This window comes from Rhinolophus sinicus, linkage group LG06 (genome assembly GCF_036562045.2).
Source record: "Rhinolophus sinicus isolate RSC01 linkage group LG06, ASM3656204v1, whole genome shotgun sequence".
NCBI lineage: Eukaryota > Metazoa > Chordata > Mammalia > Chiroptera > Rhinolophidae > Rhinolophus > Rhinolophus sinicus.
The window spans coordinates 83,656,111-83,728,199 of record NC_133756.1 but is presented as its reverse complement, the minus strand read 5'-3'; the positions used below and the strand labels follow the sequence as shown (position 1 = coordinate 83,728,199).

General features: G+C 44.2%; 1 long non-coding RNA gene across 1 annotated transcript; it reads right to left on the bottom strand.

Annotated features, from left to right (window-relative positions):
• Window positions 1–41,535: 41,535 nt before the first annotated feature.
• On the bottom strand, window positions 41,536–64,785 carry LOC141572424 (uncharacterized). The gene is made up of 3 exons (XR_012497783.1): window positions 64,529–64,785; window positions 60,999–61,111; window positions 41,536–41,603 (listed from the first exon to the last, which is right to left on the bottom strand). It is a non-coding gene; the product is annotated as an uncharacterized LOC141572424 (long non-coding RNA).
• Window positions 64,786–72,089: the final 7,304 nt, after the last annotated feature.

The following is a 72,089-nucleotide window of genomic DNA, read 5'->3' as shown; positions in this document are numbered from 1 at the left end:
ATAAATGCTAGACATCCTTGGAAGACCAGCCCAAACCAATTCACTTGCTGTTATCTGATAAGATGTGCCAATGTCCAGATCTGCTCCTCCTGACACCCCAGCACTGGTGGTATCTCAAAGAACAAAGAGTAACCTCCTCTTCCAGGCAAGATGAAGTAATGAGGAATGGATACAAAAATATCCAACAAAGAAAAATTCATAACATTTTGCCTCTAATAAAAAGTTACCAGGCATGTAAAGAAACAAGAAAATACAACCCATAATGAGGAGCAAAATCAATCCATCAAAATTAACTCAGAACTGGCAAACATGTTAGAATTAGTACACAAGGATATTAAAAGTTATTATTATGACTCTGTTTCATATGTTAAAAAACTAAATAGAGATGTGGAAGATATAAAAAAGATCCCAACTGAACTTCTAGAGATGAAAACTCCCATATGAAAAATGAAAAATACATGAGATATGATTAATGAAAGATTAAAAATTGCAGAAGAAAAAATTACTGAACCTGAAGAAATGGCAATATAAACAAACCAAAATAAAGCACAGAGAGAAAAGAGCATTTTTTAAATGCTAAGCTCTGGGATAACCCAAATATATGTACTTGGAGTATCCAAGGGAGGAGAGGTGGAAAAATTATTGAATAACGGCCAAAAATTTTCCAAATTTGATGAGAACTACAAATTAACACATCCAGAAGCTCAATGAAACCCAAGCACAAGAAACATGAATAAAACTATAGTAGCAAGCCACATCATAAACTGCTTTAAATCAGTAAGAGGAAAGCATTACCAGCAGCTAGGAAAAAAGATATGTTATATACAAAGGAACAAGAATGACAGTAGATTTCTCATTGGAAACTAGGTAAGTGAGAAGACTGTGGAGCAACAGCATTACAGTACTAAAAGAAGAAAATAATCGACTTCAACTTCTATACCTAGAAAAAATATCTTTCAAAAAATAAAGGCAATATAAAGACTTTTTAGATATAAAAAAGCTGAAGTAATTCATCACTAGCAGACCCATACTTCAAGAATAGCTTTTGCTTTTAGGCAGAAGAAAAATGATAGCAGATGGAAATATGGATCTTTACAATGAAATGCAGAGCACCAGAATAACTATAAGAGTAAATATATAATTTTTTTCCTGATTGTTTAAATATCTTTAAAAAATAATTGACTATGCAAAAATAATATTAGATTGGTGCAAAAGTAATTGTGGTTTTTGCAATTACTTTTAACATTTTAAACTGCAATTACTTTTGCACCAATCTAACAGCAATGTAGTATGAAAATTATAACAGAGGTAAAATATCTGACAATAATAGCACAAAAAGTGGGAGTGGAGAAATGGAAGTATACTGTTGGTAGGTTCTTCTATTTTAAATAGTATAATATCAGTAGTAAGAAAACTCATGAGGAAACAATATTGTAAACCCTAAAGTAACCAATAAAAAAAATTACAGCTAATAATACAAGGTAGATAAAATGGAGATTAGAAATATATTCAATATATACAAAAGAAGGCAGAAAAAAAGAAAATACAAATGGGACAAATAGAAAACAAAGAGCAATGTGATATATTTAAATCTAACCAATATCAGTAATCACTTTAAATTTAAATTGACTTTAAATATCTCTTTTATCAAACTGGATAAAAAGTATAAGATCCAACTATATATGCCCAATAAGGAAAGCACATCAAATATAAAGACACAGATAGGTTTAAAAATAAAAGGATGGAAAAAGATACAAAACATGCTAACACTAATCAAAAGAAAGCAAGAAACAAATTTCTACTCCTGTGAAGACGGAATGGATGCATTTTGCCCTATTCTTCCTAAGTATAACTAAATATTCTGGACACTGTATATAAAACATAACACTATTCTGAAAGGTAGCGAGAAGAAGGCAGATCAGTTAGGGAACTCAGGACTCCAGGAGAAATATGGTGGTACATTCCCTAGGGTCTTTTTTTGAGTCATGCTCCCACAAGAATATATGAAGAAGCAAGAAACTTAGAAATGCTAATGGACACAGACAAGAAAAAAAATAATAAAAGCAAAGCCTGTTCTTTCTAGCAAAAGACCAAGAAAGGAGCATCTTAGCAGGACAGAAAACTTTTAGACAATAACCTCTCTACTCCAGTTAAACACCAAATCTGTGGCCATGCTACTAAAGGCTGAGTGGGGAGCCTAGATTCCACCCTCATGAAGCTATAACAAAGCTCCACAATATCCCCACCAGTGTGGTATCAGAGAAGACCAAATAGAAATCAGGGTCAGAAGAACTAATCCCAAAGAGTTGCTAAAGGAAATTCACTCAACAGAAAATAGAGAATTATTATTATTATTATTATTATTTTAAAAAAGGAAACTTGGAACATTGGGAAGGAAGAAAGAGCATGGTAAGCAAAAATGTGAGTACATTCAATAGGTTTTCCTTCTCTTGAATATTCTAAATTATATATGACAATTGAAGCAAAAATTATAATTTCGTCTGATGTGGTTCTAAATATATGCATAGAAACTATTTGAAACAATTCTTTTAAAAATGGAGGAAAGTAAAGGAATGTAAAGAAAAGTAGGGATTCTATACTAAATTCAAAACTGGTAATAGTCTGTAATAAGTTCTGTGTATATAATATAATATTTAGAACAACCACTAAGAAAAGCTATACAAAGAGATACATTTAAAAACACTATTAATAAATCAAAATAGAATTCTAAAAACATGTTCAAGTAACCCAAATGAAAGCAGAAAATAAAAAACAAACAGAGAAACCAAAAAAGAGACAGACAAAAACAAAAAATAAAAGACTTAAGCCATGATATATCAACAATCACATTAATTTAAGTGATATAAACATATCAATTTAAGAGTGGATAAGAAAAGTGACGCAACTATATTTTGTTTATAAGAAGCTCATATTAAATATACAATGTAGGCAAGTTGAAACTAAAAAGATAAAAAATTATATATAATGTAAACTTTAATCTATGGAAAACAGGAATAGCTATATTAATATCAGATAAAGTAGACTTCAAAGCAAAGAAAATTACCAGAGATAGAGAGGGACATTATATAATGATAGAAGAGTCAATCTACTAAAAAGACAAAGCAATTCTAAAAGGGTATGACCCAAACACCAAAGCTGAAAAATACATGAAGCCAAACTGGAAGTGCTGAGAGAAGAAATAGAAAAAACACAATTATAGCTGAGGACTTCAACAATCTACTCTCAGCAATTGATAGAACTAATAAATAAGAAACCAGCAAGTATATAGAAGAACTCAACAACACCATCAAACAAAAGGATGTAATTGACATTTACAGAACATTCTACTCAACAACAGTAGAATACACATTCTTTTTGAGTGTCCATTGAACCTTTACCAAATAGGAGACATCCTGGGACATAAGACAAACTGCAACAAATTTAAAATAACTGAAATCATACAAGTTTGTCCTCTGCCCACAATGGAATCAAACTAAAGGTCAATAACAGAAATGTAACAAAAATTTCCACACACTTGGAAAACAATCAGCACATTTCTAAATAATCCATTGATTAAAGAAAAAGTCTTGAGGAAAATCTTAAAAAGTATAGTGAATTGAGTGAAAATAAAAACAAAACATCAAAAATTTTGGGACACTGCTTAAGCAGTGGTGATAGGGAAATTTATAGCACTAAATACATATGAAGGTCAGACAATTAAGTTTGCAAACTTTCCACTGTGTAAGCACATAGTGGAAAGTCCACAAATTTAATTGTCAGTCCTTTTCAAAGTTGACAATTAATAATCTAAGTTTCCATCTCAGGAATCTATAGATACGTCATCAAAATTGCAGCATGAGTTAAGCCTCTGGAAATCTCCCCTGGAGTTTACAACAAATTGAAAAACTATAACTCCACAAGGACTCCCTGCACAGCACACAGGCAAGACGAAGAGTCTCACTACTTAATTCACCTAAAGTGGGCAAATTGCACGAGCAGGGGAGGACGGAAAGGAGAAGTGCGGGGATGGAGCCGCGTGAGCCCAGGATGCAGCCGTAGCTCAGTGCTCCGAGCTTGCTGCATCCTGGAACTACCGCAGCTGCGGCAGAGGGAAGAACTCGGATTGCTAGGGCTCCTTTTTTGGCCCACAGGGCTGAGACAACAGCATATAACATGGCTGAACACAACACACATGACAGAGGCCAAGGAGCAAAGACTGAGGGAAGAAGGCTGAAAACAGTGGTTTAGCGCCCCCTCCCCATTGTGTGAGAAGCTGGAATAGTGCAGAGAAAACATAACACTACAGTTTGAGAGAGAATAAAAGGCTGCAGTCAGAGAGAAAATAAAGCATTCTACCAACAAGTACTGGGAAACAAAAACAAAAAAAGACCTCTTCCTATCAACCTGTTGCAGAATCCACTCCTGTAGATGTCTAGGAAGAGAAATAATAAATCAGTAATTGCCATGAATAACCAAGGCAACAAGACAGCTCAGAAAGAAAGTGAAAAGTCTACAGAAAAGGAACTTAAAGATATGGAAATATGTGACTTAAATAACAGAGAATCAAGACTGCAGTTCTGAAAAAACTCAACGAGATGCAAGAAAACACAGAAAGGCAGTTTAATGAATTCAGAAACACAATCAAAGAACAACATGAGCATTTTACCAAAGAGATTGAAATTTTTAAAAAGAACCAAATAGAATTTCTAAGATTAAGAACTCAATAGAAGATATTAAGAATGAAATAGCCAGCATAGGTAGTAGAGTTGACCAGCTGGAGGAAAGAATCAGTGACATCGAAGATAGAAACCTGGAAATGACATGGATGGAAGAAGAAAGAGACTTGAGACTTAAATGAAAGAACTCTACAAGAACTTTCTGACTCCATCAGAAAGAGCAAAATAGAATAATGCGCATACCAGAAGGAGAAGAGAGAACAGAACAGAGTATGTTCAAACAAGTAGTCGATGAAAACTTCCCAAACTTGTGGAAAGAACTGGATCCTCGAATCCAAGAAGCAAATAGAACACCTAATTACCTCAACCCCAACAGGCCTTCTCCAAGGCACATTGTATTGAAGCTGTCAAAAATCAACAACAGAGAAAGAATCCTCAAGGCAGCCAGGGAAAAGAAGAAGGTAACTTACAAAGGGAAACCCATTAGATTATCATCAGATTTCTCAGCAGAAACTCTACAAGCCAGGAGGGAATGGAACCAAATATTCAAACTATTGAAAGAGAGAAATTATAAGCCAAGAATAATATGCCCAGCAAAGATAGCCTTTAGATATGAAGGAGGAATAAACATTTCCAACATATAGAAGCTGACGGAATTTTCTAATACATGACCTGCACTACAAGAAATACTAAAGGAGGCTATTTGACCACCATCAACAGGGACAATTTGTGGCAACCAAAACATAAAAAGGGGAAGAGTAAAGACCCAAACGGGAATGGAGAAAGTAAGCATGCTGAAGAAAATGGAATACTCTAAATATCAAACTTTCTTTTACATAACCTTAAGGGTAACCACTCAAAAAAAATCCAGAACTGAAATATATACTGTAATAAAAGAAGAAACAGAGGGAAACATCATAGAATACCACCACACAGAAATAATAGACAACAACAAAAAGGCAAAGAAACAATGGAGACACAGCCTTACCAGAAAACTAAAGCTAGAATGACAGGAAATGCTCACATATCAATAATCACCCTAAATGTAAATGGACTGAATCACCAATAAAAAGGCACAGAGTAGCAGATTGGATCAAAAAACTAAACCCAACATATGCTGTCTCCCAGAGACACATCTCAGCTACAAGGACACGCATAGATTGAAAGTGAAAGGGTAGAAGTTGACACTCTAAGCAAATGGTATCCAGAGAAAATCAGGTGTAGCCATAATGATATCAGATGAAACAGACTTCAGGGTGAAAAAGGTAACAAGAGACAAAGATGGACATTTCATAATGGTAAAGAGGACTATACGACAAGAAGATGTAACAGTCATCAATATTTATGCCCCAGGTCAGGGAGCACCGAAATATACCCAGCAACTACTAACAGAACTAAAGGGAGAAATTGACCAAAACACAATTATACTAGGGGACTTAAATACATCATTGACAGCTATGGATAGATCATCCGAACAGAAAATGAACGACAAAATAGCAGCCCTAAATGACACATTAGATGAAATGGACATAATTGACATATATAGAGTACTTGATCCTAAAACATCAGACTATACATTTTTTTCTAGTGTACATGGAACATTCTCAAGGATAGACCATATGTTGGGACATAAAATCAGCCTCAGCAAATTTAAGAAGATTGAAATCATACCAAGCATATTCTCTGATCACAAGGCTTTGAAATCGGATATTAACTGCAAAAAGAAAGCAGGAAAAAACACAAATACATGGAGATTAAACAACATACTTTTAAAGAACAACCAGGTCAAAGAAGAAATTAGAGGAGAGATCAAAAGATACATAGAAACAAATGACAATGAAAATACATCCTACCAAAATTTTTGGGATGCAGCAAAAGCAGTTTTAAGAGGAAAATTTATATCATTACAGGCCTATCTCAAGAAACAATAAAAATCCCAAATAAATAACCTCATGTTACACCTTAAAGAACTAGAAAAAGAAGAACAAATGAAACCCAAGGTCAGCAGAAGAAAGGAAATAACAAAAATCAGAGCAGAACTAAATGAAATAGAGAACAAAAAGACAATAGAAAAAATTAATGTGACAAAGAGCTGGTTCTTTGAAAAGATTAACAAAATTGACAAACCCTTGGCTAGACTCACTAAGATAAAAAGAGAGAAGACACTAACAAAATCAGAAATGAAAAAGGGGAAGTTATCACAGACACCACAGAAATACAAAGGATCATCCAAGAATACTATGAAGGACTATATGCCACCAAATTCAATAACCTAGAAGAAATGGACAAGTTCTTAGAAACATATAGCCTTCCGAGGCTGAACCATGAAGAACTGGAAAATCTAAACAGACCGATCACCAGTAACGAAATTGAATCAGTCATCCAAAACCTTCCCAAAAGCAAAAGTCCGGGACCAGATGGCTTCACTAGTGAATTCTACCAAACCTTCAAAGAGGATCTAATACCAATCCTGCTCAAACTCTTCCAAAACATTGAAGAAGAGACAGTACTCCCTAACTCATTTTATGAGGCCAACATTACCCTGATACCAAGACCTGGTAAGGACAACACAAAAAGGGAAAACTACAGACCAATATCTCTGTTGAATACAGATGCAAAAATCCTAAACAAAATTCTAGAAAATCGAATACAACAATGCATTAAAAAGATTATTCATCACGACCAAGTGGGGTTCATCCCCGGGGCACAAGGATGGTTCAACATATGCAAATCCATCAATGTGATACATCACATAAACAAAATAAAGGACAAAAATCATATGATTATATCAATTGATGCAGAAAAAGCATTTGACAAGATACAACATCCATTTATGATTAAAACACTTAATAAAATAGGTATAGAAGACAAATACCTTAACATAATAAAGGCCATATATGACAAGCCCTCAGCTAATCTCATAATTAACGATGAAAAAATGAAGCCCTTTGTTCTACATTCAGGAACATGACAGGGCTGTCCCTTATCACCTCTGCTTTTCAACATAGTGTTGGAAACATAGAGTTGGAGCAATCAGGCAAGAGAAAGAAATAAAAGGCATCTAAATTGGGAATGAAGAAGTTAAATTATCACTCTTTGCAGATGACATGATGCTATATATAGAAAACCCTAAAGACTCCACCAAAAAGCTATTAGAAGCAATCAATGAATACAGTCAAGTTGCTGGCTGCAAAATCAACGTACAAAAGTCCATTGCATTCTTATATACTAACAATGAAATCTCAGAAAAAGAAATAAAAAAAAAATTCATTTTGCAATTGCAGCAAAAAGAATAAAATACCTAGGAATAAACTTAACCAAGGATGTGAAGGACCTATATGCTGAAAACTACAAGACATTTTTAAAAGAAATTGAAACAGACACAAAGAAATGGGAAGACATTCCATGCTCATGGATTGGAAGAATCAACATAGTTAAAATGGTCATATTACCCAAAGCAATATACAGATTTAATGAAATCCCCATCAAAATCCCAATGGCAGTTTTTAAAGAAATAGAACAAAAAATCATCAGATTTGTTTGGAAGCACAAAAGACCCCGAATAGCCAAAGCAATCTTGAGAAAAAAGAACAATGCTGGAGGTATCACACTCCCTGACTTTAGCTTGTACTACAGGGCTACAATAATCAAAACAGCATGGTATTGGCAGAAAAATAGACACATAGACCAATGGAATAAAATTGAGAACCCAGAAATAAAACCACTTAAATATGGACAGATAATTTTTGACAAAGAAGCTAAAAGCATACAATGGAGCAAAGACAGCCTCTTCAATAAATGGTGCTGGGAGAATTGGATAGCCATGTGCAAAAGAATGAAACTGGAATGCTATCTGTCACCATGTACCAAAATTAATTCAAAATGGATCAAAGACCTAAGCGTAAGGCCTGAAACAATAAACTGCATAGAAGAAAACATAGGTACTAAACTTATGGACCTTGGGTTCAAAGAGCATTTTATGAATTTGACTCCAAAGTCAAGGGAAGTAAAAGCTAAAATAAACAAATGGGACTATATGAAACTTAAAAGCTTCTGCACAGCAAAAGAAACCATTGACAAAATAAAGAGGCAACCAAATGAATGGGAGAAGAATTTTGCAAACAGTGCCTCTGATAAGGGGCTAATATCCAAAATATACAAGGAACTCATGCAACTCAACAACAAAAAAACAAACAACTCAATTGAAAAATGGGCAGAGGACCTAAAGAAGCATTTCTCCAAAGAGGACATACAAATGGCAAATAGACATATGAAAAAATGCTCAACATCACTAATCACCAGAGAAATGCTAATGAAAACCACAATGAGATATCACCTCACCCCAGTCAGAATGGCTATCAGCAACAAGACAAATAGTAACAAGTGTTGGAGAGGCTGTGGAGAAAAAGGAACCATCATACACTGTTGGTGGGAATGCAGACTGGTGCAGCCGCTATGGAAGGCAGAGTGGAGTTTCCTCAAAAAATTACGAATAGAATTACCGTATGACCCAGCAATCCCTCTCCTGGGTATCTACCCAAAAAATCTGAAAACATTTAGAAATAAAGACACGTGTGCTCCAATGTTCATTGCAGCTTTGTTTACAGTGGCCAAGACATGGAAACAACCAAAATGTCCTTCAATAGATGAATGGATAAAGAAGTTGTGGTATATGTACACAATGGAATACTATTCGGTGGTAAGAAAAGATGAAATAGGAACATTTGTGACAACATGGATGGATCTTGAGATTGTAATGTTAAGCGAAATAAGTCAGACAGAAAAAGCAGATAACCATATGATTTCACTGATATGTGGTATATAAACCAAAAACAACAAAAGAACACGACAAACAAATGAGAAACAAAATCATAGATACAGACAATAGTTTAGTGGTTACCAGAGGGTAAGGAGGGAGGGGAATGGTAAATGAGAGTAAAGGGGATCAAATATATGGTGATGGAAGGAGAACTGACTCTGGGTGGTGAACACAAAATGGGATTTATAGATGATGTAGTACAGAATTGTACACTTGAAACCTATGTAACTTTACTAACAATTGTCACCCCAATAAACTTTAATTTTAAAAAAAAGAAGACTCTAGAAAACAAAGAGAAAATTAAACTCAAAGAAAGAAAAAAGGAAGGAAATAATAAAAATAAGAACAGGCATAAATGAATTGGAAACAGAATAATAAAACAAAGAGCTGGTTCTTTGAAAAGATTAATATAATTGAAAACCCCTATCAAGACTGACAAAGAAAAAAAAGAGATGACACAAATTACCATCACAAATGAAACAAGGTATATGATTATAACCCCTACAGACATTAAAAGTATAGTAGGGGATTATCAAGAACAGCTCTACACACATACACTTAACAACATAGATGTAATGGGCCACTTCCACAGCAAACACAAGCTACCTACCATAACTCACCTAATGTAAAATAGATCATTTGAATAGCTCCATAATTATTTTAAAAATTGAATGTGTAATAAAATATTCCCCAGTTTTTTCAATTTTAGGCCGATGGTTTCACCAGATAATTCTACCAAATATGTAAAGAAGAATTAACACAAATTTTATACAACCACTTCCAGAAAATAGAAGAGAAAACATTTTCCATTTCACTTTATGAAGTTAGTATTACTCTTATACCAAAATAAACAATGAGAGTACACAAAAAGAAAACTACAGATCAACATTCCTCAAGAATGTAGATATAAAAATTCTTAACAAAATATTAGCAAATAGAATTCAGCCACAAAATAAAATAAAAAATTATACACTGTGAAGAAGTGGGGTTTATTCTATGGATGCAAGACTAATTCAATTTTAGAATTTCATCAATATAATCCACCATATTAACAGGCTAAAAAAGAAAAAGAAAATCATGTGATCATATCAATCAATTCAGAACCAGTATATAACAAAATTCAATGCCCATTCATGATTTAGAAAAACAAAAACCAAAACAAAACAAAAAAAAACCTCTTGGAGAAATAAGAATAGAGGAAAACTTCCTTAGCTAGATAAAGAGTATATACAAAAATATATACAGCTAACTACTAAATGGTGCATAACTGGACACTTTCCTGTCTAAGATTGGATACAAGGAAAGAATATTCTTTCACTACTCTAATTCAACATAGGGCAACAAAGTTCTAGCTAGTGCAATAAAGTAACAAAAGCAAATGCACACATTTGGAAAGGAAGAAATAAAACTGTCCTTATTTGTAGGTGAAATGATTGCCTATGTGGAACAATCTCAAGGATCTACAAAAAAACTTCTAAAACTAATAAGTGAGTCCAACAGTTTTGTAGGATGTAAGATAAACATACACAAATCTATTATATTTCTATATACTAACAATGAACACATGGAAACCAAAATTAAAAACATAATGGCATTTACAATTATGCTTTGAAAAAATAAATATTTAGGAATAAATCGAACGAAATATATATAGGGCTTGTGTGTTGAAAACCATACAATTTGATGAAAGTAATCAGCAAGATTTAAATAAATGGAGAGACACTGGTGTTTATGAATTGGAAGACTCAACGAAAATGAGTAAAGATGTTAATTTTCCCCAAATTAATATACAGGTTTAACGTAATTTCTATCAAAATCCCAGCCAAATTTTTGTGTAAATGGATAAGATTAATCTAAAATTTATATGGAAAGACAAAGGAACTAAAGTAGCTAAAACAATTTTGAAAAACACGAATAAAGTAGAAGTAATCAGTCTACTTGATTTCAAGACTTACATAGCTACAGTAATCAAGACTGTGTGGTATTGGCAGAGGAATAGACACAAAGATAAATGGAACAGAACAGAGAATCCAGATATAGACCCACACAAATATGCCGAATTGATTTACGACAAAGGTGCAAAAGCAATTCAATGGTGGCAAAATAGTCTTTTCAACATATGGTACTGTAACAATTGAATACCCATGGGGGAAGAGGGGGAAGAACCTCAACCTAAATCTTATACCTTATATAAAAGTAACTCAAAATAGACCACAAATTTAAATGTAAAACTATAAAACATTTTTTTTTTTAATGTAGGAGAAAATCCTGGGCTAGGCAAAGAGTTCTGAGACTTGACACAAAAACTTTTGCTCTGTAGAAAACCTGATGAAAAGGTAGAAAATATAGGTTACAGAGTTAAAAAAAAAAAAAAATTGCAAAGCACATATCCAACAAAGAACTATAGCTGGAATATATAAAGAATCCTCAAAACTCAAGAGTAAAAAAAAAAATTAAAAAAAGTAATAATAATCCAATTAGGAATTGGGCAAAAGATAGGGAGAGGTATTTCACCAATGACAATGTATATGTAAATGTAAAATAAGCACATAAAAAGATGCCCAACATTATTAACCTTTAGGGAAATGCAAATTAAAACTACAGTGAAATATCCCTACATATGTATCAAAATGGCTAAATTATTATTATTATTTTTTAATGACAACACAATTGATAATGAGAGTGTGGAGAAATTGGATCGCTTATACATTTCTAGTGATAATGGCAAACAATATAGACATTCTAAAAAATTATTTGGCAGTTTCTTAAAAATCTAAATGTGTGACCTACCACATAACCCAGTAATTGCATTCTTGGGTACTTACCCCAGAGAAATAAAGATTTACGTTAACAACAACAACAAAAAAACATGTATATGAATGTTTATAGCAACCTTATTCATAATAGCCGAAAGATGGAAGCATCCTTCAATAGATGAACGGCTAACCAACTGTGGAGCATCCATACCACAGAATACTACTCAGCAATAAAAAGGAACAAATTCACTCCTAAACACAACAAACCTCCATGCATAGCCAAAGAATTATGGGAGTGAAAAAAATCCAATCCCCAAAGTTCCATACTGCATGATTCCATTCATATAACATTTTGAAATGACAAAATTATAGAAATGGAGAACAGGTTAGTGGTGGCCAAAAGTGAAGGAAGAGATAAAGATGGGAGTGAAGTGGGTAGGCTATCAAAGGGCAACATGAAGGATCCTCGTGGCGATAGCACCATTCTGTGTCTTGATTGTGTCAATGTATATCTCTTGGTTGTGATAATGTACTATAATTTTGCAAGATTATACCATTGGGGGAAAACTGTTAAACTGTGCATGTGCTTTCTCTGTACTATTTCTTACAATTGCATGTGAATCTACAATGATCTCAAAGTAAAAATTATAATTAGGGTGGCCAGTTAGTTCAGTTGGTTAGAGCGCGGTGCTCTTAACAACAAGGTTGCCAGTTTGATCCCCACATGGGCCACTGTGAGCTGCGCCCTCCACAACTAGATTGAAACAACTACTTGATGTGGAGCTGATGGGTCCCGGAAAAACACACAAATAAATAAATTTTTAAAAAAATTATAATTAAAAATATTTTGATTTTATTCTATTTATATGAAATATCCAGAACAAATAAATCTATAAAAATGGAAAATGTTTGCCTAAGACTAAGGGAGGAGAAGAAGGGGTAAAGCTAATGGATATGAGGTTTCTTTGGGGGATAATGAAAATGTTCTATAATTAGATTGTGGTAATGGCTGCACTACTCTGTAAATATACTAAAAACATTATGTTATACACTTGATATGGGTGAATTTATGCTGTTTAACTTATATCTCAATAAAGTTGTAAAAAAGAGGGGAAAAAAGCTTGAGTGGCTATATTAATGTCACACAAAGTAGATTTCAGTTCAGAGAACATTGCCAGGTATTTTTTGAAAGGTTGTTTTCAGATGAAAAGGGAATCAATTCATCAAGAGGTTATAACAATCTTAAATGTTTATGTACTTAATAACAGAGTTTCAAATGACAAGAAGCAAAAACTGATAGAACTACAAGGAGAAATGGTAAAATCCATAATTATAGTCAGAGACTAAAAATACTCCTTTCTCAGTAATTGATAGAACAAGTAGAAAGAAAATTACTAAAGATATAGAAGATTTGAACAGCACTGTCAAATAAATTGACCTAATTGACACTGTAGAACACTTCACTCAACACACCAGAATGCAAATTTTTTCAAGTGCACAAAGAACATTTCAAAGATGGAACATGTTCTGTACCACAAACAAGTCTCAACAAATGTAGAGCCCAAGTCATACAAAATATGTTTTCTCAATTTGATTAGATTAGATTAGAGATTAATAACAGAAATATCCCTGTAAATCCCCAAACACTTGGAAATTAAATAGCACATTTTAAAATAACCCGTGGGTCACAGAAAAAATTTTAAAAAAGAAAATTAGGAACTATTTTGAACTGAGTAACAATGAAATATAACCTAATCAAAACTGTGGGAAGTCACTAAAGTCACTGGGCTGGTGAAATGGGGTGGGGGAGGATTTGGAGAACTGAATGCCTATATTAGAAAAGAAGGAAAAAGGAAAGTATCAAATCAAAAACCTAAGCTTCCACCTTAAGAAGCTTGGAAATAAAAAGTAAATTAAACCCAATGTAAGCAAAGTGATCTGATACTAATAAAGATTAGAACAGAAATCAATGAAATGGAAAACAGAAAAACAATAGAGAAAAGCAATGAAACCAAAAGTTGATTCTTCGAGAATATCAATACAGGTGGTGCACCTTTAACCAGGCTGATCAGTAAAAACAGAATACACAAACTGCCAATATAAGTAACGACAGACATGGCAACTGTACAGATTCCATACATATCAATGAATAATAAAGACTTATTATAAACAACTGTATGCCAATAAATCCAACTTAGATGAAATCAATACACTGAAAATACAATTACCAGCTCTCATTAAAAATTTAACTCTCATTAAAGAAGAAATAGATAACCTGCATAGATTTATATCTATTAAAGAAATTGAATTTGAAGTTAAACACTTCCAACAAAACTTCAGGTCCAGATAGGTTCATTGGTGAATTCTACCAAATAGTTACAGAAAAACAATATAAATTGTACACAAAATCTTCTAGATAACTGAAGAGGAGACAATATTTTTCAACTCATTCTATGAGGTGAGTGTTACCCAGATAGCAAAATCATACAAAGGTATTACAAGAAAGCTACAGAAAATATTATAAATGAAAAAATTCTAAACAAAATATCATTAAGTTGAATTCAACTATGTGTAATAAAGGTAATAATCATGATTAAGCAGGAAATGAAAAGTTGGCTTAATATTCAAAATTTATCAATGTAATTCACCACAGGAGCAAGAAATAAAAGAAAAGCCACATGATCTTCTCAATACATGCAGATAAAGCATTTGACAAAGTCTAACATCAATACAGGAGCAAAATGCACAGAAAAGTGGGAACAGAAAGGAACTTCCTCAACCTGATAAAGGGCATCTTTAAAAAAGATTAACGCTACACACACACACACACACACACACACACACACACCAGGACAAAGAATCTATGTTTGTTCAACATTGTGCTGGAGGTTATAGCCAGTGCAATAACAAACTTAAAAGAAATCAAGATGATAGGAAAAGAAGAAGAAAAGCTGTCATTATTTTCAGACAACATGATTATCTACTAAAAAAATTCAATGGAATCTATTAAAAGTTACTAGAAATCATAAGTTAATCTATTAAGACTGAAGGATACAAGATTGATTATACAAAAACCAATTGTTTTTATACACAAATAATGAATAATCAAAAATAGAAATTAAGAAAGCATAATATCATTTGAATAATTTCAATAAAAAATGAAATATTTAGGGATAAGTCTGCAAAAGCTGTGAAAGACAGGTACACCAAAACCATAAAACATTGCTAAGAGAGAAATTCTAATACCTAAATAAATGGAGGTATATACTGTGTTCATGGGTGGGAAGAGTCAATATTATTAAAATGTCAATTATCCCCAAAATGACCTATACATTCAGTGCAATTCCAATCAACATCCTAGCATACTTTTTAGTAGAAATTGGCAAACTGGTTCTAAAATTTGCATGGAAATGCAAACAATATGGAAGAGCCAAAACAATTTTAAAAAAGAAGTGCAAAGTTGAAGGATCAGCACTACCTGATTTCATTATTACTACAAAGTTGCAGTAATCAAGATAGTATGTATTGGTGAAAAACTAAAACAAACAAAACTAAACAATAACAAAAAAATCAATGTAATAATACGGTAGAGAAATAGACCAAAGCAACTGATTTTTGACAAATTTGTTAAAGTAATTCAGTGGAGAAAGGATAATATTTTCAACTAAAGATACTTAGAATAATCGGATATCCACATGCAAACATAAAAAAAATCTTTGATCAATTCATTGCACTATATGCAAACATGAACTCAAAAAGGAACATGGACCTACATGTAAAATCTAAACTGTAAAATTTATAGAAGAAAACATAAGAGAAAACCTTTATGATCTTGGGTTCAGCAAAGGTTTCATAGATACAATTGCATAAAAGAACAAATTGGTAAATAGGACTTCATCAAAATTAAATAATGCTCTTCAAAATACTGTTAAGAGAATTTGAAAACACAAGCCACAGACTAAGAGAAAATATTTTCAAATCATGTATTTCATGAAATAATTGTATTTTTGATACATAAATAACTTTCAAAATTCAATAATAAAAACATAACCATACTAAAAAATGAGCAAGAGATTTGACTTCACTGAAAAAGATACAGTGGTATGTCGGTTTTCTAACGTAATCCACGAGTTCTGAAACATTCAGAAACAGCCAGCAGCTAGGCCTCAGGATCTTGCACTCAGGGGAAGCTGTGTGATATGTTTGACTTCTGAGTCGTGTTCAAAAACCGAAGCATTTACTTCCAGGTTTACGGTATTCATAAACCAAAATGTTCATCAATGGAGACGTTCGAAAACTGAGGTACCACTGTACAGAGATAGCAATAAAACATATGAAAAGATGCTCAATGTCATCAGTCATTAGGAAAATGCAAATTAAAACCACAGTAAGACACCACTGTGTATGTGTTGAATGGCTGAAATTCAGAAGCCTGGCCGTACGGAGTGTTGCCAAGGAGGTGAGGGAATTGGAATTCTCATACACATATAAAATGGTACAACTAGTTTAGAAACAAGCATGGCAGTTTCTCAAAAATGTGGACATCCACTGTCATGTGGGGTGTCAGGCGGGGTCTCAGCTCCTGCTCCCCACATAAGAATGCAGAACATGGTGAGGCCAAAAAGGAACACCCATGGAGCCATAAATAGAGGAGTCATACCACTATATTCTCGCTGGCGGCTGGGTTGGAGACACAGGAAGCAGGAGCCACACTATCCACAACCTGCCGTCCACTTCTCTCTGCCAACCAACCCCACTTGCTAGCTGCAATCCGCCTTGCTAACTGCAAACCACTCTTGCTAGCTCAGCCATCATCTTCTCGCTAGCCCCATTTTCTGCTAGCGTAGCCACAGCAGTTATATTAGTGGCCAATGGCTCACTGGTTACAGCTGACGGCCAACTAGCCACAGATGATGGCCATCCAATCACAGCTGATGGCCATTTACTACCCGAGTGAGCACCTTTCCACATGAGGGCGAGAGCCTGGAAACTGCACTCCTGGCTCTGTCCCCACACTGCACCCCTATAGGGTCTCACCTCACAATCGACGCAACAAGTGTCTTCTGTGAGGGGCCCTGTGCTAGGAGCCTGGAGGTGAATGCAATATCCTGGACACAGCCAGGCTTTCTGGGCACAGCCAGGGTTTCTCAGGGCACCAGCAGTCCTTCTGGGCACAGCCAGACTTCCTGGGCTTCTTAGGGTACCACCAGTCTTCCCAGACACAGCCAGGGTTTCTCGGGGGCACCACCAGTACTTCTGGGCACAGCCAGACCCCCTGGACACAGCCAGGGCCTCTCAGGGCACTGCCACTCTCTCTGGGCACAGCCAGACTTCCAGGGCTCAGCCAGGGCTCTCACATGTTCTTGACAGTGGCCGGTTGAGACAGAAAAGCAAACATCTGCCAGTTCCACTACATGGTGGTAGGTTCCCAAGCAAACAGTCAAGTGGTCCATTAAATTAGGGATGGAGCCCATTCCACATAGTCCACAGTCATTCGCCAGGGCTGTACATCAGCCTCACAATGTGTGCTCTCGCTGCAGGGCAAGGGCTCCAAGTCTTCCCCAACCTGGGGTGAGGGCCTCAGCAAGCACTTCCCAGCCCACAGGGCCGTAATGACCTTTGCTTTCTCTGGCCTATGCTCGTTGGGGAACCGTCCACGTCTTTCCACCCCTCCACGGGGGTCCAGCTCTCCAGCAGCTGCTCCTCATAGTCTTCCTGAGACTGAGTGTTCACACACACAAAGCCCTTCAGGGAGCTTTGGCCGGCACCGCACCCTGCTCGCTGCACCATGTGTCATGCAGGGTAGCATGCGGGGTCTCAGCTCCCGCTCCCCACATAAGAATACAGGCTATGGTGAGGCCATGTGGTGACAGAGCCCCAGAGAGCAGTTTCCAGGCTCTCAGCCTCAAGTGGAAATGTGCTGGCTCGGGTAGTAGACGGCCGTCAGCTGTAACCATTGAGCCATTGGCCACTAACATAACTGCTGCAGCTACATTGGGGAATTGAGTCGAGGGGAGTCGAGGAGAGTTGGTCAGTTGGCAGCAAAGCGGACAGCAGGTCGCACGTCATGTGAACCCAGCCTCCAGTGAGACCGTAGTGGTATGACTCCCCTACCTATGGCTCCGTGGGTGTTCCTTTTTGGCCTCACCACATCCTGCGTTCTTATGTGGGGAGCAGGAGCAGAGACCCTGCAGGCAGTCCCGCACGACAAATTGCACAGCGAGCAGGGTGTGGTGTCGGCCGAAACTCTCCAGAATGTACTGGAGCAGTTTATATGTACAAAAGGTCAGTTTCGTAAGCGGGGTACAGTGCCGGCCAAAACCTACCAAAGGATGGTGGAGAAGTTTGTGCGTGTGAGAGCCCAGCTTCGGGAGGCCCATGAGGAGACACAACGGGAACGGGAGGCGCGCTCTGCCTGGGAGACTCAAGCCTCCAGCCGGCACACCACCCTCTTGGCCATGGACGGCATTGCCTTCATTTTGGTGATCTGCTGCGGCCTTGGGCTCCGAGGGTTGCGGACATCTTCCGCGGAGGACTCCACCCACTCAGACACCTGGCACGGTGAGCAAGATTCCGACCAGGTAGGAATGGCGTCTGACACTGGGCAGGAGGACGTGTGGCCACCACACACTGTGTGGTGCCCGGTGGCCTCTGTTCTCAGGACTTGGATCCCCCAAGGAGGGGTGGGAGGACATGGATGGCTCTCCGGCCAGCGAAGAGAGGGCCCTAAGGCTCTGGCTGAGCGGTTGCCAGAGGAGGAGAAGGCTGCGGCCAGCCGCGTGGGCTGGATGTTCCTCATGGCCTTGAGTCTCAACACGGAAAGTGCGCTTAATGAAATGGCCCAGGTGCCGGACCAGGTGTCCCGGTTGGAGGCTCTGGAAGCCCAGGTCCTGTTAGAAGAGGGGCCCCACAGTGGAGACTCTGAGGCAGAGGCGGGGGAGGTGAGTGGAGACAACATGGTTCCCAACCCCCAAGCCCAGCCAATCTTGAAGCAAAGGGTAAAACGTGAGCAACCTTTGGGCCCCAGGGGCATTGCTGCCGGCAACCCAGCTGTGACTGAGTTCACAACCTACACCCCTTACACTCCCACTGAGTTGCAGGAGCTGGGGAGGTACAGACAGTGCCCTGGAGAGCCAGTCTCGGCTTGGCTATTACATTTATGGTATGAGGGAGCAGACAGCATTCTCTGCTCCCCAGACAAGATGGAAAAGCTAGCCTTCGTGACAGTGCATCCGTCCCTGCGACAAAGGTTACAAAACTGCCATAGGTTGGCCAACAACCAGGGCAACCATTCTCTAATGGAGTGGCTCACTGCTGCGGTACGCACAGTATGGGGACAGGCTGGCGAGCTGCCAGACACTGTGAGTCAATGGCAGTCATATACAGAACTTACGCAAATAATCCGTGAAATGGGTATGAGACATGCTATTTTCAACCCTAATATGCAGGGGCCAGATGACGAGCTTTTTACAGCCAGCATGAGGGGTCTGGTTTTGGATACTGCACCTGCGAGTGCTTTTGGATCCTTGGTTGCTATTCTTACACCGTATGTAGGGCGACGGATCCATGAAGTTACAACTACCATGGCCACCCTAGGGGATGTTGAAAGCAGGAGGCGAAGGAAGTTAAGACAGGAGGTCCACGCAATTGAGACCTGGAAGCCCAAATCAAAAGTAAAGGGGCGAGGTCGCGGGCCTCAGAGAGTAACACGTGCACAGATGTGACGTGATCTCGTGGCAGCAGGGGTCGATCGGAAGAAAATAGACCGACAACCCAATGCACTCCTGCTGGAACTTTGGAAACAACAATTCCGGAGAAGCCTAAGGGAGAAGTCTGGGAAAGCGCGACCCGACCCGTGTTCCTCCAGGACTTCATGCAGCCGCTTGAGGCCGACTCCTTGCAGCTTGATTAGGGGTGGGGCCAAGGTACCCGGTCAGAGGGGACGAGCAGGGACCGGAGGCCCCACGTGGAACTGTCCATACATTGGTCCCCTTCGAATGTGCAGAGGGTTTTGGCCCTAGTTGACACAGGCGCAGACTGCAGTCTTGTTTATGGGAACCCAGAACTGTTCCCCGGACCAGCAATCTGCATTGATGGCTACGGGGGAAAGACTGTGACTATAAAAGCTGTTTCCTTACCACTGGGTATAGGAAGGCTTCCCCCTCATACCTACAAGGTTTATGTCTCCCCCGTTCCGGAGTATATTCTAGGGGTGGAGGTGCTATATGGCCTCAGCTTACAGACGTCGGTAGGAGAGTTCCGTCTCTGGATCCGGGTGGTGAAAGCTGTGACACACGGGCATGCTCACCACCCTCCTCAAGTGTTGCCACAGCCCTGGCGCGTGGTTACAGTGCGACAGTACCGCCTGCCAGGAGGACAGGAGGAGATTGGTCGTACGATACTGTAATTGGAGAAGGCACATATTGTGAGGCCAACGCACAGTCCCTTTAACTCCCCAGTATGGCCGGTCAAGAAGCCAGATGGGACCTGGCGAATGACTGTGGACTATAGGGAATTAAATAAGGTGACGCCACCCTTGCACGCTGCAGTGTCTTCAATTCATGATTTAATGGATCGTCTGACTGTCCGCCTGGGGACATATCACTATGTAGTGGACTTGGCCAATGCTTTTTTCTCCATTGACATTGCACCCGTGTGTCAAGAGCAGTTTGCTTTTACTTGAGACAGTCAGCAGTGGACTTTTCAAGACCTTCCGCAAGGATACTTTCGCAGCCCCACTATCTGCCACGGGCTCGTGGCCCAGGATTTTGCACAGTGGGATCGCCCATCCTCTGTGGCCTTGTTTCACTATGTCGATAATATTTCGTTAACATCAGATTCTCTTTCTGATTTAGAGCAAGCAGCTCCCTCTCTTCTCCACCGCCTGAAGTCACATGGCTGGGCAGTGAATGAGGAAAAGGTCCAAGGCCCTGGCTTATCCGTCAAGTTTTTGGGTGTTGTGTGGTCGGGTAAAACAAAGGTCATACCTGACATGATCATTGACAAGATACAAGCCTTTCCCCAGCCGACCAAGGTCTCCCAACTGCAGACGTATTTGGGTCTGCTAGGATATTGGTGGGCATTTGTACCCCATTTAGCACAAATGGCAAGGCCCTTGTACAATATGATAAAAAAGGGGGCCTCATGGGATTGGACAGAGGCTATAGAGCAAGACTTTGTTGCCACAAAACAGGCAGTGCAGCAGGCACAGGCTCTGCAAGTAGTGGACCCCAGTCGCCCATTTGAACTTGATGTTCACGTAACCCAAGACGGGTACAGTTGGGGCCTCTGGCAACGGCAGGAGCGTCTCCGGTTGCCAGCGGGATTTTGGTCCCAATTATGGAAAGGAGTGGAGGTCCGCTACTCTCTAGTATACAAACAGCTGGCTGCTGTGTACTCAGCCCTAGTGGACATGGGAATAGCATGGGTGTTGGTTTGAACAACCTATCCCGTCCAGGGGTGGGTCCATACATGGACCCAGGGACCCAAAATGGGGGTGGCACAGACCACCACCCTCGCCAAGTGGGGTGCCTACTTGGAGCAACATAGCACCCTTAGTTCAAGCCCTTTGAGCACAGAGCTACAACAGGTCCTGGGGCCTGTGGAGCTTGTAGCCCAGGCTGAGCCAAGCACTCTGCCTAGAGGGGAGGACTTGGAGCCCTTGCCCTACATAGAAGAACAGCCCCCAGTACCTGAGGATGCCTGGTTTACTGATGGTTCTAGCTGAGGAGCTGCAGCCATTTGGACGGCTATTGGTGTGCAGCCCAAAACAGACACCATTTGGTTTGATACTGGGACGTGCCAGAGTAGCCGGTGGGTTGAGCTATGGGCTGTGTGGATGGCAATCAGCCACGAGCCCAGGACCCTAGTTATTTGCACTGACAGCTGGGCGGTGTTCTGGGGCCTAACGTTGTGTCTCCCCACATGGAAACACCAAAACTGGTTGGTAGGAAACTATCCACTGTGGGGTCAGGCCATGTGGCAGGACCTCTGGGACGTAGGGCAGAGAAAGGAGGTGACCCTAATGCAAGTCACAGGTCACTCCCCCTTAGTGACCCCAGGTAATGATGAAGCAGATGCCCTAGCAAGTGTCCAATGGTTAGAACGGGCTCCTGCCACTGATGTGGCCCACTGGCTGCATAGGAAATTGCAGCACACTGGAAGCCGAACCATGTGGCAGGTGAGCAGACGCTGGGGTCTGCCTTTGAAATGGCAGGAGATAGCAGATGCCTGCTATGACTTTGTCGTCTGTGCCCAGGACAGCCCCCAAAGCGGGGGGCTCCCCTGGGAGACACAGCAGATTACGCGAGGGAGGGTGCCCCTCACTCTCTGGCAAGTGGATTACATTGGACCCCTGTCTAAGGCCCGCAATGCGATATACGCATATACAGCAGTGGACACTGCCACGGGGTTGATGTTTGCTTGGCCCTGTCCGGCTGCGGATCAGCGGCATACAGTGGTCGTCGGTCTTACACGGCTGTGCGCCCTCTATGGTCACCCCCAAGTCATTGAAAGTGACAGGGGTACCCATTTTACGGGGCAAGAAGTGCAGCACTGGGCTGCCAGGATGGACGTGCAATGGCTGTTTCATACCCCATACAATCCACAAGCAGCTGGCATGATTGAACACTACAATGGCCTTTTGAAGCAAGGTCTCTGGGTGTCAAAACATCCTCCCACGATGCGTGACTGGGTCTCGCGTCTATGGGACGTTCTGAGAGTCCTGAATGATAGACCACGGGAGGGCCCGCACCAGTAGAAGCTCTGCTATATCGAAGGGCCGCTCCCATTCAATTACAAGTTACCACCAGTGAGACTCTGTTAAAGCCAGGCTACGGCAGAAATGGGAACATTTTGCTGCCAGCACCCACATGCTTAAAAGCAGGGGAACGGCAGCAATGGACTTGGCCCTGGCAGGTCAAAAGCCCCCACTGTCAATGGTTGGGCCTGATAGCCCCATGGGGGGCCAGTTTGACTTATGATTTGCAAATGACGCCAGGGGTGGTGGCTGAGTGGCCACCGCAAGTGACTGTAGTACATGGAGGTCCCGATACTGGGTTGATTTTGCGGGGAACCTATGTGCTCTCACTATGGCCTATTATGGGGTCCCCTGTTCTGTTACATGTTGATACTATGCAAGGGACCCCAAGCACTGCCATAAAGGTCTGTGTCGTGCGGGGAAGCCTGCGGGGTCTCTGCTCCCACTCCCCATACAAGAACGCAGGATATGGTGAGGCCAAAAAGGAACACCCACGGAGCCATAGGTAGGGGAGTCATACCACTACGGTCTCACTGGAGGCTGGGTTCACTGGAAGTGCGACCTGCTGTCCCTTTGTCTGCAGCCCACCGACGACTCTCTTTCACTCTCCTCCACTCTCCTCCGTAGCCGCAGCAGTTATATTAGTGGCTAATTGGCTAACTGGCTACAGCTGACGGCCAATCAGCCACAGCTGACGGCCATCTACTACCCGAGCCAGCACTCCTCCACGTGAGGCTGAGAGCCTGTAAACTACTTTCTGGGGCTCTGTCCCCACACTCCACCCCTACAGGTTCTCGCCTCACAATCTAGGTGACAAGCATCTTCCGCGAGGGTCCCTGTGCCATATTAGCCTACTGACACCTACGGACGAAAAGAAACGGTAGTCTTAGGAACCAACAATGGCAAATCCCTTCCATCTGGGAGGATACATGCCAGCTTCTTGTCCTGGGAAAAGAGGGTTGCTGCCACAGTCACAGTTTTTCCCCGTAGCCATCAATGCAGACTGCTGGTCCGGGGAACAGTTCTGGGTTCCCATAAACGAGACTGCAGTCAGCACCAGTGTCAACTAGAGCCAAAACCCTCTGTACATTCGAAGGGGACCAATGTATGGACAGTTCCACGTGGGGCCTCCGGTCCCTGCTTGTCCCCTCTGACCAGGTACCTTGGCCCCACCCCTAATCAAGCTGCAAGGAGTCGGCCTCAAGCGGCTGCATGAAGTCCTAGAGGGACACGGGTTGCGCTTTCCCAGACTCCTCCTTTATGCTTCTCCGGAATTGTTGTTCCGGACGCAACTGTTTCCAAAGTTCAAGCAGGAGTGCGTTGGGTTGCTGGTCTATTTTCTTCCTATCGACCCCTGCTGCCATGAGATCACGCCACATCTGTGCGCGTGTTACTCTCTGAGGCCCGCGACCTCGCCCCTTTACCTTTGGTTTGGGCTTCCAGGTCTCAACTGTGCGGACCTCCTGTCTTAACTTCCTTCGCCTCCGGCTTTCAACATCCCCTAGGGTGGCCATGGCAGTTGTAACTTCATGGATCCGCTGCCCACATAGGATGTAAGAATGGCAACCAAGGATCCAAAAGCACTCGCAGGTGCAGTATCCAAAACCAGATCTCTCATGCTGGCTGTTAAAAGCTCGTCATCCGGCCCCTGCATGTTAAGGTGAAAACTAGCATGTCTCATACCCATCTCACGGATGACCTGCGTAAGTTCCGTATATGACTGCCATTGACTCACAGTGTCTGGCAGCTCGCCAGCCTGTCCCCATACTGTGCGCACCGCAGCAGTGAGCCACGCCATTAGAGAGTGGTTGCCCTTGTTGTTGGCCAACCTATGGCAGTTTTGTAACCTTTGTCTCAGGGACAGATGCACTGTCACGAAGGCTAGCTTTTCCATCTCACCTGGGAGCAGAGAATGCTGTCTGCTCCCTCATCCCATAAACGTAATAGCCAAGCCGAGACTGGCTCTCCAGGGCGCTGTCTGTACTGCCTCCCCAGCTCCTGCAACTCAGTGGGAGTGTATGGGGTGTAGGTAGTGAACTCAGTCACAGCTGGGTTGCCGGCAGCAACGCCCCCGGGGCCCAAAGGTTGCTCACGTTTTACCCTTTGCTTCAAGATTGGCCGGGCTTGGGGGTTGGGAGCTACATTGTCTCCACTTGCTTCCTCCACCTCTGCCTCAGAGTCTCCACTGTGGGGCCCCTGTTCTAACAGGCGGACCCGGTCTTCCAGCGCTTCCAACCGGGACACCTGGTCAGGCACCCAGGCCACTTCATTAAGCACATTTTCCGTGTTGAGACTCAAGGCCTTGAGGAACATCCAGCCCACACGGCAGGCTGCAGCCTTCTCCTCCCCTGGCAACCGCTCAGCCAGAGCCTGCAGGGCCCTCTCCCCGCTGGCCGGAGAGCCGTCCATGTCCTCCCACCCCTCCTTGGGGGTCCAACCCTTGAGAACAGTGGCCACCGAGCACCATATACTGTGTGGGGGCCATACATCCTCCTGCCCAGAGTCAGACGCCATTCCTACCTGGTCGGAATCTTGCTCACCGTGACAGGTGTCTGAGTGGGTGGAGGCCTCCGTGTATAATATCCACAATCCTCGGACCCAACAGCCGAAGCAGATCAAGAAAAGGAGGACAACGCCCTCCATGGCCAAGAGGGTGATGTGCCATCTGGAGGCTCGAGTCTCCCAGGCAGACCGTGCCTCCCACTCCCGGCGTAGCTCTTTGCAGGCCTCCCGAAGCTCGACTTTTGTATGCATAAACTGCTCAACCATCCTTCGGTGAGTTTCGGCCGGTACCATACCCTGCTCGCTGCGCCATTTGTCGTGCGGGGAAGCCTGCGGGGTCTCTGCTCCCGCTCCCCATACAAGAACACAGGATATGGTGAGGCCAAAAAGGAACACCCACGGAGCCATAGGTAGGGGAGTCATACCACTACGGTCTCACTGGAGGCTGGGTTCACTGGAAGTGCGACCTGCTGTCCCTTTTGTCTGCAGCCCACCGACGACTCTCTTTCACTCTCCTCCGCTCTCCTCCGTAGCCGCAGCAGTTATATTAGCGGCTAATTGGCTAACTGGCTACAGCTGACGGCCAATCAGCCACAGCTGATGGCCATCTACTACCCGAGCCAGCACTCCTCCACGTGAGGCCGAGAGCCTGTAAACTACTTTCTGGGGCTCTGTCCCCACAGTCTGGTACCACAAAACGGGAAAGATGCCAGTGGCAGCGACCCTCCTTTCCCAGGACAAAAAGCTAGTGTATATCCTCCCAGATGGAAGGGATTTGCCATTGTTGGTTCCTAAGACTACTGTTTCTTTTCGTCCATAGGTGCCGATAGGCTAATATGGCACAGGGACCCTTGCAGAAGACGTTTGTCATGTAGATTGTGAGGCGAGACTCTGTAGGGTTGGAGGGTGGGGACAGAGCCCCAGAGAGCAGTTTCCAGGCTCTCGGCCTCATGTGGAAAGGTGCTGGCTCAGGTAGTAAATGGCCGTCAGCTGTGGCTAGTTGGCCATCAGCTGTAACCATTGAGCCATTGGCCACTAATACAACTGCCGCAGCTACGTTGGGGAGTCGAGTCAAGGAGAGTCGAGGGGAGTCGAGGAGAGTCGGTCAGTTGGCAGAAAAGCAGACAGCAGGTCGCACGTCGTGTGAATCCAGCCTCCAGTGAGATGATAGTGGTATGACTCCCCTACCTATGGCTCCGTTGGTGTTCCTTTTTGGCCTCAATATGTCCTGTGTTCTTATGTGGGGAGCGGGAGCTGAGACCCCACAGGCCGCCCCACACAACACGCCAAAGAGGAACACCCATGGAGCCATAGATAGGGGAGTCATACCACTACATTCTTGCTGGTGGCTGGGTTGGAGACACAGAAAGCAGGAGCCACACTATCCGCAACCTGCCATCCACTTCTCTCTGCCAACCAACCCCACTTGCTAGCTGCAATCCGCCGTGCAAACTGCAATTTGCTCTTGCTAGCTCAGCTACCTTCTTCTTGCTAGCCCCCATTTTCTGCTAGCGTAGCCACAGCAATTATGTTGCAATGTCAATGGAGAAAAAAGCAGTGGCCAAGGCCACTGGATAGTGATATGGCCCTAGCCGGACAGTGAGGCCATCCATTAAATCACGAATTGATGGCACTGCAGCGTGCAAGGGTGGCGTCACCTTATTTAACTCCCTATAGTCCACAGTCATTCGCCAGGTCCCATCTGGCTTCTTGACAGGCCATACTGGGGAGTTAAAGGGACTGTGCGTTGGCCTCACAATATGTGCCTTCTCCAATTCCAATATTGTACGACCGATCTCCGCCTGTCCTCCTGGCAGGCGGTACTGTCGCACTGTAACCACGCGCCAGGGCTGTGGCAACGCTTGAGGAGGGTGGTGAGCATGCCCGCGTGTCACCGCTTTCACCACCCGGATCCGGAGACGGAACTCTCCTACTGACGTCTGTAAGCTGAGGCCATGTAGCACGTCCACCCCTAGAATATACTCTGGAACAGGGGAGACATAAACCTTATAGGTACGAGGAAGGAGCCTTCCTATACCCAGTGGTAAGGAAACGGCTTTCACAGTCACAGTTTTTTCCCGGTAGCCATCAATGCAGACTGCTGGTCCGGGGAACAGTTCTGGGTTCCCATAAACGAGACTGCAGTCAGCACCAGTGTCAACTAGAGCCAAAACCCTCTGTACATTCGAAGGGGACCAATGTATGGACAGTTCCACGTGGGGCCTCCGGTCCCTGCTTGTCCCCTCTGACCAGGTACCTTGGCCCCACCCCTAATCAAGCTGCAAGGAGTCGGCCTCAAGCGGCTGCATGAAGTCCTAGAGGGACACGGGTTGCGCTTTCCCAGACTCCTCCTTTATGCTTCTCCGGAATTGTTGTTCCGGACGCAGCTGTTTCCAAAGTTCAAGCAGGAGTGCATTAGGTTGCTGGTCTATTTTCTTCCTATCGACCCCTGCTGCCATGAGATCACGCCACATCTGTGTGCGTGTTACTCTGTGAGGCCCGCGACCTCGCCCCTTTACCTTTGGTTTGGGCTTCCAGGTCTCAACTGTGCGGACCTCCTGTCTTAACTTCCTTCGCCTCCGGCTTTCAACATCCCCTAGGGTGGCCATGGCAGTTGTAACTTCATGGATCCGCTGCCCACATAGGATGTAAGAATGGCAACCAAGGATCCAAAAGCACTCGCAGGTGCAGTATCCAAAACCAGATCTCTCATGCTGGCTGTTAAAAGCTCGTCATCCGGCCCCTGCATGTTAAGGTGAAAACTAGCATGTCTCATACCCATCTCACGGATGACCTGCGTAAGTTCCGTATACGACTGCCATTGACTCACAGTGTCTGGCAGCTCGCCAGCCTGTCCCCATACTGTGCGTACCGCAGCCGTGAGCCACGCCATTAGAGAATGGTTGCCCTGGTCGTGGGCCAACCTATGGCAGTTTTGTAACCTTTGTCGCAGGGACGGATGCACTGTCACGAAGGCTAGCTTTTCCATCTCGCCTGGGGAGCAGAGAATGCTGTCTGCTCCCTCATCCCATAAACGTAATAGCCAAGCCGAGACTGGCTCTCCAGGGCGCTGTCTGTACTGCCTCCCCAGCTCCTGCAACTCAGTGGGAGTGTATGGGGTGTAGGTAGTGAACTCAGTCACAGCTGGGTTGCCGGCAGCAACGCCCCCGGGGCCCAAAGGTTGCTCACGTTTTACCCTTTGCTTCAAGATTGGCCGGGCTTGGGGGTTGGGAGCTACATTGTCTCCACTTGCTTCCTCCACCTCTGCCTCAGAGTCTCCACTGTGGGGCCCCTCTTCTAACAGGCGGACCCGGGCTTCCAGCGCTTCCAACCGGAACACCTTGTCCAGCACCTGGGCCATTTCATGAAGCACATTTTCCGTGTTGAGACTCAAAGCCATGAGGAACATCCACTCTCATAGGTATTTGTCCAAAGGAAATGAATATATATGAGATGTGATCAAACAATACAGTGAATGTATAAATTAAAAAAAAAATTACAGTAAAAGACACATTGCCATTAATCCCCCTCAAGGTCCTCCCTCAAGTGCATTCATTTAATGAAATACTGTCAGAAATGTAAAGGAATGAACTACTGATGTACACTGCAACAACGATGGATCTCAAAATAATTACGCTGAATGATACTCACTTATTCCATCCTTCTTGCCGCTTTCTGAAGCAGTTCTGGAAGTCCTCTTTCATGTCTTTAGTGCACTGTCATGGACACACGAATGTTTTTATTTGACAGAAATTTCCATATACCAGAAGCGATGTGTGACACCAGGAGCTTTGTCATGATGGAGGATGATTTACATACAGCACACTTTAAAACACACCTTCTCGCAACTGTAGCTCACACCCAACTGACTGCACCAAACAAGTTGAAACTTGTTACACACTGTTATTAAGGTTTGATGCTCCACTTCCCATATTGAAGATCCCTGCCTTTCCTTTGGATGGCACCTGGTAGCAGCCTTCACCATATTTTCTGATCACAACAGAAAGGCTCCGTATCACACATCACTTCTGGTATGGCAATTTCTGTCAAAAAAAGAAAAAATTATGTTGTGTCCTCATCTAAACTTATTTGCTGGATCTGGCACCATGGGACTTCTGGCTCTTCCTCCAAGTCAAAATGATTCAGGACATCGAGGCAGCCATGATAGCACAACAAAAGACACTCACAAAAGAGGACTTCCAGAACTGCTTCAGAAAGTAGCAAGAACAATGGGATAAGTGGATGCAAAGCAAGGGGGTGTACCTTGAGGGGGATTAATGGCAATGTGCTTTTACTGTAATAATTTTTTTAAATTTAAACATTCACCAAATTGTTTGATCACACCTTGTATGTCCACACCAAGACTTTGGCAGAAATGTTCACCTCAGCATTATTTGTAATAAATAGCCAAAAATTGGAAACATCTCAAATGTCCATCAACTGGAGAACAGATACAAACTGTAGTGTATTCATTTCATGAAATACTATCAGAAATGAAAAGGAATGAACTATTGATATATACTACAACAGAGATGGATCTCAAAATAATTATGCTGAGTAAAAGAAGACAGACAAAAAAGGAGTGCACACTGTACACTTCCATTTATATAATTCTAGAAAATGCAAATGAATCTATAGTGACAGCAGATCTGCGGTTGCCTGGGGATTGGGGGTGGGGGTTCAAGAGAGGAAGATTACAAAGGGGCACAAAGAAACTTTGGGGGATAATAGATATATTCATTATCTTAATATACATATGTCAAAACTCATCAAATTGTACACTTTAAATATGTTCAGTTTATTGTATGTCAATTATATTTCAATAAAGCTTAAAAATAAAAGGATCCCTAAAGAAATACAGGAGTATTAAGAAAGATTACTGTTTGATCTTTTCCCTTACACTGATCCTGATTCCCAGTCAAGAACTAGGGATGATGAAGGGAGACAGAGAGAGTAGAGATGAAAGGGCATCTGGGCTTGAGCCAGGCCCAGGGCAGCTAGTGCTCCTCTGTGCCTCCGACCCACAGCCCTGTTCCCCTTCACTGTCTGTTTCTTAAATTGATGTGTGTGAGAACTGGCAGGGACCTGACAGATGATAAAGTCACAGGCAACAGTCAGCAATATTTATTGAACTCTGTATTAATGTTCTCCAGAGAAATACAACCAAGAGTGCATGTGTATATACGAGGTCAGACAATTAAGTTTGCAAACTCATCCTAGAAACAGTGCTACATACCTCATTGCTGAATATCACTATGGTCACCTTCTAAGGACTCCCCTTGAGAAGCTATGAACCAATGCCAGCACCTAGTCCACCCTTCAAAGCAATTTTGGAACTCTTTCTGGAATGGCCATTAGAGCTGTCATCATATAACCCTTGATCTCCTGAATGTCATCAAAATGTCTTCCTTTCAATATTCCCTTTATCATCAGGTAAAGAAAGAAGTCATTGGGGGTCAGATCAGGTGAGTAGGGAGCATGTTCCAATACAGTTATTTGTTTGCTGGCTAAAAACTCCCTCACAGACAGTGCTGTGTGAGCTGGTGCATTGTCGTGATGCAAGAGCTATGAATTGTTGGCAAAAAGTTCAGGTCGTTTAACTTTTTCATGCAGCCTTTTCAGCACTTCCAAATAGTAAACTTGGTTAACTGTTTGTCCAGTTGGTACAAATTCATAATGAATAATCCCTCTGATATCAAAAAAGGTTAGCAACATTGTTGCAACAAGTCCGAGAACTTAATTGTCAGACCTCATATATAGATATAGGTGATGATGATAGATAGGTAGGTAGGTAGGTAGATAGATAGATGATAGATAGATAGATAGATAGATAGATAGATAGATAGATAGACAGATAGATAGATAGATGTAGATATAGATTGATAGAGATATAGCTAGAGATAGAAATAAAGATAGACAGATTGACTGATTTTAAGGACTTGGCTCACGTGATTATGTCAGCTGAAAAGTCCCAAGATCTGCAGTCAGCAAGCTGAAGACCCAACAGAGTCAATGGTGTAAGATCAAGTCTAAGAACAGGCAAAAACCAATGTCCCAGCTAAACAATCAGGCAGAAGTTTTCTCTTACTCAGCCTTTTTATTCCATTCAGATCTTCAACTGATTAGATGAGGCCCACTCACGTTAGGGAGAGCCATTTGCTTTACTCAGTCTATAATTTAAATGTGAATCTCATTCAGAAACACCCTAACAGATACACCGAGAATAATGTTTGACTAAATGTCTGGGCACCAGACAAGCTGACACATAAAATTAGCCATCACAAACATTTATTCTGTTTTAGATACCAGAAGCAAAGCATCAACCAAGACAGGAATTCAGTTCCTGCCCTCCTGGAATTTTCAGTCTATAGGGAGACAGACATTAAGAAAATTGTTACAAGAATTCACTGGTGATCAACAGAGTACTAAAACGGCCCCCATGATCTCTGCCCCCTCTTGCGATGCCTTGTATATACCCCCTCACCCCTTGAATGTGGGAAGAATCAATGATTTGGCTTCCAACCAATAATTTGGTAAAAGTGATGAGATATCATTCCCCTGATTTTATTACTTTATGTGGTAAAAGTAAAGGAGTTTTTTCACATGTAATGAAGGCCCCAAACCAGTTGATTCTGAATTAATCAAAAGAGAGATTATCCTGAGTAGGCCTGACGTAATCTGGTGAAACCCTTAAAAGAGAAGTAGGCCTTTCTTGAGAGGGACACTCTCCTGCTGGCCTTGAAGGAACAAATTGGTGTGTTGTGCATTGTGTATGAAGAGGGGTAGTCTGCAGGGGCTGATGGCCTCGGTCTTACTTCCACAAGGAACTGAATTCTGCCAAAAATTTGAATGAACTTGGAAGAGGACCCTGAGTTCTAGATAAGAATGTAGCCTGGCCAACACCTTCACTGTAGCCTTATGAAACCCAAGCAGAAGACCCCCTTAAGCCATGCCAGAACTTCTGACCCACAGGAGCTTCGAGATAATACATGTGTTGTTTTAGGATGTTAAAGTTGTGGGCATTTGCTATGCAGCAGTACAAAAGTAATATATTCACTCACTCAAACATATTTTAAAGAAAATGTCACTGAGGCTCAGAAAAGTGCAGCGACTTGCCCAAGGTCATACAGCTGGTTGATGACAGTGTGGTTATAACTAGCAGGACATTTGCGCTGTGCCAAGCACTATGCCAAGATCCTCAGTCGTCTAAGTGACAACACAATGGAGTACATATAGATAATAACTATGTGATAACCTGTCCGCATCTCTGTTTTACAGGTGAGAATTGGAGGCTTAAGGAGGTAAAAGAGCTGCCAAAGTTCACATAGGTAGGAAAAGGAGGAACTGGGATTTGGGCTCAGACCTACTAGCCTCCAATTCTGTGTTTCTAAATCCTCTGCCTCCTGCTATACAAATGAGCTGAAGTACAGAGAAGAATTGGTGTGGTGGCCATGGTTCATCCTCATCCCTCACTGTTTATGGGAGGACAGTTCCCAGAGATCGTTAGTGCCTGCATGTTGGGAGCTGAAGTCATACACCTGAATGTCGTATCCCCAGCTCCTACCTCAGTGAACAAACAGAATGCACAAGCCCTCAAACAAAAATGCAACAATTGTCACGTCTCACAACTGCATAGCACTTAACAATTTACAAAGCACTCTCACAGATCCTGGTCATCAGAGCCTCTCAATGGCCTCCTGACGTGCACAGGGCAGGTGCAGAGCTACAAAATCCGCGGCTGTCAGGAGCTGAGGTGTAAGTTCCAAACCAAAAACCAGCAGGCTCAAGATCTGGGAAGAGCTGATATTTCAGTTCCAGTCTGACGGCAGGAAAGAACTGTTGTCCCTCCTTGAAGGCCATCAGACAGAAGTTTTCCTCTACTCAGGGGAGATCAGCCTTTTTGTTCTATTCAGGTCTTCATCTGATTGAAGGGAGCCACCCACACTAGAGAGAGCAGTCTCCTTTATTGGGTCTATGCTTCAAATGTTAATCTCATGCAAAAATACCCTCATACCCACACTCAGAATAATGTTTGACCAAATGTCTGGGCATCTCGTGGCCCAATGAAGTTGACACATAAAATTAATCATCACACCAACTGAGGGGACGTTTTGCAAAAAGTGGGCAGGGTTAAGGGGCACTGACAAGGAATAGTGAAGCACCCCAGGGCGAGCAATAGCAAGGAGCCATTGCCACTCCTAGGCTGAGGGAAGCTGGGAGGGAGCAGTTGCCGCTTGGATTCGGTAGCTGTAAGAGAATCATGAGACTGGAGTGGTGGCCTGTTACAGAGGGAGGGAGGCAACCCATAGCCCAGCAGGGTGGGAGTAGTGGAATAAGTACCTTAACTTCAATTTCCTCCTGCCCCCGATCCATGTACTGCTACCTCCCGGGAGCCAAGCCAGAGGGAAAGGGAGCCCACTGATGCCGTTTATACAGACAGCCTCCCGGGACCCAGAGCCGGACAGAGAAGGGTAGAAAGTGTCTCTGGAGGGGTCAGCAGGAAATACGGTGCATCTGTTACAGGTGAGGAGGACATGAAGTCTCGAAGCAGTTAATTTCGTGAGGAACAATTAGCAAAGCCAGAACCCAACCAGCTTTTCTGACACTGAATCCATGAATCTCCCGTCTTTCTTGCTCCCAGGCTTGCTCCGTCTCCTACGCTGGGGCATGGGCTCCTTTCGAACATACAGCGTAGGTACTGAAGGGCTTCCTAGTTACCTGTGAATTTGGTCGGGACCCCAGGCTTTGCATCTCCTGCTCAAGATGACTCCCTATTGTCCTAAGAAACGCCCCACGCTTGACTCTTGCCTACTTCACCAAACTCACCTCCTGTCTCCCTTAGTCACTCCAGCTACTTATCTTCTTTCAGTTTCTCAAAGGCACTTACCTTTTCCCTGTGGCTGAGTCTTTGAACATAAGCTTCCCTCTGACATTAATGCCCTTCCTCTCACTCTTCACCTAGTCAACTCCCAGTCTTCCTTCCGCTCTTGCCGAGACCGACCCACCATTTAAATTCAGTCCCTCTGCTATTCTGTCTTATTGTTCCCTGTTCTTTCCCTTTTTAATTCTTACTGAGTATGTAACTGTATATTGACAAGTGCTGCCACTTGTTTAGTAACTTCACTTCTACTAGCTATTAAATTCAATCAGGACAGGAACTGTGTCTACTTAGCTCACCACTGTAAACCCAGTGCTTCCTGCAGTGCCTGGCATACAGTAAGTGCTTAATAAATATTTGTTAAATGAGTAAACTGGCTCTGTGACAGAGCTTGAATCTGAGCCAGAGAGAGCTGATGAGAGGCACCAGCCATCAGGGCAGATTTCCACACCCAGCGCTTCCTTTGAAAGGAAGCCATTGTTGTCTGGTCTAGATCTCAGGAGCACCTCTCTGCTTTATTGTAGGTTTATGGAATGTCCCAGTTAGATCACTGAAACTATGGCTTAAGAAAAATTAAGCATTTTATCCCCTTGAAAACAATGACAATATCTTTAGGAGGAGTAAAGCTTTTAAGCTCATCAGTTACTTATACCTCAGGGTGGATCAGTTTATTGGATCCTTTGATCCTTTAACAGAAAGCAGGAGAGAAAGGGTGCTTAGATGGAAAGGGGAAAAGAACTACCACCAAAGAAAAGCAAGGGTAGAGAATGAGGAGGCTAGGGCAGGCCCTGCCTAGATGTACTGAGGGGATGCTGGCTCCAGCCTCGAAGATTCATTTTACCATTTGTTGAGCATAAACTCTGTGGCAGACCTGTGCCTGGTGCTTTGCAAACATTCCTCCTAATCTTCACAAGTCCCAACAGAGGCAAGGATATGGCCTCCATTGTACTCAAGAGACATTCAGGCTCCAAGAAGGTACAGTGACTTGCTCTAGATGACACAGTATGTAAAAGGTAGAACTGGGATTCGAACCTTGATCTGTCTGCCTCCAAACATCAGGTTTTCTTTATTTTTTTTTGAGCTTTTATATTTGAGTTTATTCTTCATTTAACTTTTAAAACACTACTATAGTTGAATAACAGGTTTTCTTTTCTAATTTGACATTTCCTTCCAAAAATCATGGAATAACTTCTGGAGGAATTTATAAATTTAACCCTCCTTGTGGCAGAAGGACAAGATGAACTCAGCCAGATATTTTCATCAAGAGCAGTGGAAGTCACAAGCCAAGAATCTAATATACCTAATACCAGCTACAACAATATTAGTAATAATAATAATAGTAATAACAGCTGCTTATTAAGCATGATGGCCAGGACCATATTAAGTGCTTTAACAGATCTTCTCATTCATTCCTCACCTCAGTCTTAGGAGATCCATGCCTTTACTATCCTAATTTTACAGAGAAGGAAGTTAAGGTATAATGAGCTTAAGTACTCCCCCCAAATCACCCAGCTGGTAAATCAGGAGGCAGACCCCAGAGTTCAAGCTCTGACTCTGCTATTCCTGACCCATGGAGTCCAGCTCCCGAACTCGCCCCGGGGATGCTGCTCTTTCTCTGGGGGCAGCTTCCTTGCACTGTCCTAAACAGCTGCCCACCACCTGGGGTACAGCATGGCCCCTCCTCTCCTGCCCTGCACCACCCCATAGCCATGTGGGCAAACACCCTGCCTCTCCCCAGGCAGGGGATGCCCGATTTGCATAACTTAATTAAATTCTGCATTCTCGTTTGCGAAGGAGCAGGCCTATGAAGGATGCTGAGTGCATGGTCTTAAGGCAAATCAACGAAGATGATGAAAGAGTCTATTTCAGTTAAGCAAATTATGAGGAGGCGGGTGATGTCCTCACTCTAATAATTTCCCGTGAATTATTTATATGGAAACTGCAATTACATCGGGCAAAACAGTGTTGTGTGCATAGAGCTCACTTAATTACCCAACCACCTGTTGGGACACAGGGTCCTCCACCAGCCCATTTCCTCCCCAACAGGTCCTTCTTCTGGGAAGGCAGGGCACCTGAGGACCTGAGGCAGGTGGGGCTGGGAGGAAACTAAGGCTTCTAGCTGAGAAGACAACCTTAGCGCTCAGACCTGAGTCCCCACTGTGGCTTCCTGGTCCAGCCTGGAACTAAGACTCCTAGTTCTCCAGGGTCTGGGCACAACCTGGCCCATCAGTGCCTCTACATCATCCCTGAAAAGGAGATAGAAAGGTGAGGAGTAAGAAAGGGGATCCACAGAGGAAAGAAGAAATAAGCCCCACACCCTTTCCAACAAACCCTTTAACCAAAGCAAATGAAACTCCTTTCATCAGGGCTGGTTGTTTAACTGGAAATGAGGGTTGCCATGGAAACCATCCTGTCACAGTATTTCTTACCACTTGCCAGTGGGAGAGGCATTGATGTGGAGAGGAGACCCCTGGCTGGGTGGGGAAGGTTGGGGAGGTGGGGGTGCATTGTTGGTGATCCATTTGTTAAAACACAAGTCACATAGGCTTGTCCCTAACCTGAGGCACCTGCAGTTCCTCTCCTTCTTTCCTGGATCATGGGGGTGGGGATGGGGGTGAACATCTCCTTCTACTTACTACCTCCTCCCCCCCCCCCCCCCCCCGGCCAGGGAGAAAAACACTGTAAATGTCAGAAATGTGATGGAACTGTCAAAAATACATGAAATCAGCTATATAATAAATGGTGAAACATACGTTCTTCTTTGTTCTGTGACTATAAAAATCATGAAATTTTTTCAAGAGAAAGTAAAAACAAAGAAAAATTATGACTGCTGGGATAGGTTGGACAGGAGTCAGAGTATTTGTCCCAAGATTGGGGGAAGTGACCCTCCCTTCACAGCAGCATTTTAATAAAGGTTGGTCTGGGGCCCAGGTAGTAGACACAAGGGTAGGCAGATAGTAAAAGTTGGTCAAAACTACTCTAGGCTTAAGGTGAGAGGAATGATGGAGATCAGGGGCTGCCTAATAATTACTGGTTATGGGGAATTACAGGAGACCAAGGACCCTGGGTTCTTACCCTATGATCACTTACTACTGTGTAACCTTAAGAAACAGATTCACAGAATTTTTAGCTAGCTGTGAAGTTCAAACATAGTGATTGTAACACCCTGATTTATTTCAGAATTAATGACACATATAGTAAATGGATAAAATAATAATTGTATTTAATAGCTTAAAATAATGATAATAGCTCATTTTGTGGTGCACTGACAATATGCCAAGCAGTGCTTTGAGTTTCATTATCATGAATCCCATCTCACAGCAAAAAAACCAAGGCTGAGAGAGAGTAAGAAATTTGCCCTAGCTACAAAGCTAGGACCTGACACAGCCAGCATCCAAACCCAGCTCTTTCTGACTTAGAGCTCTTACCACTAGAAAAGAATCTGCAGATCAAATTCAAAGTTCTCTGAGAGCCAAGCCCCAGCCACGGCACTACCACAGTCTGTCTCCATTCAGTCTAGAATCAGCTGCTAACAGGGATGAAATGGAATGTTTTTTCTCCTTTAAAGATTTACCATGTATAAATGTATGAGAATATTAAAGGCAACAATTAACTTTATTGGAAACCTTATATTCTCCAGCCTCATTAGAGCTGCCAACAAGATCTATTATTAGTATTACTATGCAGATACTGTAATAAAAAGGGTATTTAAAGTGGACAGTTTGGCAATGAAATAAAATAGCTTTTCTCTCTCTTTCTTTTTCTTTTTAAGATATATGTGTATATCAGAGATGGTCTGGAGCAAGACAAAAGCCTCGTGGGACCTGAGGATTGAAGAGCTCATAAAACGTCCCTGTACCCCCATCACAGACAATGAGAGCCGGTAGGGAGATCACAGGAGTCCTCCCTGCCTCTCGGTGGGTTGAGCTCCAACACCACTTGGAAGATGCAGATTTATGCAGGAGAGAAGACCCTGCTTGTTCCAGCAGCAATGTGCCATAGGGTCCACCTCTTTTTGCACAGTTGTGATCATCTAACCAAATCTCTAGTAGGAGCTTCCACCTCTGATCTCATTCTCTCATCTCAAAGACTGCATAAACTCAGAGAATGATCCTGCTCACCCTTCCTTCTCTCTTCCTCTATTTGCCCCACATCCCCGCCTCGAGTTATGGAGAGTCAGAACTAAGAAGAGCCTGCCTCCTTGCCTTCTTATGCTGGGTTGCTTCCCCTGCTAGCTCTCAAGAAGAGCCTGCCTCCTTGCCTTCTTATGCTGGGTTGCTTCCCCTGCTAGCTCTCAAGCAGGCCTTTCTGGAGCCCCTATTTCAACTCAAAAGCCTTCCTGTACGAGGGGACACTTTCTCCCAGGACTTTCCCAGGAAAAATTGGAGCATGGGGTGCTAGGGCCTTCTCATTCCTCAGTCAGCTTGCTTTGATAACACAGAGAAGTCAATGCTCTCCCTTTCAAGGGAGCACCTGTTCCTACTTCCCTGCACTAAGAAGCACATGACGGCTGAGCCAGAAGAGTGTAAACATCTAATTCTGGACTCACTGGAAGCACCCCTGAACCTGCAGCATGGAAAAGTCTTAGCTTAATAAAAGGCTAAGTCCTCCTGTGAGGACCTAGCTATATGAGCCCTCGGTCTCTGCCTACACTTACGACTATTACTGTTTTTATTAATGCTAATAGTTACCATTTATTGCATGCCATGTATTTATTTAATTTTCACAACCACCCTGTAGGGTAGGTACTGTTGTCATCTTCATTTTGTAAATAAGGAAACTGAGATTCAGATTACCACTATAACTCACCCCAGCCATCATCATTGCTGGCTTGGACCTTTCCAATAAATAGCCTTCTAACCAGTCTCCCTACTTCCACTCTTGATCCCTTTTCATTTGCCACATACAGCAACAAGCTATAAACCTGGGGAACATGTCATCTTTCTTTGTGTCCCAGGACCTTTACACTGGCTGTGCCCTCTGTCTCAATAGAACGTTCTTTCTCCAGATTACCTCCTCATCATCATTTAGGTTTCAAATCAAAGGGCTTACCTGACCACCTTCCCAAGCACGCACCTATCTGTCCTGTTCTACACACTATAGTATCTCTTGTCCTTTACCACCACTCGTCCACATGTCCACTATACCACTGCATGCCTAGAATAGTAGTTGGCACATAGAGGTGCTCAGGAAATATTTCTTGAGTGAATGTTGGCAAACTTGTGCAAGGGAACATGCTCTAGGTTTGGAGCGGAGAGTCAAATTCAGGTCTGTCTGACTCTTAACCACACAGCATGTATGTGTGTGGTTTGGGTGTTCAGCTGAAAGACAAGTGGGGTGAGGGCTGCCCAGGGCCACTCATGGACAACTCGCCAAGAGTCTAAATGTAAATTCCTCACAGGACCTGACTGGCAGCCCACACAGTGAGAAGGCCAGGTATAGATCGATCTACAAACTAGGAGGACGTGAACTCCAGGAACGAAGGAGAGAGTAAGGGTTGAGAGTGCTTGGCTATTTGAACTGCACTCCATGTTACCAGGACCAATAATCCCAGACGCCAATTGCTGACTCTTGTTTCTCTCTCCCAAAGAGAGACCTGGAAAGGCTGTGGGGTAAGCTGCGTCAACACCTCAGGACCAGCTCTCATCAGCTGGGTTCCTGGTTTCAGGGGCAGGCTCCTGGAACTCTCCAGAGCCAGACTTCCCTGGAAGGATCCTCTTACCCTAAAGCACCAGAGGTCAGGTTATGTGGGCTTGCTCTACTATGCTGTGCTGCCTATAAGATTTCACATGCTCACCTCCCTCGCCTAGGTAAAACTGGAGGTCAACTGTGCCTTCACTCTGTCACCCAGAGAAGGCTGTCCTGGCTCCCGCTTTCTGTTTATACTGAAGTATCTGGCATGCTTGCAGTAATCATTGAGCTCTTAGTACTGAGCATAGTCCTGAGCCGCAGGGAGATGGAAGGAAAGCAGAAAACATAGTGCCTCTTCCTAGGATAGCCACAATCTCATTGGGAGAGAGGACACACAAAAACATACTACTTAACTAACTAAGAGCATGGGCTTCATCAGACCCAAGAGACTCACATCCAAACCCTGACTCTGCTACTTAGAATTTGAGCAACTCTTTCAAACCATCTAAGCCCCGGGTTTTTGTGCACCAACAGTGCCCGCATATACCAGAACACTGCTGCGAAGGTGAATGCCAAAGCCCTTCGTGAGGTGTCGGGCTCCTGCATGCTCCATCAATGGTGGCAGCAGCAGTGGCAAGTAGTCGTTGTTATAAGAAACAATCCACAGGCCACATATTAAGAAGTACAAATTAATTAATTTCCGGCTAAAGCAGCTCATAAATGCTAAGAAGACCGTGACGGAGAAATGTCATTGAACGATGCTGTCGGGCAGACTTCTTGGAAGAGTTACAGTGTGAAGCTGGAAGATGACTTACTGAATGTCAGCGATAACCTAGTAGAGACCTCAGGGATGATTTCCAGGACTTCTCAACTTTTTTTACGTCATGGCACACAGAGACATGGTCACATTTGTTCTGCACGCTGGAGCAAACGGCATTGCCTACTCCCAGCTGGGGGAAACCCGACAGAGGCCGCCCCACCCACCCCGGCGTCTCGAGGGCTGAGGGACTCTTCATCTCAACGTACAGGTAACCTGTCTGGGCCTCACCCTGTGCCACAGCACACCTGCTGGGAAGTTCAGATTTAGAACAAGCTCATCAACTGACAGATGAGAAAACAGATTTGGGAAACAAAAGTGACTTGGCTGAGGCCACACACTTGGGCCATCACCAAGTGGAAAACTAATGTCCCTGTACTGTCTATTCTTAAAAAATTGGAGGACAGCAGGTCATGGGAGAAGGTCAAAGAGCTTATTTCAGGGCAAGGGAGTTAACTATTGTTAATGGAGGAGACCTGACCCAGTAACTAATGAGGATAACAGTAGCTAGACTGGGCATCTGCACTATCTCAGGTGGGTGCTGAGGGCTTCACATGCCTTATCTCATCCAGCGCTGGTAACCGTGAAATGGTACTATGACAGCCTGTGGGAGGGCATGAGGTTAACCAAGTTATTTTGCCACCGTAGATGAAAGCTTGGGGAGGTCTGTCTCCACAGCCAGGCTCATCACACTCACCTGGAGGAGGAAGCAAGCTGACGCTGTGGCCTTAGACCTCTGCAGTCGGGACCAGAGAAGATAGCCACCTGGGAGGGAAGGGCAGATGCTGTTCCAATTAACCTAAAGGAAGTCCCCCACCCCATTCTCCTCCCCGGTTGCCACCACCGAAAACACTCTCTTCCCCATCTTTACTTGACCCCTCCTCATCCTGAAGATATGTCGCTTCTTCAGATGACACTTCTCTGGCCACCCAGTCTAGAAAGTAACCCCCAACCCTACTTCTCTCTCTCATATCATCCTGTTATTTTCCTTCATAACATTTATAAAAATCTAGGATTACATATTCATTCTCCCTGACTCCAAGGCAAACTCCTATAATGTAGACCATATCTTCTCATTCTCTATTGTCCACTAGGCTTGTGAGTCCTTGGCATATACTAGGTGTTTATTTAAAATCTATTGATTGGGTGATTGGATGAGTTAGCCATCCTGAATTTCATTTCCAACTTTGCAGCTGACAAGCTGCATGACCTTGGGCAAGTCACTGCCTTGGGACCTCAGATTTTCCTCCGTCAAATGGAAAGGGAGGGTGAAGGTTGAGAGTATTCCTCAGGTTCTTCCAGTTCTGCTCTTGCCTCAGCATGGACATTTAGAAGCCAGCATTAAGAAGAAGCACGTCTCAGCTGAGGCAAGATCTCACCTTCCCCAGGCCCAAAGTAAAGAACCAGTAGGCAAGAGGTTTAAAAGATACTTGCATTATAGAAGCAGCAGCTCCCACCAGCACAAGCAGCCTTACTGGACACTGGACAGACCCTGAAATGGAGACAGCGCAGGGACTGGTAGGCCCTGGGCAGAGTCCCCGAGGCCCCAAAGGATCAAAGTGAGACAGGGGTAGCCTACTGGGGCCCCGAGGCCTCAGTCCAGTGCTGGCTGGTGAACACAGGTAGCCTGTGTCCTTTCATTCCACGCATCTCAGGCACCTCACCGAGAAAGGCCCCCAGATTTGGGATAGGAACTGTGTGGTGCTTGTCATCATGAGAAGGAAGCTGTTTAATCTGTGTTTTAAATTTTAAATTACTCCACCTGAGACTAACTGCTCCTGGCCCCTCTCATCTCCCAACCCAGCATTCAAAGCCTCATTCAAATTCTGGTTTTGTGCTGACACTCCCCTGGAGGCCACTGAGAGGATTCCTCCACTCTTATTTCATTTTGGGGCTCCCTCTCTCTACTATGCAGAGTTCCTTGGCTCAAAGGCAGTTTCAGAGGCCATGCCGAAACACTCCATTCACTGATAGGGGTCCTGGGCCCTCAACAAGCCAATCCCCAAGCCCAGTAAACTATCTGAGAGGCTCTCAGGGCCCCCCAGATCTGGAACCCCCATTTACCTCCTAGCAGACACAGTATTTTGTCTCCTCCTTCTGCAGCCTGACTCCTGCAATTCCTTCATCAGGCTGATGTTTGGGGCAGATATTGACATTGTGGTGTGTTCTGGGTCTAGAGAAGTGAGTCATAACACAGATAATGTATCTTCCACCTAAGTCCTCTGAGCTTCAAATGTGGGCCAGACTTTAATGCTTGGTCCTGAAGAGCCACTAGGGCTCCAGTGGGCGGTTTCACCAGCCACCATCGTTCCGGAAGGCTCAGGATCTTAGATACAGTTTTGAATCTCCTTCCTTTTTTCATATGCAATCCCCACAGCACCCCTAGCAGCAGCCTGCTCGGGTCAAAAAGCCAGGGATTAGGAGGTAGGGGCCTGATTCTGTCCCTGCCTGCCATCAGACCGACAGATCATGACCTTGCTCTCCTCCACAGAATAAGGAGTTTGGGCCAGATGAACACTAGGTGTTTTGGCTCTAATACTTTAGAGAGGCAGAGCAGGTTTTAATAACCCCATTCTACAGAAGATGAAACTGAGGCTTAAATCACAGAAGCAATTTGCCTGAGAATCCAGAAGCGTTGGCTGAAAAACTAAGCCTGAAATTCTTTTCCCGAACCCTGTTCTTAAATTACTGCCTTGGAACCACACAAGGCTAGAAGCCACCACACTGGACAGCGCAGATATAGAGCAGTTCCATCATCACAGAAAGTTCTATCAGACAGTCCTGGTTTGGATATTATCTGTATCCTCATTTCTCCCCTCAATGAGATTGATCTCAAAGGCAGAGCCTCAGCATGTTCGTGTTGTTTTCCCAGTGCCTGGCACTGTGCTCCGTATCAAAAGTACTCAGACATTTAAAAGATGTGTTTGCTGGCAGAAAGCCTTGCCACCCACCTGGGTCCTGGGTCTAAAGTTCAGGCTGAGAAAACCGGTGATGGTGAGTGGGGTCTGTGTGGGATGGGGAGATCCCATCCTACAGAGTGGGGGCAGAAACCTAGCTGCTTGGATGGAGGTCTCAATAATCCATCTGTACTCTACAGGTGAGAGGAGTACTTGGCTTCCAGGGAAAGGGAGAGGATGGAGGGAAGAAACCCCAAGGGAGGGAAACGAGCAGAGGGCACCTCCTTCTCCACCGCACAGATAGCTCCAGCTGGGCAGCTGCCTCTTTAGCACCAGGAGGCAACCCTGCTAATTAACAAACCCAAACTTGGGATTTGCATTTTTATGAAATGTTCACACAGGAGGCAAATCTTTCCCCTTAAAAAAAAAAAATCAAGATGGATAGGAGGAGAAAGAGCTCATACCAGTACATACTAATTCAATCTAATCTTGGTCATTTCAGTTTCTATAAGAAAGTACTTTCATAAAGCTACAAAGCTAACATCCATAACTCTCTAGTTTCCCCAGACAGGATACCTCTGCATTAAGTTTCTCATTTATCTTCGCAGATGGCAAATCATCCATTTATAATGGGATCTAATAAAGCAGCCTCCCATCACGGTCCCAGCTGCTGGAATGCACCTCCGATCCAGAGATGCTGCTTTGGGGCCCATGACTGTGTCATGTTTTGGGGGGCTCCCTGACTAGTTTTGTCTGGGTGCTCAATGCCTGAGGTATCAACATGCAACACGGTCGCAGTGGTGTGTGTGTCTGTTGCTGGGAAGGAGCATGGCCATCAGGGAAGCAGGCATCCTACCCCCACCAGCCTGTACACAGAAAACCCTTCGTTGAGAATCTAAGACAAAGACCCAGTCGGGAAGGAGCTGGGCCTGGCCCAAAATTCACTCTTTAAGGGACGTAGAGCTTGCTGTAGAGATGACAATTTGGGAAACAACAGGGTTTAGCAGACCGACTCCAGAAGCTCAGCTGAGCACCACGGATGGTGATGTTCCCCAGCCACAGGGTAGGTTCCTTGGGGAGCCTATCTGAGATGGAGGGTAGGTAGCAGGGTGCTTATTGAGGACGCTATGAGAGCCACACCAGTGGAAGGAAAGGATAGGGAGGAAGTGTGGGCAGAGGCTGGAGCCCAGCTTCCACACAGGCCAACAGCAGCCTTAGGCAGCCCAGACTGGCCCTTCAGATCTGTCCCAAATCCAGCTGAGGCAGCCAAGCCTTTTTATTCCTGCATCAGTCTGTCATTGGATGAGGGCCACCCCAAAACGGGGATGACAATGGGCGGGAAGCTTTGTGTAGCTGGAACCATCTCTGAAGGGGTTGATTGTTGATTGCTGAAGTCTGTCTGCTGATCACTTCCCCAGCAGCTCGGTCAACGAGTCCTTCACTGAAGGACGATCTGGGTGGCACATTACAGGTCTATCACACCTACTGAAGACCCTGTGTCTCTCTCCACTCCCCACCAGAAAACGTGGCTTAATCATACTACACCTGTGGCCTATGGTGGCCAGGCCTAATGGGTAGTAGGCAAAGAGCCGCTAGCTGCCTGCTCAGTCCTAGGCGCTGTTCTCTATCTGGCCAGGTGACATAGAAAAGATGCTTCCAGGGGGCATTAATTCCTTAGCACTTTCAGCTTGTTCAGTGGGCAGCAAAATAGACTCTGGGGCCAGAGAGAGCTATCAGGCAAAGAAATGCAGGTACTGGCACTTGGAAGTTGGCTAGTATGCACCAAAGAGATAAGGGGAGGGAGATATGGGCAGGTATCCATAGGACCTACTGCACCCCCCTCCTCTGTATCTCCAGGGTATGCCCATGTAGCCTCTGCTCAAACTTTTCAAGAGACTGGGAGCTTACTACCTAACATGGCAATACATTTCATCGTTGGACAGTTCTAGTTGCCAGAAAGTTATTTCTTAGATGAAGCTAAAATCTGCTCATTGTTCTGTTTGTCCAGGACCTTCCTGTAGAACAGGGGCAAGAATGTTTGTCTATGTTTCCCTGCTACATCCCCAGCAGCTAGAAAAATCACCTGGCACATGTTAGGTTCAGTAAAATTGTTTTGGATGAATGAATGCTTGTATGCATGCATGGTCCTTGACTCCAAGGCGTTCACGTTTTCCTATTTCTAGTTTGCTTTCCCACACGTGACCTCATTTTCTCCAGGTTTTTAAGTACACAGCCTTGTGCCTAGAACAAAGCTGAGCTAACATGCTAGTACTCATTTATTCAACAAGCACTTTGTGAACTTCTATTGTCAGATGTTCTTTCTCGGTGTTCTGGGCTCTGGTCCTCAGAAGTATAAAGTGTTCAGAGATGGAGGTACAGGGCAAAAAGTTACCAGCGGTTATTATGATTTCAGGAAAAGGTTCTAGGTGTTCAATCAGGCACAATGGGCAAATAAATGCACGTGCAGTCACTCTTGCTCACAAGTCACTGTCCCTTTTAATAGAGCCAAGTCTCCCAATACAGACACTGAGGACTGGCCGGTCCTTGAAACATGACCTTTAGGAAAATCAGCCCCTTCAGCTCCCTTGCCCACCCACTTCAGGAAAAGGTACAAGAGGGTTTTATTCACAGACCCCAAGGCATCATTCCTGGTGCCCAGTAGGTCTAAGGGAAGGAGGTTCTCACAGCCCCTCCCTGAAGGAGCTGCAGCTCCCTCTACCATTTGTATTTCCTTTGAAATGACTCCGTGTGCAGAGTTAGGGGGAGCGGATTAGCTCCCCTTCCTGAAATGCAGCTCCGATGCCAGGAAAAGTGAGCTCGAATCAGCAAGGCGAGTTAAGCTTTCCGCCTGGAGCCCGGGGCTTAGCGGTGCAGATTACAACAGCAGGTGATGAGCCACGTTAGCCGCTGCTGTGGAGACTGTGAAAATCCTGTTACAGGGCAAAGGCGTTTTAGCTACAGCTCCAAATTTCAAAGAATGATTGAGTTGGAACGTGGCAGGCAGGCAACAACTGGAGACCAAAGTTATTGGACTTAAACTGAGAATCAGGCCCGAGGGGGCGGCTGGGGTAGAAAATTCCAGAGAGGGACCCAGGTATACCCCCTCCACCAATGTCCTCTGGGTAGAGGCTCTCTCCCCAACACACACACACACACACACACACACACACACACACACACACACACACTCCCACCACTCTCTCTCCCCTCCCTTGCTCGTCCATAAGCATAAGGAGCTTCCATCTGCCTTCAAACCTGTCTTCCTCACCAATCTGTAAACTCCTAAAGACCAGAGCTTGTGGTTTCTTTAATCCCGCAGGGTTTTAGCACAACTCCTGGCACGTGTAAATGCTTAGTAAATTTCCCGAATGATCAATTGGTTAGTGTCTCAAAGCCAGGTCTTCCTTGCCTTGTTCTGCCTGATTACTAGATTCCCTCCCCAGCACCCACACAGACATACCCCGACTGAGGGCTCCTGGAAACACACATCTTTTAGGCAGCCATCCCTGGTTCCTTGGCAAAAAAGTAGCACCTGGTCAGCAGAACCAAATCTGACTACAAATGAGACACTTAGGGTGAGAAGAGATGTCAAAAAACCCAGAAAAAAATGAGCCCTGAATATTTGCTTTGCCCTATTAGATGGGGAAGTGATAAAAGTCACAAGATTTAGAGTCTCTCTAGTCTTTCAGTCCAAAATACCCTCCACCACCTCATTAAGTGCCCCTCCTAATGGCCCCAGTTGTCCTTTAATGGGAAGCAGCTTGATGCTGTAGAGTGTATTTGGATTCAGAGGACATTAGCAATCTGGATTTGAATCCTGGTTTTTCAAGTCACTTAAGCTTTCCTCTGGTAAACTGCCCACCTTGTAAGCCATATACTGAGACAGCATATACAAGGAAACTGCTCAGTGGTCAGCGAACAGTAGAAATTAATCAAATAATAACAGCGTCATTATTGTTGGCACCGTGTCTCCCTGTGGGCTAACCCTGAAGATTACCCCCCCCCCGTACCTAAGGAAACCCAGTTTACAGAGAGTGAGATTTCTTGATCCGATTTGATCTTCACAACAACCCTATATGAGGAGAGTGATTCTTATTCTCCCTTTACAGAGAGGAAGCTGGGGCTCAGAGAAGTAATTTGCCCAGGATTGCTTGCCTGGGAACCACACCGGCTAGAACTGGAACCCGGGTGTTGAGGCCAGAGCCTGGAGCTGCCCCCACACCAGGGTACCTCCTAGACAGGAGCAACTGATTGTGATAGGAGACCCAATCCAAGTGGGGATCCGTTGTCTAGTAGACAAAAAAGTTGGGGGCAAATCTTTCTCTCTTCCCTCCCTCTCTCCATCCTGCCTCCTTTCCTTTCTCTTTCCCTCCCTTCCTTTCTTTCTCCCGTCTTTCTTTCCACCATGTAGTAATTTAACGCTTGCCGTATGCTCAGCTCCCTAATAGTGAATACTCATATGTGGGATATAAAAGATAGAGACGATCTGGTCCTGCTGAAGGCAGCTTACAGTCCCGCTGATGAGACGAAATACCTAACACAGGAAGTCATTTCAGAGCACGGGCCCCATTCCTGCAGGAGAGCGATGGTATTCCAAGTAAATGCACACGTGCGGTCAGAGCACAAGCACATGCGTGCAGTACCACAGGGCACGGAGGAGAAAAGCTCCAGGGCTCAGGAGACCCTGGAATGATGAATGAAAGGACTGGGAGACAGATTTCCCAGGTGGGATAGTGAGGTCCCCGTCTCCACAGGTGTGCAAGGAGCATCTGGGGGATTAACTTAGGCCCCTCCAGCCTGAAGATTCCCAAATTAATGACACTTCCTGTTAAAGAGCCCCTTGTAATCAAAGCAAGGGGATCCGAAAAGGTCAGCTCACATTCTCTCGGGAGAAGCTGGGGCTTCACTAAGAAGGGCCTAGATCAGCTGCTCCCCAGCTCAGCTTAACATGGCTTCAAGCTTCTCATCTCACATAAGCCATCCCCCCCAACTTCTCCCTGGCTCTTCCCAGCCAAGATTTAGAGGAACCATAGCGGCTGCCTCTCCCTGCAAGGGAAAACAAAGGAGAAAGCATGCAAAGACCATCTCAAAATCCTCATATTTGCTTTCCTCTCCTAAGTCACTGCTCAACACAGGCTGGCTGCGTCCCTGACAAACAGGAAGGCAGGCTCCACTTCTGCTGTGCCCTTTGCAAAGGCTCTCATCCACACCTCCTCCCCAAGCAAGGCACCCCACCCCTGCTCTCACAGAACGGGGGAAGGGACTGTAGACCCTAAGGCACGCTGGGTCAGTTCTCCACTTGTTCCCCCACCTCTCCTTTCCCTCAGTGCCAACAAAACGAAGGAGCCTCAGGCTGACTGCTCTGGAATCCTCCATGTCACCTGACAGAGCTGGAGAAGAGGGCCCTTAGCGGTCATCTCCTCCAGCCTCCTCATTTACTGTCTACTGAAGAGGACACAGCACAGCAGTGTCACCCCTGCAGTGACTCCTTTGCTGGCTGACAGCTGAGCTTCCTGGGCACCTGGGCAGAACTATACTGATATTGTTGGAATTCTGTTAAACCTGAGCACTGCCCCTCAACCCCGAAGCAATACAGTTTACAGAGCCTGCACAAGCATGTAACTTCCCACAATGTAGCAGAAAGAGGAAGCTCTAAAGTACACCAAAGCTGGATTCAAATCCTGGCCCCTGCAGTTAGCAAACTCTCCATGCATCATTTTCCTTGTGGTTAAAATAGAACTGAGATTTGTTCATGCTGAGTTTTCATGCAGCTTCAAGAATATGATGCATGTAGAGCCTTTGGCATTTAAGTAGGTAGCCCCCTTTCCCTCCCTCTTTGAGGCCACTAGTAGGAGCAGGAAACAAGTATGGGATGAGTTTTCTTATTTTCTTTCTCCAAAGATCAGTCTCAGGATGTGGGTCATATTGGCCCCCTCCATTCTTCCCATAATTCATCCAGAAGCAGAGAGGGACACAGAAGGGACGGGCAGGGAGAGGGGCGTCCTTATCCTGAGAGCAATTGTCTGCTCTAACCTAGAACCAAACGCAGGCCAGCCAGCCTGATATTTCTGGCCAGGGACCACAGCTGGATGCACTGGAGAGGGGTGGGGGCAGGGCACGGGCATGGCGGATGTTCCTCTGGCTCAGCTGAGGAAAGGGGATCTGCCACTCCACGGCAGAGAGGCAGCCGATGGCAATGGGGAGCATGTTCCAGGTGGAGTACTCAAGCCTCTTTCCAGAAACCGTAGACTGGGCTAAACACCCTGAGCCCCACTGAGGGGCTGTCCCCTCCCCTGTAAGACCAGATTCAGGTACCCAGTCTATTGGGGAATGGGAGAAAGAAAGTTTGATTATTAATTTTATGTGTCAACTTGACTGGACCACGGGATGCCAAGACATTTAGTCAAACATTATTCTGAGTGTTTCTGTGAGAGTGTTTGAATTGGTAGACTGAGTAAAGCACATTGCCCTCCCTAATGTGGGTGGGCCTCGTTCAATCAGGTGAAGGCCTAAATAGAATAAAAATGCTGAACCCCCCCACAAGTAAAAGAGAATTTCTCCTGCCTGACTGCTTTTAAACTGGAATATGGACTTTCACCTGCCTTTTGACTTAAATCAAAACATCAGTATTTCTTGGATCTTGAGCCTACTAAGCCTTCAGACTAGAATTACACCATTGGCTCTCCTGACTCAGACTTAGGCTGGAACTAAACCATTTGCTTTCCAACTTGCCCACCCACCCATCCTGCAGATCTTAGAGGATTTGTCAGCCTCCATAATTGCATAAACCAATTCCTTTTAATAGAGCTCTATCCATATATGTTAAAAAATATACGTATACATGGAAAGATTATAAATATATATGGAAAGATATATATCTATATCTATCTAGACTAGATATAGATATAGACATATACATATCCTGCTGGTTCTGTTTCCCTGAAGAACTCTGACTAACACAAGACGTTTCCTACTCAGCACTGGAAAAAATGTTCTAACACCCTTATCTTCCCAGCTACTGGATGTATGAAAGCAGGGCCATAGCCAGCATCTACACGCCCAGTAGGGAGATGAGTTCTATACTTTCCAAGACCCTTCCTTCTATCTTTCAGGGTCTATGATTTTAAGACAGAGGTGGGGAGGGCATCCTGCAGCCATCTTTCTCCCCAGATGTTAGCCAGGGCGAATGCCAGAGTCAAAGGAACCATGTGAAATCTACCTCCGCCATCATCTTTTCCTTCATGTGCCTACTGTCCCCTGCCCATTTAGGTCACATGGCGAGTAAAGTGAGTTCTAACCCCCAACCCTGTGCTCTCCTTACACTATGATGCTGAGAGCTGTGTGGAGATGGGGAGGAGGAAGGTGGAGAAGTCCAGCCAAGACCTGGAGACATCAAGATGTGAGTTTGTAGATGGCTGAAGGGAACGAAGAGGAGCCCAACACCCTGACCCTGTGGCCCAGTTCCATGATTCAGAACCACAGTATGGCTGCAGGGCCTCTTGATAACAGTAGAGGCTGCCTTCTCTGCCTCCAGAAGGAAGTCATGGGAGAATGATAAAGGTATAAGGGCTAGTTAACCTGGAAAAGAAAATTCTGATCTTTGTGTTCTTAAATAAAGATTTAAAAGAAAACACCATTCCTCTTCTTTTAAATGTTTTTTTGAATAATCCTATTATGAGGGAAAAGTGTGGATAAAATATTTTCTGCAGGGCTGTGACAGCAAGTTTGGAATGAAGGAGAATCTGATTCCCACTTGTCTCTCTTCTCACCCTTCTTCTCCATCCCCCCCCCCCTTCTCTGACCCTCCCCACAGACTCCACCCCAAATCCTCTTCAGTGTGTTCCCTCTTGCTCTCTGGCTGGCTCTGCCCAGATGTCTCCAACAAGACCTGAACTGGCCACCTGCATACTGTGGTTCCTTAACTCCTGGTAACTAAGAGACAGGTCACCCAGAGTGGGAGTGGCCCTAGTGGGCAAGCTGATGACATGGGAAATGACAGCTATGAGTAGAGCTGGCAACTCGCGAGGTGGGGACTACTGAGCCAAGCCTGGGATGTCCAGCCTCAGAAAAACGGAGCTGGTGAGGGGACTATTCCCATCCCTTGCTCCCAGCAAACCAGACAGATGGTGTTAAGTAAGGGGAACATTTTTAAGAAGCCATCAGTCTCTTTCATAATTGATTCCAGGGTGGTAGAGTGAGCCAGTGGAGTCTGAGTGTTATGAGTCGAATTGTGTCCCCTGAAATTTATATGTTGAATTCCTAACCCCCAATACCTCAGAATGTGATCTTATTTGGCAATATGGTCTTTACAGACATAATCAAGTTGAAGTGAGATCATTAGGGTGGGCCCTAGTTCAACATGACTCATGCTATGGACCAAATTATGTCACCCCAAAATTCCTATGTTTCTTTAACCCCTAATTTGACTATAGTTGGAGATAGGGCTTGTGAAGAGATGATAAAGATAAAATGAGGTCATCAAGGTGAGACCCTAATTTGATGGGGTTGGTGCCCTTATAAGAAGAGAGACACCAGATCTGTCTCCCTCCACCATGTGAGAACCCAGAGAGAAGGGGGCCTTCTGTAAGCACTCTGGTGAGAGCTCTCACCAGAAAACAAACCCTGCCATACCTTGATCTTGAACTTTTCAGCCGCCAGAACTCTGAAAAAATAAATTTTTATTTTTAAGCCATGTAATCTATGGTATTTTGTTAATGGCTGCCTGAGCTAATACAACCACTGTCATAAAAAGGGGAAATTTACACAGACACCCACAGAGGGCAGACAGTGTGAAGAGGCGCAGAGAGAAGACAGCCATCGACAAGCCAAGGAGAGAGGCCTGGAGCAACAGGTCCTTCCCTCACAGCCATCAAAGGAACCAGCCCTGCTGACACTTTGATCATGGACTTCCAGCCTCCAGAACTGTGAGACAATATATTTCTGTTGATTAAGCCACCAGTCTGATACTTTGTGAAAACAGCCCTAGCAGATTAATACACTGAGCTAGGCAGGTAAACCACAGGCGTGAGGCAAACGGGGTCAGGTTTGCCCTCCATGCAGTCCTCTGCTCTGAAACCTCCCACAGCCTGGAGGGAGAATCGATTCTCAGACCCCAAAGTCCTTCCTTCCTATCAACTGTGTTCTGGGTCCCTGGGGTTCCAATTTTCCATCTCATTTAAGGGGTTGACTCCACAAAAAACACTGTTTTGCTTGGCAAGAAGGATTCGTTTTTAATCAGTCAGCAGTGACTCTGCAAGAGTCCATGGAGACAGAGCAGGCCTGGGGCCAGTGAGAAGGCCCCTTGCCAATGCCCAGTTCCTTGCTTTAATTCCATGGCTCACTGGGGAGGACACCTCTGCCCCACGGGAGGGCAGGAGAAAGACAGGGGTACTTATCAGCAGAAGCAGATGCCCTCCTAGGGGCCTGACTGGTGCCCATGTCTAGCTAGGGTCTACCCCAGCATGATACTAAGTTGGATTCGAAGGAACGGGATGCAAAGGCAAGCAGAGACAAAAGGAAGGGGGTGGACTTCAGAGAGGAAAGGTGGTGGGCTGGTACCAGCAGACAAGTTGTCTCCTGCCCTCCTTCACTGCCTACTCCCCCAGCACAGGCGGAAGGATTCCCTATCATGCAGTTGCAAAGAGAGATGAGAGATAGGACCAGAGGCACACAGGTGAGAAGGAATCTGGTGGGTGTCCAGAGAATGTTGGCATGCAAAACAAGGGCCAGAGACTGGAGTCTCACACACACACACACACACACACACACACACACACACACGCGCGCGCGCGCGCGCGCGAAGCTGCCTCCAAAGGCTGCCGAGATGCTTCAGAAAGCATGTCAGTCCACCAACTTTTCAGTTCTCTCCAGACTGAGCCACCAGCCCCTTTGGGATTTTCCTGTCTCTAGAAATTAGTGACAACAGGGCAGTCTGTAGCCCCAGCCATCTGCCCCTGCCCAGCTGAAACGCTCCTCTAGTCAGCCCCGAATGTGGGCGGTGTGATAGCTGGAGAAAGGAGCCTGTTCCCTGGGGTGGGGAGGAGAATGACGGAGCCACAGCACAGATTTCCAGAACAGAGAATGAAATCCCTAAATGATCATGTTGGTTTTAGAACCTGGCAGACAAGCAAATCTGCAGATGAGTAGATGTCAGAAGCTTAACAAACAAATTTGAACCGAAAGAGAACTGCCTTGAAAACAGTCGCTTCCCACAACAGGCCCTCTTAAGAGAGCTTTGAATTCTCAGTGATGGATCCACAAGATAGACCAGCATCTCAGCCAGCAGGGGCAGCAGCCTGTGTTTTCATGAGTCAAGCATGTCAAGTTCAGTTCCAACAAGTGCACGGAAGACTTTGAAGCTTGGCACAGTATTTCCAAGTCACTGTAGAAGACAGATGAACTTTGGAGCAGACAGACCTGACTTGGATCCTTGCACCTCCTCTTACTAGCTGGGTGGCAGGGACGAATACCATGGATCTCTGAGCTTGCTTTCCTTATTTTAAAAATAGGAATAAGAGCGTCTATCTAATGGGTTTGGTGAGTGGATTAAATGAGATATATAAGTAAAGATTTAAGTGTTACATAGTACATAGTAAATGCTCAATAAATATTCTCCTCATTATCTACTCCCACCCCCTCATTCCTACTTAATACACAACCTCCTGGACAAGATTCATGGGAAAGGGTTGCCCAGACTCTGTTGGAAAATCCCCAGTGATGGAGAACTCGCCACTATGCAAATTGTTCTATTCCATTTGGACAGTTTTTAGGGCCCCAATGCTATTTTGCTTATTATACGGTAAATCCGAATCAGCCTGTCTATAATGCCTCATTGGTCCTTATTCTGCCCCACACCCCATCACAAATAAGACATGCAAAGAGGGGGAGTATACTTTTCTTCCCTTTTAATAACAGTTCCTGTCATCATCTGCACCTTGTCCATTCATCCACCACTTTGACCATTTATTCACTCGTTCATTTAACAGGTGACTAAATAGCTCCCCCAAGGCAGTGTACTAGGACACAAAGAGTCCTTGATTCGCTTTGAACCATGAATCCCTTGCTGGCTAATATCTCAGAGTAGCATTGCAAACTTTTTTTTTCCTCCAGAGGAAGTGCAAAAGAAAGGAAAGAAATGAACTGGCTTTGGAAGTGCCTCTGGATGCAAGGCAATGCCCCTGGGGCCTCCAGAGGACCTGATGGTTGGTGGTAGAGGAAGCAAGGTGATCCTAATTCCTAGTTCCCAGTAGGGCCTAAATCCCTAACACATGGCAGGAAACTGCTCTTTACATTGAGATGAGCTAGTTCAGTCTTATTTGCAAATCTGTCCCCAAGGCCTCCATAGGAAATATAATATCACCATAAAGAATCATTATCTCCTCATGTGACTACTTCTCTCTCTTTAAAGAAATAGTCTGGGTTTGCAGTAGTCTGAGCAAGTCTCCTCCTCCCTCCTCCGCCTTTACCTGGTGTTATTTTGGCTCCTGATAATTACATTAGGTATAGAAAGTGGCTTTATGGTGCTAATAATTATACATGCTTACAAAACAGATGGGTCTGCTGATCTAGAGGGGGAGCGTTTATGGACTTGGAAATGAGACATTTTGTTATAGGAAATGGATAGTTATTTCCAGGTTTTATTGCTGTGTTTCGTAGGACTCTTGTTAAATCTTGTGGATAACACTTCTCTTCTGTTGCCTCTCATGCATTTTATAAGCCTTAGCTCATCAGTGTTCTGGGAAATGACATTAACTCGCTGCAGCAGGAGGGGCAGCAGGAAACGATAGGGGACAGGTGGGTGCCACTGTGCAGAGGAAGAGTAGTGAACTGGGAAGGAAAATCCCACAGAACATCTGAATCGGAAGGAAGCTTCGAAACCACCAGGTCAGGCAGCTCCCAGTGTGCTCCCGGACCAGCAGCAGCATGAGCAGGAACCTACCAGAAATGCAAATTCTCAGGCCCTACACAGAGACTCTGGGGGGAGAGCCAGGAATTGGCCTTTCATTTCCGATAATTCTAATGATTATTAACGTTTAAAATTCACTGATCTGGTTCAATCCTTTCATATTAAAATGAGTAAACTAAGGCCCAGAAGGACTAAGTGATTTGCCCCATGTCACCCAGCCAGGCAATGGAGTATCAGCACAACTTCAGTCCACCATAGTGATTCCCACCCTAAAACCCCACGTTGTCCCCTAAGAACTAGGCATATGATCTAACTGACTTCTTCTCAAACTTTGGTGGGCACAGAAATCACATGGGCATCTTGTTAAAATGTAGATTTGGATTCCGTACTTCTGGGGTGCAGCCCAAGATTCTGCATTTCTAACAAGGCCCTGGGTGATGGGATGCTGCCAGCCCAGGGGCACACTTCAGACAACAAGATTTTGGTACACACCAGTTGTGGGGTTTTGGGCAACTCACATCCCCACCTCCCCTTTTCCTCTTCTGGGCAGCAGAAGCGTAGAGAAGGCATTTCCTGTCACTTTTGTGAGACAAGTCTTCACAGCAGTGACTTTGCCTCCCACTGCTCACCCCCTCTTCATCTCTTTGGAGCTTTGGTCAGTGGGCCACAGCTCCGCTAGTCCTTTGCCATCTCTAACATAGTGTCATCTTCCCTCCTCAGCCTGCCACACTATATAGAGAAGAGCTGGTTCGCTCCCATTTTCTCCAGATTTCCCGTGATATATGGAGGGTGGCACCCAGAAAAAGTGAAATATATTTCTTTCAAGGAACTCCTGGGTAAAATATCCCAGAACCCTGTTTTAATCTTTCTAGTTCCTACTACTTTTTGTTCCTTGGCAGTGAGTTGCTCATGATATCTGACCTAAATCTTCTGGCTGCCACAAAAGTTATTTATTTATTCAGTTAACAAGTACATGTTGAGTGCTTTCTAAGTGCAAGCACTAGGGTGGGCATTGGATCAAGGGGCTTTATCTGTTCCTTATCTTCTTTTCCCCATTATTTGTGATTTAAAGTGAGATAGGTCCGAAGCTAAAATTCCCAGAACCACTCATTAGACATATTTACGGAATTTGTTTTCATTTCATTGGCTTACTTCTTCCCCCGTCCAACCAGGTGAGCTTGCCTTACCCTCCTAATTGGGAACACCCCATCTCCAGCCCCCAAACACTCCCATTCGTCAGCTGCCAGCAGGTTCGGCTCTGCCTCTTTCCTATCCCATCCCTCTCTGAATCTCATTCCCTCTCCACCAGGTCCCTCTCACAAACAAACATTGATAATGAATAAATCTCTTTCAGAGGAGGGAGTGGGCTGGCGTGTCCATGGGGAAGGCCCTACAGACAGAGGCAGGATGGATGGCTGGTGGGAGCAGTGCCGTCGTCTCTCATTAACGTATTGTTCTCTGGGCTCCAGCAGGATTATAGATGAGCTCCACAAAGCAGCCCACTTAACCTGAGCATCCTGGTTCCAATCTATTACTTTTTCTACTGGCTTCAGCCTATAGTTTGGCCTGGTGTGGAAGGGCTGAGTGTGGGCAAAAAGCCAAGAGAGCTCAATTCGAGATGCTCCCCAAATGCATGTGCCCTGCTTGATTTTACCTCCCAGGTTAGGCTGCTGGAAGCCTGGGCTTGTACCCCACAGTGGGCAAAGCAAATACAACCCAAAGTGCCACTCATCTCTGATCTGCGGTCCCATCTATGTGACCTTGCAGAGAAAGCCAAGGAAGTTACCAGCCCGCCAGGCGATGGGAGGTGCCTCATGATCCCTGGCCGGCAGAAAACAGTTAAAATGGTGTTACTGATGACTCCTTCAGCCAAGTCTTTCATTTGCATATCACTTAAAATCCTTGCTATCTTTTATCTTTTCATGTGTGAACTATTGTCTGAGGGCCATTGTATGCAAGGGTGCAAATTGCCCAAGACTTAGTTCACACCCTGAGGAACCTCACAATTTGGTGAAGAAAATAAGAAACACTCTCAGATGACCAGGCACCGAGGTCCCTCCAAAGGAAGCACTGCATGAGGCTGCAAAGGCAATGATGTCAAGAGTGAAGAGTATACAGGGTCATCAAGAGAGGCATCTTAGAATGGTAACAGGTAGGCTGGCAATGGGGGCGACCTGGCAAAGGACTCCAGGAAAGGAAAAGGGCAGTGTGGCAGTAGCATTCGATCTATTTAGGGAAGTCAGGGTATAAGGAAATATGTGAGCTAATTTAGGAGTTTGGACTTTACGGCACTTGTGAAACTTGTTGAGCAGATGACAGGCATGATGAAATGTGTATGTGTGGTTAAGAAGATTACTCTGTCAGTGATGTACAAGAAAGATTTGAAGAGAAACCGTGTGGTGTTGGGAAGCCCATTAGGAGGCTTAGAAGCCTGGTAGGATCTGGAATGAGGATAAAGGCCACAATTTCCAATTTGCAGGGGAGGAAGGGTGTGGTACTGAACCTCAGAGATTTTAAGTGAGATGCCCAGAGATACAGAGTTAACTATGGTTGGGTTTGCATAAGAATGTCTCTTGACTCCTAACCCAGGATGCTTTACTCATGCTCATATAACCAAAACTCAGTTCCCAGTGCCGTCAGTATCTCCAGGTATCCCAGACCCTCACATTCTTCCAGATGCTTCCCAGAGCAGAAAGGCAGGAAAGACTCTGCCCACGACTGATACCACTGCATCCTACTTAAGCTTCCTCAGGAAAGTCTGACCTGAAGGATAAAGAAAGCTAACTCTTTACCTACCCAACCTCCAATCCCATGTCCAGTGGGAGATATTGCAACATGGGAGAAAGATGGGAGACCAGAGCCAGAAAGCCATAGACTCACATTTGCACCCTCCCACAGTTCAGAGAAGCTACTTAATCTCTTTGAGATGCAATGTTCTCAGTTAGATGGTAGGGTTATACTATGTACCTTATGAAGTGGTAATGAGGGTTAAAAAAGCTAGCACGCATAACAGAACAGATAGGGAGATGTTATTGTCTTATCATTATATTCTTATGAATGTAAGGACATCAAGAACTGGAACGAGGACCAGGAACAGGGCTCTGTTGGTAAAGCTTAGTACTTCAAAGTAAAAGCATTGCAAAGGGAAAGCACTGTACCTGAATCAGAAGACCTAGCTCTAAGAACTTGTTCCACTATTATTAGCTGTGTGATTCTGGATGTGGTGAAGATTGGCAGAGCTCACCAGTATCTGCATTCTCTTTTTCTTCCTGGACTTACAGCTGGACTATATTTCCCAGCCTCTGTGTCATTAGATGTAGCCATGTGACTATGTTCTAGCCTAAAGAATGTGAGCAGAGGTGATATGTGCCACCTCTAGGCCTGGCCCATAAAAAGCATCCCACATACAGCCCTCACTTGCTTTTCCCATCCACCTGCCAAATCAAGACACTCCAGCTACCTCAAGGACAGCAGGGCCACAAGACAGAAGAAGCCTGAGTCCCTGAAATACTACATCAAGCAGAGCCTCCTTACCAACTCTCATTGAAGAGAAGCATGTATGAGAAATTTTATTGAACTAACCCACTGAGATTAGGGGCTGTTTGTTATAGCAGTTAGCCTAGCCTGACTGATACATTTGGCAAGGTGCTCACCTTAGCTGAATGCCCCATTCCTCATCTATAAGAAAGGCCCACTAATACCTGTCTATTTATACTACAAGGTGAATGTGATTATAGAAATGACATAATGAACGAGGAAGCACTTCTGCAATCAGCTGAAGATTCACTAATGTCAGTTATTAGTATTGTTGGCACTCAGTAGTTCACACCTCATGTCATGTCATGTGATGACCCCTTCATATAGGTCATCCTGTGCTTCAACAACTGATTGAGGACAGAGGAATGCACCAGGTGATGGGTATCAGAATGACCTATCTCCAGGCTAGATCTCCTAGTCTCTTCCAAAGGAAAGATTCAATTATTTTACCTACACCCCAATGTCCCCATTCCCCACCCAAAACACAACCACAGAGTGCTCTTATCTCTGTTGAGTGGATCCAGGACAGGTGCCATACTGGTACTACTGAAGCCATTGCACCTGCAGACTGATCTAAGCCATGCATCCTTCATTCATCTTTGCCGCAAACAAACCACAGGGTCACACTCTATTTGATGTGTTCATTGAAAAAGTGAATAGGGATACAGACCATAAATGTCTCCACCTCCTCAGGGCAGGAAGTAGAAGCTGAGAGTAGACATGGTTCACTGGAAAAGACATTGGTACTTCTCTAGAAGCTGGCCATGCAGAAGAAAGTGTACGTGTGTGTGTGTGTGTGTTTGAGAGGCACATATATGTATCTGTGGGTCTATTTGAGCGGTGTGCACACGTGTTTATGTGTTTGCAGGGTGTACGTGTGTGTTTGAGGACTCCATGTTTGTGCATCTCTGTGGATGTGTTTGAGGTGCATGCACCTTTGTGAGTGTTTGAGGGGTGCATATGTCTGTTCATTTCAGGGCTGTGTGCATGTATATCAATATGGATGTGTTTGAGGAGCTCATGAATGTGCTTGTACATATGTCCGTGTGTGTGCACATACATGTGTGTCCAGGCATTGGAAGTGGCAGAAGAGAAGAGGCAAAATGACACCATTAGTCCTCCCAGCTTCAGTTCTAGTGGAGAACTGACTGGAACTACAGAGAATGTCTTTATTGCTTTGAATATTCTAGATCTCCCCCTCCTAAACCTTTTACTTGGACCTGTTAAAATGGAAACTTTTCTTCCTCCACACCCTGAAGAAGGCAGAATCATCTGTTGATTCATCTGCTCTTTCGTGCATTTACTAAATATTTGTTCTGTTCCTCCTGGCTCCAGGACCCTGGGCCCCTCAGCAGGTCCAGTCTCTCTCTTTCTAAGCCTGGTTGAGGGAAGAGCACATAAGAGAATTCTCCTGGAAACAAAGAAGGCTGGGAGGCCAGGTTGGTAGAGAGTGGGGAAAAGAGGAGGTCTGCAGCCCTTTCTGGGCAGGGAGGGGGACAGAACTGGGGGGCAGCAAGGCCCAGAATGGGGAGAGCTGCAAGGGAGGTTATCAATTCTCAGCCCCACAGGGAGCCGGGTTACAGTTCCCAGCATGGCAGGGCCGCTGGGTTAGGAACAAGCCCTTGACACAGGGGGTTGCACAGGAGCACAAATGAAAGAAAATCTGAGGAGATGAAACCATACAAATTTCGCGTAATAGAAAGAGAGGAAAGAGATGTGTGTGTGGCCTGGGTCTCAGCTCAGAAAGGTCGATTCGAAGAAGACGCTGCCCAACTTTATATTACTTTTCAGAAAGCCAGTGAGCTGAAAAATAACTCTCACCTTTTTTTTATATTATTATTCGTTTCTTCAGAGTTTCTTTTTCACATTGTTTTGTGCACCTCGGTTGTTCATTTCTTCCCAGCTTGATTTCATTTGGAGATTTGGCCTGGAGCCTGGAGAGAAAGACGATCCTTTTCCTAAGAATGCATTTATTTCAAATCCTCAGCAGCCCCTCCTGCTTCTGCCCTCCTTGAGGGGGGAATGGCGTGTGGATGGGGGAGGACAGACCCTCTCTAATTCACAGACGTCTGCCTGTTGTTCATGGGCAGACATGTGTATGCACGTGCATGTGCTTGAGTGGGCGTGAGTTTTTGTGAAAGTGTTTGCATGTGGATGCATGTATATGAGTGCATGTGTGGGCTCAGCACTCCCTCCAGGTGGGAGGGACATGTGAAGCTGGCTTTTTCTGTTTCACTCGAGTCTCTGGTGACAGTGACTGGCTCCTTCACCTTTCACCAAGCTCGGTGAGGCGCAGATGTTGTTTGAACCAGGGAAAATGTCAGCCCCCAGGAGGAGCCTGCTTTAACTTACAGTGAGCCCCTAGGAAGCATGGCAGTGTATTCTGGGTACTGTATACTAGATCCATTTGCATTTGCTCTTTCCAGTAACTAAGGGCTGGTGGGTGGGTGTGAAAGAAGGGGGACTCTCCCTCGGTGCCCACTGCCCCTCCCAGCTTCTTGGGCTCCTTGTGAGTCTGGCATCAAAGGAAGTGACAGAGGAGCAAGAACAAGAGTCCTAACCAACACCCCACATCTCCCCAACTCCCATGGCAACCTAGAAGGATTCTTCCTGGCCTGAAGAGCCATCTTCTGGATTTCAGGTGGGAAATGCACAGCAGAAGCTGGGTTCCTCCAGCATTCATCATGCTCCTGGGCAGGCACATCTGGAAACAGCCGCTGGTGTTCAAGATTACCTACTGCATCTGGCAGGTGGCAGAGCATCTGAGCTCCACTGCAGCCAGAAAAGCAGAGGATACAAGCATCCTTCCCGCCTTCATCACCAGCACGAGCCTTCAGCAAGCCCTACAAGTAGGGACACAGTGTGATGCCCACCACCGCCCCCAGAATAGTCCAATGCGCTGTGCATAAGGCATGGCACCCCCAGGGCCCCGTTACCCCTGGGGCCATAGATCATTAGGACCAGCCCACTATTTCACTACTTAGGCAGATGAGGAAACTTTGGCGCAGAGAAGCCAAATTACTTATCCAGAGGCACACAGCTAGTATGCAGAAGAGCCAAGTTCTATCTCATCACAGGAAGTAACATGCAGGGCTCACTCCTAGACCAGGCAAGCTGGGAGGGGACAAATCCCAAAGAGAGTGAAAAGAAGAAATACTCTAAGCTTGGGGTCTAGCAGGTCACACGCTGACCCAGGCCTGGCCCGAGGGAAACCCAGTGCCTGGTTAAACAGGATCTGAATTGGGACGGTGGGGGTACTCGTATCTAGGCCTCAGGAGGGCCCGTGAAGCTGCTTTCCAATATAAGACTGGCTTATTGTTATCAATCTATACTGTGTTTCTCCAAAAATAAGACCTACCAGAAAATAAGCCCTAGCATGATTTTTCAGGATGACATCCCCTGAGCATAAGCTCTAATGCGTCTTTTGGAGCAAAAATTAATATAAGACCCGCTCTTATTTTCAGGAAAACACGGTATCTGCCGAGAGCTAAGGGAGGCAGTGAGGTGTAAAGGGAAGTTTCTGAGTGACCATGTTTAAGTCACTTAAACTCTCAGCATCTGCAAAATGATGATGTGGATGGATGCCTAACTCACAAGGCTGGTGTGAAGTTTGAATGTGCTGATAGGTGTGGAAATACTTTACGCGTGTCTGGTACCTGACAGTGTTCAGATCGGGTCCATTTCCCTTCTGCTTCAATGGGCCAGGGAACCTTGAAGAGCTTCCCCCACCTGCCCATAGGAAGCCTTTCAAGCCTACCATCCTTTACCACATCTATCACTGGAAGCTGGGATATGGCAGCCTGCTCATTCTAAGTGGTCCACTGATCTACAGCAGGTCCCTGGTCCCCACTCCCTTCCTGTGCTGATTCTTTTGGGGTACAGAGTGAGGTAACTTCTGCTCTCCCTTTCCTTTTTGTTCAGGACCAGAAGCAATTGACTGCCTACAACAAAAAGATTCTGGTATGCCCTAGAGAAGATACTAGGGAGAGAACAGCCTAGAAACCACTCGTTTTCCTTAGCACCCTGGGCCTCCATCTCACCAAACAAAAGTTTTCCCTTTGGCAGAAATCCCCAACATTTGCAGATAATAATAACTGACATTTTTAAGCCCTTTGCAGTTGAAAAGCATCTTTGCAGCATACCATGATGATAAGGAGTGTGGGCTTGGGTGGCAGAGAACCTGGTTAGTACTGCTAGGTTCTGTATAAAGTAGGTGCATTGATACCAACCCAGAGGGATGTTATAGGAGTAAATGAGGTAAGTAAATGAGTTCACATGACCCAGAAGCCTAATTAGCCTAAAATGAACATAATAGCCCTCGCCGTGTGACCTTGTACAGATTATTTAAACCCACTATGTCTCAGTTTCCTTATCTACAAATGTAGCTAAGAATAGTATGCACCTCATAGGGTTAAATGAGGATTAGTAGAGGATTAAGGGAGTTAATATTAATAACATACTTAGAACAGTACCTGCTTCACGATGAGTGCTCAATGAATTACAATTATAATCCTTATTAGAACTATTGTGCCATCACGACTACCTTTGAAATAAGAAGTCTACTTCATAGATGAGGAAACTGAGATCAGAGGGGCTAAGTCACTGGCTAAGTCACTTGGACTCTAGACTGCCTGATGCCAAGTGAGGTTTCCTTGTACACCTCTGACCCCAGTGGCTTTGACAGCTTTTCTTCTACGGGGAGATTGTCCAGGAGGAGACTGGGCTCCCCCAGTGTCCCTCTCAGCCCAGCCTAAGGCAGCCTCCTGCTATGTGACTAAGCTGCCACCATCCAAGGTAACTGGGTCAGGTTTTCCTTCAGGGAGACAGGGACATCTGCTTTCTCCCAGGCAAGGGAGCAACCTCAGGAGAAAGGAGCCATCAGTCTAGCTTGAGAAGGCTCCTACTCAGGTTTTCCAGAAATTTTTATATCAACAGTCCTCCTCTGATCTCTGTCCTTTGCCTAATTTGGAGGCTGTGGAGTCACAGCTGTTACTACACGTGCGTGTGTGTGGGGGTGGGTGTGTGTGTGTGTCTGGGGGGTGGTGTGCGTGTATAAGGGTGGGGGATGTGGGGGGTGGGGGTCTCATTTTCCCAAACAACCTCTAAGCACTTAGCTGCAAGCAGAGCCTCGGGAAGGGGTTGAATGACATGATGCCTTTCAAAGGTGCCTCCTGATGAGGTTTAGGGACCTTTCCCAGAACTGCGTGCACACAGCCCCCCAACACACACATGCACGTGCAAACACACACACACACACACACACACACACACACACACACACACACAGAGGAAATGATCAAGCGCAAAGAATCCTCATGTGCTACTTTATATGGCAAATAATTGAGCCATACCCTTGTGGTCTCAGTGAGGAGTTTCATCCATATTCATGCCTCGCATTTCCTGTGGAAACGAACACGCCAGACATTCCAGCACAACGGAGGGAGCAAGAAATCTTAAGCACTAATTCAGTTTCTCCACTCCCCGTTCTGGCTCCAGGAGTGCAGATTTAGACAGGGTCTAACCAGCCGGGAGGCAGCACGCTCTGCAATGGAGACTTGTCTTTCCTTCTCTACACAGCTCTCTTTCTCTGGCCTCCTTCTTCAATGCTGCCAAAGTTAACGTCTGTACGCTGAGTTTCACTTTCCTTGTCTAGTTATAACGGGGGGTGGGGGTGGCTGGAAAGCTGATTTGGAGAGCGCGTGTCTATGAATACCAAGCATGTTAATAGGTTAAAGTAAATCTAAAGTAACATTTGAAAGCAGAGAGATGAAAGCAGATCACAGGCCAAAGATCAAACAATCTAGAGCCACTTCTAAGCCTTTTACAGCTGGAGATTATTAGCATTTGAAAGTGAAGAGCATTAGAGGGAGAGAGGGGGGAAAAAGTTGGAAGGAATTTTTGTTGTGAAGATAAAAACTGAAATAAATGACAGTGGAAAGGGAGAACTAGAAAGAAAATGACTTATTTTAAAAACTACATTAAGACAGTGAGGGGAGGGAAGCATATCTATAGCTATATTTTTAGCTCATCAACCAGCATCTGAGCTCAGTGCTGGGGTCTGAAGCCCTCCATGGCCTTCCCTCGCCCACACCCCCTTCCTGGTTTTCTAGGTAAGAAAACGGTTTCCATTCCTCACTGACATTCCCTTCCCTCCAGCTGTGGGACAGAAACCCTGCTCTGGGAGGGGACTGTGTAGGGGCCAGTAGAATAAGCACTGCAGCTCGGAGCTAGGCCCCTCCTTTTTGCTGCCAGGTACCCCAGGACGCCAACCCATACCCCATCCAGTCTTTATAATCCTAGAACATTTAATTCATGGAGCCAAGCGGTTATCCACCTGTGATTATTTTTTTCTGCCATCACAGGCATGCCTCTCTCCCACCCGTAACTGATAACTGCCTCATCCAATCCAGCCTCCTTATTTTCCAGAGAAGGCTGAGGACCAACCCCTCCATCCAGTGCCATGGCATTGTGAAATAAGAGAAAAATATTCCATCCGTCTTACTTTTAATTGAGTTAGTATCTATTTTTTCCCCTGCCAATCTATCTCTTTTTTTAATTAGTTTCAGGTGCACAAGACAAAGTAATACTTAGACGTTTATCTTTTATATCCCTCACACTGTGTGAACCCCCCTCCCCCCATCCACTATCTCTCTGACATCCCACAGAGCCATTGCATTTCCACTGTCTCTATTCCTAATGCTGTACTCCGCTTCCTGTAAGTATATACATACACACATACACACATACACACACACACACACACACACACACACACACACACACATACATACAAACTTGTAGTTGACATTCATTATTGTTCAGCTTCAGCTTCAGGTGTACAGTGCAGTGATCAGACATCTACATCTTCCTTGAGGTGGTCTCTCTAATGAGATAAGTGTCCATCGGATATCCTACAAAATCTTTACAACATTATTGATTACATTCCCCAAATTAATTTCCAAAACCCCGTGGCCATCTTGTGGTTACCAACTGTTTTCTAATCCCCTCACCTTCCCGCTTATCCCCACGCCCCTCCCATCTAGCAACCCTCAGTTTTTCCTCTATGTCTCCAAAACTGTTTCTAATTAGTTCATTCACTTGTTCTTTTCTTTAGATTCCACGTATAAGTGAGATCATATGGTATTTGTCTTTCTCTGTCTGACTTATTTCACTTAACATAATGTTCTCTAGGTCCATCCATGTTGTTGCAAATGGTAAGATTTCTTTCTTCTTTATGGCTGCGTAATAGTCCATTGTATAAATATACCACAGTTTCTGAATCCAGTCATCTACCGATGGGCATTTCAGTTGTTTCCTTGTCTTCGCTATTGTGTATAGTGCTGCAATAAACACAGGAGTGCATAAAGTTTTTTGAATTAGAGTTTTGGATTTCTCCAGATAGATACCTAAGAGTGGAATCGCTGGATCATAAGGTAGTTCCATTTTCAGATTTTTGAGATACCTCCATACTGTTTTCCATAGTGGCTGCACCAATCTGCAATCCCACCAACAGTGCACTAGGGTTCCCTTTTCTCCACATCCGCGCCAGCACTTGTTGTTTGTTGATTTATTGATGATAGCCATTTTGACTGGGGTGAGGTGGTATCTCACTGTGGTTTTTATTTGCATTTCTCTGATGGTTAGTGAGGTTGGGCATTTCTTCATATGTCTGTTTGCCATCTGTATGTCCTTCTTAGAAGAATGTCTTTTCATGTCCTCTGCCCATTTTTTAATTGGGTTGTTTGTTTTTTTGGAGTTGAGTTGAGTGAGTTTTTTATAAATTTGTGATATTAACCCCTTATCAGATATATCATTGTCAAATATCTTTTCCCATTCAGTAGGATTCCTTTTTGTTTTATTGATGGTTTCCTTTGCTGTGAAAAAGCTTTTTAGTTTGATGTAATCCAACATGTTTATTTTTTCTCTTACTTCCCTTGCACGAGGGGATATATCAGTAAAAGTCTTACTCCAGGTAATGTCTGTGAAGTTTCTTCCTATATTTTCTTCTAGGAATTTTATGGTTTCAGATCTTACATTTAAGTCTTTAAGCCATTTTGAATTTATTTTTGTATATGGTGTAAGGAGGTGATCCAGCTTCATTTTTTTGCATGTGTCTGTCCAGGTTTCCCAGCACCATTTATTGAATAGACTGTCTTTACCCCACCGTAAATTCTTGCTTCCATTGTCGTAGGTTAAATGACCATGTAGACATGGATTTATTTCTGGACTCTATTCTGTGCCATTGATCTATGTGTCTGTTTTTATGCCAGTATCATGCTGTTTTGATTACTGCAGCCTTGTAGTATAATTTGATGTCAGGTATTGTTATACCTCCCACTTTGTTCTTATTTCTCAAGATTGCTGAGGCTATCCGGGTCTTTTATGGTCCCATACAAATTTTAGGATTATATGTTCTATTTCTGTGAAAAACGTTGTTGGTAGTTTGATAGGAATTGCGTTGAATATGTATATTGCCTTAGGCAGTATGGACAGTTTAACTATATTAATTCTTCCTACCAATGAGCATGGGATGTGTTTCCATCTATTTGTATCTTCTTTCATTTCTTTCTTCAGTGTCTTATAATTTTCTGAGTACAGATCTTTTACTTCTTTGGTTAAATTTATTCCCAGGTATTTTATAGTCTTTGAAGCAATTCTAAATGGGATTGTTTTCTTAATTTCTCCTTCTGATGTTTTATTATTGGTATATACAAATGCAACTGATTTCTGAATATTAATTTTGTATCCTGCTACTTTACTAAATTCATCTATCAGCTCTAATAGTTTCTTGGTGGAGTCTTTAGGGTTCTCTATATATAATATCATGTCATCTGCATATAATGACAATTTTACTTCCTCCTTACCGATTTGGATGCCTTTTATTTCTTTTTCTTGTCTGATTGCTGTGGCTAGAACTTCCAGCACTATGTTGAATAGAAGTGGAGAAAGTGGGCAACCTTGCCTTGTTCCTGATCTTAAGGGGCATGGTTTTAGCTTTTCCCCATTGAGTATGATGTTAGCTGTGGGTTTATCATATATGGCCTTTATTATGTTGAGATATGATCCCTCTATTCCCACTTTCTCAAGGGTTTTTTTCATAAATGGCTGCTGGATTTTATCAAATGCTTTTTCTGCATCTACTGATGTGACCATGTGATTTTCATTTTTCATTTTGTTAATGTGGTGTATCACATTAATTGATTTGCAGATGTTGAACCACTCTTGAATACCAGAGATGAATCCCACTTGATCATGGTGTATGATATTTTTAATGTATTGCTGAAATCTGTTTGCTAATATTTTGTTGAGGATTTTTGCATCTATGTTCATTAGAGATATCGGCCTGTAGTTTTCTTTTTTTGTGCTGTCTTTGTCTGATTTTGGGATCCGGGTGATAGCAGCTTCGTAAAAAGTGTTTGGGAACCTTCCCTCCTTCTGGATTTTTTGGAAGAGCTTGAGGAGAATAGGTGATAATTCTTATTTGAACGTTTTGTAAAATTCACCTGTAAAGCCATTTGGTCCAGGGCTTTTGTTTGTTGGGAGATTGTTGATTACTGATTCAATTTCCCTGGTGGTAATCAGTCTATTCAATCTGTTTCTTTTTGAGTTAGCATTGGAAGGTTGTATGCCTCTAGAAAATTGTCCATTTCTTCCAGATTGTCAAATTTGTTGGCATATAGTTGCTCATAGTAATTTCTTAAAATATTTTGAATTTCTGTTGTGTCTGTTGTCACTTCTCCTCTTTCATTTCCGATTTTATGAATTTGGGTCCTCTCTTTTTTTAATGAGTCTGGCTAAAGATTTGTCCATTTTGTTTATCTTCTCTAAGAACCAACTCTTGGATTCATTGATCTTTTGTATTGTTTTTCTGGTTTCTATTTCATTTATTTCCGCTCTGATCTTTATTATCTCCTTCCTTGTACTCCCTTTGGGCTTATTTTGCTGTTCTTTTTCCAGACCCCTTAAGTGTAAAGATAAACTGTTCATTAGTGATTTTTCTTGTTTCTTTAGGTAGGCCTGCAATGCTATGAATTTCCCTCTTAGGACTGCTTTTGTGGCATCCCATAGATATTGGGTCATCATGTTTTCATTTTCGTTTGTCTCAAGATATATTTTTATTTCTTCCTTGATCTCCTGGTTGACCCATTCATTATTTAGTAACATGTTATTCAGCCTCCATGTATTGGTGTGTCTTCCAGTTTTTTTTCCTGTAGTTCATTTCTAATTTCATAGCACTGTGGTCAGAGAAGACAATTGGTATGATTTCAATTTTCTTAAATTTATCAAGACTTGTTTTGTGGCCTAACATATGGTCTATCTTGGAAAATGTTCCATGTGCGCTTGAGAAGAACGTGTATTCTGCAGCATTGGGGTGAAATGCTCTGAAAATATCGATTAAATCCAAGTGGTCCAATGTGTCATTTAAGGCTGTTGTTTCCATATTGATTTTCTGTCTGGAAGACCTGTCCCTTGTTGTCAGAGGTGTGTTGAAGTCCCCTACTATGATAGTGTTACTGTTGATCTCTGTCTTTATGTCAGTCAATATCTGTTTTATATATTTAGGTGCTCCTATGTTGGGTGCATAGATGTTTACTAGGGTTATGTCCTCTTGTCGGATCGATCCCTTTATTATTATATAGTGCCCATCTTTGTCTTTTAATATGTTCTTCATTTTAAAGTCTATTTTGTCAGATATAATTATTGCAACTCCAGCTTTTTTCTCATTTCCATTTGCATGAAATATCTTACTCCAACCCTTCACTTTCAGCCTGTGTGTGTCTTTTGATCTGAGGTGAGTCTCTTGTATACAGCATATACAAGGGTCTTGCTTTCTTATCCACTCAGCCACCCTATGTCTCTTGATTGGAGCATTTAATCCATTTACATTTAACGTGATTATTGATAGGTACATAGTTATTGCCATTTTTAAATTTGTAGTTAGATTGGTTTCATCTTTCTTCTATTTACAGAAGTCCTTTTAGTATTTCTTGCAATGCTGGCTTGGTGGTAATAAATTCCTTTAGCTTATTCTTTTCTGGGAAGCTCTTTATCTCTCCATCTACTTGAAATGATAGCCTTGCTGGAAAGCAATCTAGGTTGTAGGCCTTTGTTTTCCATCACTTTGAGTATCTCCTGACACTCCTCCTGGCCTGCAATGTTTCTGTAGAAAAGTCATTTGATAGTCTTATGGGAGTTCCCTTGTATGTAACCCTCTGTCTTTCTCTTGCTGCTTTTAGGATTCTCTCTTTGTCTTTAACCTTTGCCATTTTAACTATAATGTGTCTTGGTGTGGACCTGTTTGGGTTTATCCTGGTTGGAACTCTCTGCACTTCCTGGGCTTGTATGTTGGTTTCCTTCATCAGGTTAGGGAAGTTTTCGGACATTATTACTTCAAATATGTTCTCAATCCCTTGCTTCCTCTCTTCACCTTCTGGTATTCCTATGATGCACATGTTGTTGCGCTTGATGTTATCCCAGAGGTCTCTTAAACCATCTTCATTGTTTTTTATTCTTTTTCCTTTCTGTTGTTCTGTTTGGGTGATCTCTGCCAACTTGTCTTCTAAGTCGCTGATTCGATCCTCTGCTTCATCTAACCTGCTGGTAATTCCTTCAAGTGTGTTCTTTATTTCAGTTATTATGTTCTTTAGTTCTAACTAGTTGTTCGTTATGATTTCTACATCCTTCTTGATGTCTTCTCTAAGCTCCTTAAACATTCTTATCATCAGTGTTCTGAACTCTGTCTCTGATAGGTTGGTTACCTCTGTTTCATTTGGTTACATTTCTGGAGATTTCTTCTGTTCTTTTATTTGGGACATGTTTCTTTGTTTCCCCATTCTGGCTGACTCTCTGTGTTTGCTTCGATGTATTAGGTAGATCCCCTAGAGTTCTTAGTTCTTGCTGGGTTATCTTATGTAGTATGTGTCCTTTATATTTGACTTGCACTACTTCCTTCTTCTCCTCTGTGTGTGCTCCATTGGTGACTCTTGTGTTGTGTATATTGTCTTGTTAAAGAAGATCTTTAAATGCTTTTCGCTTGTGAGTAGGTGGGGTTAACTCCTAGCCTGACTAGTTGTGAGACTTGGCTCTGCCCACCGCAGGGTATTCTGCTGCGTGAGGGTTGACCACTTAAATGTGGTTTGGCCTCTATGGCTCTTGTGCCTGTACAGAATTCCCTCTGGGTGTGTCACTTGTAGGTCAAACGCGGTAGTGTTCTAGTTTGGTCTGGAGTTGGCCTCTGGGTGTGTTGAATCTTGTGCCTCTTAAGCTGGGCCCTGGTAGGGCAATTTCAGAACAAAGCAAATCACCAAGAACAACAACAACAACAACAACAAAGAAAAAATCAAATACATTCACATGTAAAAACAACCGACAACCCACACTCAACACAGGCAAAGATATCAAAGATACAAAGACAAAACAAAACAACAACAACAAATAAAGCAGCGCCAGTCTTGGCTTAAGCCCACCAAGTAATCTCCAGGTTGTCCTCTGCTGTACCAAAGAGTCCTCTGTATATTGTGCAGGCAGAGCTGGTCACCTGGTGCCAAGAGTGACGTTGGGACTGTAGATTTAGATGCGTGGGGCTGAGGGGTCTGGAATGGTAGTTTCTACAAAGTCAGTGCAGTTTCTGCCCTTGCCTGCACGTATGCACACTGAGAGCAGCACCACCAGCCCTGTGTCCAGTTCTCCTGAGTCTTAGGGCACTTCTTCCGTGTGTGTATGTGTGTGTGTGTGTGTGTATGTCTGTGTGTGTGTGTGTGTGTGTGTGTGTGTGTGTGTGGTGGGAGGGAAATTTCTGAGCTGCTGAAAGCCCAGAGCTGTGTCTTCTGCCTACTGCTGATCCCTGGAAGTGCCTCTGCAGTTCTAATTGCCCTGCCCTAGGCAGGCCAGAAAGGGTGGGGGCTGGGGATG